Genomic DNA, 60,948 nt, shown 5'->3' on the forward strand with positions numbered 1-60,948 from the left:
ATGCACATTATAAAATATTACACCAGTATGCTTTGTCAGAACAACTGGTCTAATATTCTCATTTAAGCTCTATTTTTTTCTTTGCACTTGAAACACCTATTCTTTCAAAGAAATACCTATTAAATATGTATGTGTATGTATGTATGCTATGTAAAAACCATCAGATTACCAGATTACTGTGGAGTTAACTGACTTTGCAAAGCTTGTAGCAGGATTTAGCAACTGCTGTAGAAAATGCCCACTGGTGAGGAACAATTGAAAGAGTACATTTAATGAGGGAGCTAAATACTGAAGACTTCAGTCATAATATTTTGACAGTTTACCATTTCCTGTTGGTTCCTTTATGTTCAAAAACGTCTTCGGCTCATTTAGCTTCAAAAGTGGTATTGGAGTGTAGACAGGTGGAAGGAACATCCTTGCCTTCTGTCAACAAGCCATGTGAAGGACAGCTTCATTAGAAAGAAAATGGACGCCCCCCACCTCCGCACCACCAATTCGTGGACACGCCTATGCCACCCCCATCCCCCAGCTTCCTGGGATAGGGCGAGGGAACAATCTGAGCAGGTCTTTTAGAGTGGGAGGTCTTCAATTGTCAAATGCTTAATAGACTGTGCTCTCTCCATCTTCCTCAGGAAAATGCAAATACACACACACACACACACACACACACACACTGAGAGTGTCCATACTTGCAGACATTACCCTGCTATCTAAATAGGTGGCAGAAAATCAAAGATGATTGATGAGTGGAGTCTGGTTGTGTTGAAGCTCTAAGGTGTGTGATTGTGATCTGGGGACAAAGGAATCATTGCCAAAGGTTAAGCATATGACAAAACTCTCAGGAAGGCAAGAGGAGGCTCCTAGATATCATTAATCACACAAGAACTGCTGTTTATATTCAAATGTCATCTATTTCAGTCAATAACCAACAATGTCACTGACTTTTGTGGTAATCAGCTGCAGTAACATCGACTGTGGTAACGTCCAGCCCTCGAGCCCTGGTTTAGAGTGTGATCCAATCAATGCTTTCTTTAACATGTGTTAAAGCATAATTTAATATGTAGGGAGCCACAAAGACAATGTGCTCCATAATGAGATGGCCAAACCACAACCACCTCCGACTGGGTCGTCAAGAGGGTACGTGGCTGCAAATCAGTGAATCCAAACAAATGCCAACCAACCTACTCCAGGAAGCATTCAGAGGTCTTTGTTCAAGAAGGGGCACGGGCAAGGACCCAACACTAATATGGCTAATGGCTTAAGGAACCCCACTGCTTCTTTAATTGAAGCTGGCTCTCTGACATCCAGTGGGGTACAGAGAGGAGAGGGTGAGATAAGAAAGAGCAAAGGCGAGACCCAGAGAGAGTCTGGAGAAGGTTAGGATAAGATTTAACTCAAATCTTGAAACAGCAAGGAGGGTGTGTGTGTTTGTGTGTGTGAGTGTGTGTGTGCGCACACGCATATTTGGGCCTTGCAGGTCTGTGTGTGTGGTGGGGAGTCTGCATAGGGACTGTGTAGCCAATCAGGATTTCCCCAGAGGTCTTAGGACACCTGGGATCATCAATGATTGATCAAACTAGATGCTTTAACCAAGGGAGAGATGGGTTTGGAAAAGAAGGGGGGGGGAGTGAAGAGGCAAGAAATACAAAGAAATCTGTTTTATGTGTGAGTGCCTGTATGTGTGATAATAAAAGAGAAAGAGAGAAAGCAAATTCTAACAAGACAAAAGACAGAAAAGACCAGAAAAAAACAACCAAAGTGGCCAAAAAGAAAAAAAATAACCCCCAGAACAAAAGAGAGGATAAAGGAAAGCCAGATTCAGTTCATTGTATGTGAATCTAAGAGAGGCCGCTGTGGAAGCAAACATCCCCATCAAAGCCAAACCGCTGCAGCCCCAAAGAGATCCCGCTGCCTGCCCACATGGTTTTGGCTGGGCTCAGACCAGTGAAAGGAAAACAGAATCTTAGACTGATCTCTATGGGCTAGAAGATAATGCTAGGTACACACACACACACACACACACACACACACACAAACACACACACACACAGAGAGAGAGGGAGTAACTTATATAGATATAAACTACATCATTGGACAGGTCAGACTAGACCAACAACAAAAACTGAATGTCTTTTACTTTCCCCAGCTTTAAAAAAGGCCCCAGCGGTAGAAAGTAGGTTAAGTCCATTTACACAAATAGAGTACTACGTTTCGATTTCAAAGGCTACCATGCAAAATCTGCTGTAATAAGGCTAAAGTGGTTTTCCTTTGTGCCCATTGTCATGTTCAGATGTCTATGAGTAATGAGCAACTCCCAACAACTACTCTAAAACTCCAAAACAAGAGGGTTCTTTTTATAATAAAGTTGGCATTGTTTTTATATATTTCAAGTTGATTAATACATTTGTTCAAAATAAAACTAAATTAAGTAACATTATTTGACCTTTCTTAGCTTTTAATGAGTGAAACTAGATATTTATTTCTAATATTTTACATTTTGAATGTAAAGTACATATAAAATGTATTTACATTTTCTTTGCACTAGTTCAACATATACACTACCAGTCACACGTTTTAGAACACCCCAGTTTTTCAATTTTTTATTGCCAATTATGCAGTTTAATGTCTCATTGCACTCTGAAATGAAAGCATAGTACAAAGAAGCATTTGGAGTTTAAAAAGAAATCATCAAATCAATTTATAGATCAAAATTTATCCTAAAACTTTTGATACAGCCAACTTTGACAGATATAACAGATATTGTAGGTTGCTTAGCTTTCACTCTTCTGTCCAGTTCATCCCAAACCAGCATGATGGGGTTTAAGTCTGGAGACTGTGCTGCCACTCCATGTTTTCAAGCTTACAGTCTTGTTCTTTCTTGTCTTCCTCACGTAGTTCCGACATAGTTTGGACTTGTGTTTTTGGTCATTATCTTGCTGTAGGATAAACTCCTGACCAACTAGGCGCATACCAGAGGGTATTGCATGGTGCTGCAGAATGCTGTGGTAGCAGTTTTGGTTCAGGGCGCCTCTCACTCTGTACAAGTCACTGACCCTGGATCTAGTAAAACAGCCCCAGACGATCACACTTCCTCCTCCACGTTTGACAGTTAAGGCCACACACTGTGGAACCATCCTTTCGCCTACTCAACGACCTACAAAGATCCTATATGATGGACCAAAGATTTCAAATTTTGATTCATCAATCCATAAAACCTTCTTCCAGTCTTCTGTAGTCCAGTAACGGTGTTTCATGGCCCAGGCAAGCCTCTTTGTCTTATTCTGATGTCTTAGCGATGGCTTTCTTGCTGCAACTCGTCCTGTCAAACCTGCAGCTTGAAGACTTCTCTTCACAGTTGAAATGGAGACTTGCTTACTACGACCACTACGAAGCTGGGAGAGCAAAGGAAATGGCTACCAATGCTACACTTGGTCAATTGTAGTCAGCATTAGTGTTTATTTGTTATTTCGGCATATGTATATGCCAGTTTTCACTGACATATACATATACTGGCTGGCACAGTGATGCATTAGTATCAAGAATCCAGTGATGTGTACTCGAGTCAAAGGCTCCCCTTCATGTAGATGGAGCATTTTTAAATATGCTTTATTTGATGAAGCCGTTTAAAGGATCTTGAGTACCTCAAACCACTGCTAAAGAGCCCTGCATAGCAGCTTACATTGGCTACTTGGCTGCTCTGCTTGGTGCTATGTTCAAACTAGACATGTGACTCAAATATCTAATAAAATCCAAATGCAGATAGTCTTGTACCCTTGAGTTCAGTGAAATGTATATAGTATTTGGGTCTGATTACACAAAACTAAGAGTAAAACTGGGGCTGAATGTATTATTGGATGAAGTCCTGCAAACTGAACCTTTAACACATTAGGTGGTTTAAGTACAGAAAAGGGAAGTAGAAAAAAGTGCACACATTTTTTTTAATACGTTGAATCTAGAAGGGTGGTGTATTTTTATTTAGAAGACAGATTATGGGACTGTTGTTGTTGAGCTCCACGTGTATTGTAATCGTCATTGTTTGGAAACGTAGGGCACGGCTGAGCAGTGAAACCTGCTTGTCTCGGCGGCTGGCTTTTGAGTAAAGCAGATTGGCTCCGAGGGTTGCCTGGCATTGTTGCTGAATGTCTGAATAAAGACTCAAATCCACTCCCTGTGTCAGCACTGCTGCTAAGAAATGCATTATTAATGAGAATAGTCTGACTGATGCTTGGGATTAATTACAGTAGCTATGAAAGGAAACCCCCCCGGCCTTCCCCTTTTTTGTCAGAACAATGAACCCAGCAATAATTTTTGTCTTTTCATTCAAGATGAAAATTAAACAGTGCAAGTGGTTTACAAGAGTCTTGATAGTGAAAACATTACCGTGTGGTTAGATGATTTACACTCCACACTCTAAAGCATGCCATACGCCTCTTATTTTTCTACACTTTGCAGAGCAACAGTTGCACCGGCTGCGTTTTTGTCACCTGCTTTGTCACATGGTCAAGAGCTAAAAAGCTGAGAGCCTTTTCCCTTTAGACCACTTGTAACCTCTTCTGTTAATAGGCTCCCTGATAATGCAGCTGGGTGAGACATCACAATAGCACAGCCAACATGTGTTTAAGCTCTCTTAGTGAGACTTTGCTTTTATAAGTGCTTTATGAATCATTTCATTTAAGGCAATAAATGCTCCAAATGAACGACATGAGGCAATAAATCATTCTCATATCAGTCTGAGTTCCTCTTTGGAATTTTTACAGTTATTTGAGGTAGGTTAGATCACTACCTTTATATCCTGCACTTTTATTTGGCTCCCTATGTCCAGATTATTTCTCCCTCTGAAATGAAAATAACAACAACAAAAAAAAAAGAAAAGAAAAAGAAACAACAACACAAAAATAGGACTATACTTATATAACTAAAATAAAATAATATATATAAGTTTATAACTAAAGGTAATTGCAGCTGTCACACTTTATAATCATTTATTGTAATCAAATAAAACGCCTTTTTCTTTTTTACTCTTAGCTCTGTGTGATCTCACAGAGAGCAGATATTAACATTGTTATCTCGAGCCCGCAGCAGTTGGTGTGAGCACAAAGGCACCACCTACCTGCTGGTCAAATCTTTCGGTTGAGAGCAGCAGTCAATCAGAAGAAGCCTAGTTTAAAGGGAGAGGGAAGGAAGGTAAAATTCCTTGTTTGAGCCAAAGCATTACTCATCCATCAATCCATTTTCTACCACTTATCCAGGTTCAGGTCGTAGTTTATCTAAACAGACATGCAAACTTCCCTTTTCCCGTCCACCTCTTGCAGCTCATCCGGGGGAACGCTGAGATTTTCCCAAGCCGGCCAAGAAATATAATGCCTGCCCCGGGCCCCAAAACACCTCAACTAGGAGGCGTTTCAGCAGCCATCCTAGTTAGATGGTCAAACCACCTCAACCGGCTCTACTCTGAGTCCCTCTCAAATGACCAAGCTCCTCACCCTACCTCTAAGGGAGAACCCAGCCAGCCTTCAAAGGAAACTCATTTCTGACGCTTGTATCCGTGACCTCATTCTTTGGGTCACTACCCAGATCTTGTGACCATAGGTGATAGGGAAGTATATCACTGGTAAATTGATAGCTTCGCTCTTACACTGTGTACAATTGAATGTCATTACATTCCAAGAAAAATCAAAAACTACCAATAAGCGTGATGCACGTCTGTCATGTCATGCCAAAAAGTTCCACTGTTTGCTGAAAAACTAGTAAAATTAGTAAAAACAACTAAAAATGCACTGTTCATGATGGCAAACAATAACACTGCTGATTATTTAAAATTATCAATACCAAAATCACTTTCATGGCATTCTACACTATAAGCAGTGTGTATCAAAGCACAGCTCCAAGCTGGCATCAACAATTCCTCCACTTTCTCTTTAAGCTTTTCATTTTGTGCCCAGCTGTTATACAGAGGTGTAAAGCAGTGGTGTTTTTAAGGTATTTTTGACAACAAGAAGAATACAGAATAGTGCCAGCCTCAGCCTGCAAGTGAGAGTGCTGCTGCTACCTTAAAACCACAATTCTCAAGCCACATTTGTCTGGCTGTCATACAGCTGACATGACTGGGGTACAATTTTTCTCGCTAATCTTGCAAAAATGAAGGTCCTGACAATAGCTGATGACTGGGTGATCACCATGTGAATGTGGCAGCTCCTCCATCCTCCTCATTCATCATCTCAACACACACACACAGGCAAAAATTCTCATTCGTGCTCACTACGGGTTGTTGTTGGTTTCAATTAGCGGAGCCAACATCTGACACCGGGACACTGGAGTCTCTATTGATTGGCTGAAGCTTTAGAAGTGCATGTGTCAAGGGCAACTGGGGTCAAACTGTGGACCCCCAGGATAAGAAAAGATTCAAAGAATGACAGAAGGGAGGGACAGAGGGAGGAGAGAGAGGCAGGCAGACATGGCCTATATAGATATGGCTCTGTAAGAAGAGGGGGTAGAGGAAGATCCATTTAAATGGAACACAAAGCCAGAAGGCCAAGGTGTGTATGCGTATATGTGTGTGTGTGTGTGTGTGTGTGTGTGTGTGTGTGTGTGTGTGTGTGTGTGGTCGTGATGGTGATGGGATAAGGATAATATAAAAAAAGATTTTTATAAATGCATACTAAATGTTAAAAAAAAATCAGCTTTGGTTAGTCAAGGGTTAAAGTTAGTTTAGGATTGGGAATGACTGTAGCCAGTGCAAACGTGTGCAAGTGTGTGCGTGTGTGTGTGTGTGGATGTGGATGTGTGGGTGTATGAGTTAGAGTCTGGTGGGGTGGGGGGGGACCTTCAGCAGCTGGACAAACAGACTTGGTCTGACTACTGTTCAACTAATGGAGACCACATACACACACAGGCTCAATAACAACAACTTGTGGGCCGTTTCTCATAATGCCAGCACCCTCTTTTATGTGAAAGCTTGATCTTAGAATAATAAGCAGGTTGCATAGCTTGTGGGCTGAGCCTGTTGGGAGGTATCATTGGTGTAAACTCAGAACAATAAAAGGGGGCAAGGACCCCACCTGGAGATAGATGCCGTGTAGCAGCTACCATCTGTCTACAACCATGTAGTCAAGCTCCATATATTAAATATCTCTGTGTCAATGAACTTGGGAAAAACAGCTAGCCTGATGTCATCCAAAGGGAAGGTGCAAAGGTAGGTGAGGTGCAAAAATAAGGGTGCTGGTATGTTTCTGTCAACTCCAGCATGTACATCTACTGTTACACCGACATGTAACTTTGCTGCAGTATTTTCTTTTATGTATTATGTTATGTCTGTTATGTTGTATTTGTTATGTTATGTTTCCGCCTGTAATAAATTCAAATTGTTTTATGTCAATACTTTGGTACATTGTTGTGTTGCTGTGTACTTAAACCTCCAACACACAGACATGAGATTTAAAAGCAGCTTCCTTTTTCCAAGACTCATACTGTACACGATGGACACAGTCACCCGCTGGTATTCTGTGTATTCTGAACCCTCAACGTTAATGTTTTACCACCATGTTAGTTTTTGGAACTACAAGTTACTATATTTGGGAAAGAGGCTGGAGTTATCAGGTAATGCTAGTAGGGCTGGGTATCGTCACTGATTTCTAGAATCGATTCGATTCACGATTCGATTAAATTCGATTCGATTCGATTTGAATATGGGAAATTTTGACAGTCAGAAATATTTTAATTCAGATCAGTAAATTTACATATTTTTGTATCTATAAAAAGGAAGCTGACACACGCAAGACTTTATCAAAGGTGTGAGCGTCACAGCAGATGCCTTTGTGTCAAAGTAGCTGAAGATAAAACACAGAAAAACATGAAGGTGGTTTTCCTGGCCTGGAATTTTATAAAAAATATTCTGCAGTACATCAAAAACGAAAGAAAACCATTAATGAACACATGAACGTTACCTCTGACGTTACAGCGGTTTTATTAGAGACACGGCTGAGCGTTTTGGATTTTGCATAATTTTAAAAAGTTTAAATTTGTTCAGTATTGAACAGCAGAAATTAGGTTTGCAACGGTAGACTTGTGCGTAACAAGCAAGCGAATAATGCAGAAAACAGTAAGAGAGAGAGAGAGAGAGAGAGAGAGAGAGAGAGCTGTGCATGAAGTGTGATTTTATTGTGGTGGAAGCAAAACAGTAAAAGTCAGAGTGAATCCATGGCGAAGTTTATGTGAAGTGTAGTTTGGATCTTCTTTTGCTGCTGGTTCAGTCAGTTTTATTTTTATTGTTTGGAGAGAGATCAAACTAACAGCTTTAGAATCGGCGCAAAAAGGGCGTAAACACAAAGCGCGGACCCGCGGACAGATCAGAATCAGCGAGCTGTCGGCTTTCAGCCCCGACCGTGTCCGTGCCGTCAGGTGAGAAAGGCGACATCTCACTGATTCTGATCCGCGGGTCTCGCTTTGTGTTTACGTCTTTGTGCAGAATCCATGTTCCTGCTCTCATTTACTGTCTTAGCTGTTTGGTGGTTGTTGAAATTTTGTGAGATTTCACCTGAGATTCTGTCATTTCGAGCAAAATAAATTTATATTAAAAAATCGATTCAGGATTTTAATGAATCGATTTCACGTTATCCAAGCTAAGTTATGTGAATCCTCAGATATCACAAACACACCTATTAATTGTTAAATCTAACACAGAGTGCCTGATCCAGCATTGAGCATGGAGAAAAATTGACTATTTTTATATAAAAAGAAGTCTTCTTAAACTATTACCTATTCTCATTCTATGTTTTCCGGTGTGGTAAGAATCTTTATATAAAAATGCGTCACTACTTCAATCTGCTGCTGAACATGAAATTCATTTTTCTGAAGAAGTGAAAACAGTCCCACAATAGAGACACTTGCTTTCGGTTGAATTGCTGTGCAAAAATCTTTATATCAGTTTCATTTCCTTCGCACCAACAGCCTGTGAATCGTGCAACAAAACAGATTTACTCGTTCATGTTGGGAAAATAAGTCATTTTCTTACACTGTGCTATTTTCCAAATACCTAGTTTGCTGTGACCAACAGAGCAGGTGAGCCCGGAGTGTAACAGAACTACAGAGGTGCACATCAAGCTGTCAAACATTCAGGTGTCTATAAAGATCCAGTTACTGTGTTTGGATCATTTCCTCCTGTTCACTTACTGTGTGGTTGACTATGCTGTAACCACTATGAAAATCTATACTCCCCGACTACACCCAGACACACTGTGCTCACTTTGGTTAGCCTCCCCACTGCCACATCACTTGTTCGGTTACATACATATTAAGTAAACATAGCCCAGAGCATCCATATATTTGTTTCCTGCAACAGGAAATTACACTTCCGCACTCCATGCCAATAAATAAATAAATAACCCAATGTATATTTTATCCATTATACATACAAGAGTTATTGTTGATCATCATCTATTAATGAACCATGACTCAAGCCCCCACTGAGATCTTAACCGTGCAGAAGTGACTGATAGGAAAATAACACTGATACTGTTTTATCCTGGTACAAATAATTGATTTTTTGGTACTTAAATTGTGTATGACTGCTATATGATTAATGCACTTATCATCCTCTTTTCTTCTGTGCAAGAAGAAAAGAAAACAATTCTGACAAACATCAAAACAATTCACAAACTTCCAAAACAAAGTCTGCGGCTAGGCCATGGTTAGGGTTAGAGTTGGCTTAGACCTCAAAGGGTTTACTATCACAAGACAAAAAAAAATCATGCAAAATCAACCAATGCAAGTTGGAAAGTTTGGAGCTTTTAATCACGTAAATGAAGCAAATTTCAAAGTTTGTTTTGGCAGGCATTATTCACTATGCTGTGACGTGTCGTGGAGCAAATTATGACTCAACTAAAGCTTAATCACAAATGCTTGCCACAGCAGGTAGCTCCATGTATTTGATTTGGCGGTTTTTAATGCCAGATGCCCTTCCTGACACAACCCCAAAGAGATCTGTGTTTCCTTCTGATATCAAACCAGGGTTCTTTTACTTTTTAGGTGAATGTGTAAACCACTACACCTTGCAGCCACTGTTAACCAGAAATGTATAACAGCAGCCACATGTCAAATTTAATTCAGTTTTATTTATATAGTGCTAAATAACCTACATGTGATTTATATAGTAAAGACCCTACAATCAGCTGACCTCCTTTGGATCCTTGCTTATAGGAGGACATCTGATTATTAGGGTTTTCTCAGACAGTGGGAAGGAAGAACTCCCTTTTAACAGGAAGAAACCTCGGGCAGAAACAGGCACAGCGAGGGGCAGCCATCTGCTGCAACCGGTTGGGGGTGAGGAGAGGGACAAATGTTATCTAAGTGAAGCAGTATAGCAGTAGGAGCTTTACTCCCTAAGCAGACCATTTCTCACTTTACTTTATACTCCTTGCGTGACATATGGGCCCTTCCTTTTAGGGCCTATATTTTCTAAAACCTGCACAAAGGGGTTCAGGAGTTTAGTTTCTTTAGTTCTTTTTCAAACATAAAATTACTTAAAATTGGTAATAAAAAATGTATTATGACTTTTTTAATCCAGTGATTCTAAAAACCAGCTGCGTTTTTAAAGTGAAATGTAGCATCTACCATAGCAGGGGGGAAAAGGAGACAAAAATCTCAGCCAATTCAAAATGGATTTGACTATAGGATTATTACAGTGCATAACTTCAGCACTGACCTAGACATGAACATACACAAATCAAGGAAAAAAAACAATTTCCACTAGGGTTCTAGCTTCCTTATATCAACAGCCTTGGCTTTATGTTAATAAGCAGGCATGTTTTGATTATGGCTGACTGCCAACTGGATCATAGAAATGCGGCAGACCAGTGGACTGCCACGGTCGAACCGGTCAAACAAACCATCTAAATGATTTCCTCCTCTTTCTGCTGCAGCTGCTGCATTTGGAGTAAGCACACACCAAATCCCAGTTTTTCTCTGCTACACTCCGCCCACAAGGCCAAGATCCTTTACTAAATTATACCATTCTGCTCGTCTCCTCATCTAATATAACATTGAGTGAGCAGCCACTCAAACGCTCGGAACAGTCTGGCAGAAAAGCATCTATCTGTCAGTTCCCATGAGCTAGAGAACAGGGTAATTTAAAGCCACTTTTCAGGTTCAATACCAGCCTTCCGGAGAAATCTCACATAGAATGAGATCAGCATTTCCTGCTGAGTTACTGTTTAAGCATAATTGGAAGGCCAGCATTTATTGCACAACTAAATAAAACATACAACCAACGCAAAGAAACTAAGTTAATAGATTGTAGAACATAGCTTTCTGAATTTACTCGCCAGACAGATTAAAAAATTCTATCCAGAATTTGCAGATTAGCTGTCAGGTCAGTTGTGCATGTAACTGTTGAATCCGTGCTGCACATGAAATCAAGTAACTTCTGTACAAAAAAGCAATGGCAATCACAGAAGTAGGCTACCCAGATGTTTGCGTTCATTAAAAAAGCAGAAGTGAGGCCAATTACTTCCAACAGACTATTGAGAAAAAAATATAACTTGGAAAACAATATATTCAACAGGGTTCAAGTCCTGCATTGTTTGGTTTATGAAGGATGGGACTGTGAGGTACATCAACACGATAATACCAAGACAACTAGCTATGGTTGCTAACCTAATGTTTGCAGGAACATTATTGCAAGTTTTAAGTTATTTCAGACCACAGACCGCAGCCCTTCCATATCCTTGACTTTTCTGACATCCTGTTCGCATACATGTAATCTGGAAGGCTCATTGTCACATGCGACTGTCCAAACATCAATCAAAACTTTCATGTGGTTTGTGATTTGTTTTTAAATTAGCAAAGGCCAGCTTTATCTTCCCTACACTCAGTTTGAAGTGGACTTCATACTGATCGTTCCTTGAGGTTTTATGGTTTACTCTTCAACTTTTTATAACTTTCCCCCAGTTTCTCATTAATCAGGAGGAAGCATAAGAGGATTTTAGTTTTATCCACCATGAAAAGTGCCAAGTGAGCTGATTTGAAAGTGAAAGAATAATCGAGAGCAGCAAATGTAAATATTATCCAATCAAGGAAGCAGTTAAGTAGCAAGTTGCATTTTCAGTAGGGTCTAAACTAAATTCAACTTTTTCAAATCCAAAGAGCTATTGCTCAAATAACCTCATTAATACCAGTGACTGTTTAACACGGACAAAGTAAATGGCAGCAGTATGGTTTACTGATGATCCATAGCCTTGGACAGTTACAGCTCTGCCCTCATCCCCTCTCTTGAGTAGCCTAAGGGGATTGAATCCATCTACTATCTGTTGACATCTAGACTGACACTCTAAAAATCCCTTTCACTGCTGATAAACCTGAGGATTAGACAAACAGCCGAGTAACAGCGGACCCCTGCAGTCAATGAAGAAAGCAAAGCTGACTAAGCCTCTGGACCTTACTTTTCAAATATACAAACAAGTAATCCATTAGCTCAACTGACAGCAGAGTGAAGCAGCTGAGTTGGGTGTGTTTGATCAGCCAATTCCCACAATGTTATCTTGACATTTGTGCAAATTATATTGATCATTCATTGACCACTGGTGATTTTCAATTGTTACTAGCAGTCATTAATTCAAGCCTGATCTTGAGAACTAACAGTGAAACACTGATAACACCCATGGCAGTAAATGGCAGTTGCAGTATACCAAAGAGCTCAAGCAGCTTAGGCATGTCTTATAAAAAAAGAATGCTCCACCTGTGAGTCAGCCACATCACTAGCATAACTCTACTGGGTCCAACGGCAACTGCCCAGATGCCTAGGGCTGGATTTCAGGGACAACAGTTTAGTGGGAAGAGAGTTTATGTTTCCAGCTTTGCAGCAACTGGACATACATGTAACTGTCTAAAAGTTTAGGCAGCATGGACTCAAATATGCATACAACTCTCTGTAGTGCCACCAAGGACTAGGCTTAGCAATCAGTCAGACCCCTGATTACCATCAGCAGATCCAACGTCATCAGTGATGTCTTAGACACAAGCCTGTACAAAGAACTGGAAAAGAGCGGAAAGTCAAATCTGAAATCTAATAAAAATGGTTGCATTATGTACAGCAAAGAGATGCTATTTGAACGGTCCCTAAAATGGCATTTGAGGGTGATGCAGAACGAGTTCCCACAGCAGAGTCATTTCAACCTTCAACGCAGAATATAAATTATGCTTATTAGTCACATTTCTTCTGAAGGCTTCTGGGTTTTGACATGAACAAGATCAAGATGTAATTTCCTTTTAGCTGTTGTAATGAATTAATCCAATTCAGCAAGAGTGCCTTATATGTATTGTAACTCTGTAGTGAAGAGGGAGAGTTAGGGGCCTAAAGCAGTAATACAGAATGGGGCAGCTGGGGGTTTAGGGTTTTGTCTAGAGCATGAGCTGCAGCCAGAGCTGAGGCTCTCCAGGGAGCTTGGTAAAGGGACCAGGGATGTGGCTGAGGCAGGGCACTGGTGGATAGTGGCACATGCACAACTGTCCTACGGCTGAGGGCTGCTTCAGAACAATAAAAGCCACACCCTCTGGGTTTAATAAGGCATGCTTTCTTCGGACCTATTGTAAGAAGATTACCTTTTCAAAAAGGATTACATGAATGAGGATTAATGTTGACCTTATTGTTGTATTAGCTAGGGATTCTATGCTATTCCGGATATTGAATTTTTTTTAATCCAAATTTTGATACTTCATTCTGAACATCGTCTTCTCAGATGAAGCTGCCCGGCAGAAAGGGATAGCAATATTAAAGTTACAATTCAGCCACGGTACACAAACACCTACAGGCCAAAATTACAGAAATATCAAACCCCCCAAGAAAACATCAGTATAATATTCAAGCTTTCCAGCTTCATGTGCAAGTGTGATAAGCAATCCAAAGAACAAAGGGAGAAGATGAATAATTTAGTTATGGAAAATAAAAACCCAATTAAAAGCATTTATTTAAGTTGATAAGAAAGAAGAAAAAAAGGGCGGACAGCAAGATAAAAACTACTAATGTGTTCATACAATATCAGCTAGGAAAGAGCTGCTAACACAACAAAGAGAACAAGAGGCACTCCTTTATCCGCCAGCATTATTCTGCGATGAGGTAAGTACCTTGCTCAATGGAAAGTGTTTGTAAAATAAACATTATTAGTAATAGAAGTTACTGTCACATCTACACTCATTGTGAGATTATTTTATTTGTATAAAAAAAAAAATGCCGTTTCCTGTCCATGAACAAAAAGGTAAGTGTGGTAAATATTCTTAACACCTGGGCAGTAACACATCTTCAATCAAATTAAGGGGCAACCACATAGGACGCATTATGCTTTCTTCTAAACTCAAATGAAATACCAGGTATTGTACACCACACTGCAGAAACATTTTTAGGACACTGTCAGTCAAGCACTCCAAAACACCAAGTCTGCCTTTGAAATGTCTCTAAATTACTCTAGAATATTACTACTTTTCTTTGTGGAGTTCCTCAGAACAAAAGTACAATGAAATTGTACTTTTTTAGTCAATCTAATTCAAATTTCTACAAACCTGTCAGATTTCCCACTAAAAAAAAATATATCTTTCCTACAATTTCCAAGGGGCATGTTCTAAATCATAGGAGATAAATTGTTAGATAAGGTGTTGTAGACAAAAGAAGTGAGACAGACTAACCACAATGAGTAACCAGCTTTCCACTTCCTAACACCGCCAAGAAATGAAACCTTATCTGTGGATTGGTGGTTATCTGGGCACCCCCATCCATCTGCTTAGTTAACTGATTCTACCAAGAAGAGTTCAGGCTGAATTTTTCACTCATTATATTGCACCCTTCCAGCAGAACCAAAGATATGAATCAAGGTTCAGTATGTGACACGTGTGTGTGTGTGTGTGTGTGTGTGTGTGTGTGTGTGTGTGTGTGTGTGTGTGTGTGTGTGTGTGTGCGCGCTTTTCTTGACAAACGCCCTGCGCCTCTATTGTAAATCCTGTATGGTCAATAGGATGAGGGAATTGAAAGGGGGTTTCCATTTAAGTACAGTGAATGAAAGCTTGCTCCTAATGAAAAGGAGTATTTATTAGGCTGCCAATCTGACTGTCAGCCAACTCCCGCGAGGGCTTACTGAGGCCTAAGATCCAATCTAGCCAGGAGATAGCAAGCGTATCTGAAGCAGGGTCAACCAAATGTGAGTTGTCTTAACTAAGCTTGGAAAACCGATAAAAGAAGCAGCTAGGAGTTAGAGAAGAGAAGAAAATACAGGCCGAGAGCTTGAACAATGCCTTTTAGTTTCCTTTATCTTCCTAGGGATGCCTGTGGCCACAGTGGTGCCCCAGCAAGTGTTCTCTGCAGATTCTCCACTCCCACACCCTACTACCACAAACACACACACACTCAGAAGAATGTACCATAAGGGACCACCAGCTGTTGCAGTGACCGATATGGGGAACGCCCTAATACTTCTATCATCAGAATCTGGTGTGCACATTGTCCCCCTCTCAAACACTGATGCACCTACTTGGATAGGCTGTTTGCCCTCTCATTTCTTTCCATGCCAGTTCATGTTTCTGAATATGATTAAGCAAACAAGTGCCTTGAAATCACCTAACAACTTAACAACACAGTTACTCATTAACAAGTGCTCATCAAAACTCAGCAAGGGATCACATCCTTTCCTGTTTTTATGATTAGCAACCGATGCCTGTGTTACTAAAAATGCTGCTAAAAATATATCTCACATCCTACTACGGTATGTGACACCCGAGAAGGTTATGGATGAGACGGCCTGCTGAGGAGGCTTCTGATTTCAAAAGGAAAAAGCACTCCGTTTACTGTTCCCACTCATTTCCACTTTTCTCGCTGTTTAAAGGCAAACTACTTAACCTACAGTGCAGTCAACACTTGATACCTATAAATCAAAAAGCCCTGTCCTTGCTGCATGCGTGCTGAGCAGTCCTGCTTCTGTGACTCACAGAAAGGGCTAGAAAGCGGTGGTTTGAGCAGCATCACTTTTTCAATGACCAGCTGCAGCTGAAGTGGCCTTCGACCCATTCCTCTCCGTGTGTCTGAGAGGTTTGGGCTCCGGAAGAAACCTAAATGCTTGCTGTATGCCACATATAATGAGCATAATGAGCCACAGTTTGATTTCAAAAGCTCTCCATGTAGAAATGGCAGCCGCCCTGCGATACTGTTTTGGGTGTGACCCAGAAGATTTCTTGCTGTATGGAGTCTGAAGCCTAACAAAATTTAACAAAAGGTTGTAAGTGAAAAACAGAACTAAATTAATGTGTGTTTGTTGAAAGCATATAAAACCTTACATGTTATTTTAACCATTCTGGCTTTCTATTATCATTCACTTTTTACTATAATTTTTAAATTCCTATATTTTTGAATGTCCACTGTATGTATTTTTTTTTTTTACTCTTGGATCTCTCTGTGTGTGTAATAGATAGACAATAGATTCACTATCTATAGATTCAGCCTTCCAGATAGATTCACTATCTATTGTCAGTCATACATCAGAAACACCTGAAACAGTAAAGTAAAAAAGCCTTTAAAGCTAACAAAAACATGAGCTAATGTCGATTCCAACTTTTAAGTTAGTTCAGAAAATTGCAATACATTAAACAGACTGAATACACAACTTATTATTACTGTGGACCTTGATAAAGACAAGAAAGATGTCGCTAAAAATGAAGACAATATATGAATATATGCAAGTTCTCATTAGCTAATTCAAGCTAAAATGTTTGCTAGGTTATACTAGCTACAGCTCAAAGCAGTACAGCAGTATACGGATTATGGATGCACTGACTGTTAAAGTTTGGTTACTGGTATTTAGAAAAACCTATGAATGACAACACCATTTTCTTTTGGTTGTTTTTATTCCACTTTTAGTGTTAGGTAAAACCAAAATGATTCATTAAAACTCTACCAATTTACTTACAGACTAATGTTATCAGGTGATATTAGCTATATGATGATTTACCAATATCATCATTTTTAATAGCCAATAAATAAAGATTTTAAAAGCAAAGAAGAGACAGGGAAAATCATCATTCAGCCATGATATGAGTATTGATGCTACATAGTTTGTCCACCAGAAGTTACTCTGCAACTTCCTAATAAGGACAACAGTTATTTGGAATGCCACACATGCATAAACAAGTGAATAAATAACACATTTTAGATTTTAAAACAAATGCTAAGGAAATTAGCTTAAAAATAAACTATCGGTTGATATATTGATAAGTGTCCAAATATCGATATTGTCCTCAAATGTCTATAGCAGTTTGGCTCTAATATTCATTACAAAAAGAAACAGATTTACAATCTTTCAGGTCTTCAACACCTTATTTTGTGACACTGTGACAAAAACCTTAGACACCATAATTGGTAATATATTGTTTGCCAATAGGCAATCCAATCAGTGTGTCTGATATCACGCAAAAATGTTGATACCAACAAATACTGGCAACCATAAGCTATATTGGTATATTTCTTCAAAGAGCATTTACATTTGTTTTATTCTATTTATATGGTCCCAATTCACAACAGCAATCACATCAAGGCACTTTATATTGTAAGATAAAAACCCTCAAAGAAACAAAGTTTTATATTCCCTTTTACAAACTTTTCATTCAAGCATCTCCACAGTCAGCTTACATGGCACAACTGACAAATTGGCTTTAAATCTATGAACAGTGTAACTTTTCTAAAAAGTGATAAAGCAATAAAAAGCACTTTATTTCATCCCCCACAGTCCATCGTGGGTAATGCGATATCGTGCTTTGGAACAGCAGCAAGCAGATGGCCAGCTATTCCAAAAGTGTCTGGATGACAGGACCTACATAAGCAAGGTTCAAGACCGGGCTATGCAGCCATTAAAAATGCATATGAATTGTCCTATCAAGACATTTGACCCCTTTAAAAAAAAAAAAATGGGAAGAAAACCTGCTTTCCATCACTGACCTCTCACGAGACTTAGAAGAGTTTTTCTGGAGGCTCTGATTTGATTTAATCAATCTCTAAGCTGTTTCTCATGTTGCTGGATTAAATCTGACAGCTGTTTTAAAACAGGAGAACCAGCTGTTGAGCTAAAGTCAAGCTTCCCTTTTTTTAGCCATTTTAACCAAACCATGCATTCACCCCGCACTCAAGAACATCAATCTATGAGAGAAACGTCTTTGTCTTAGGGTGAGCTTCCTCATTGTCTAAAGGCTGATGAGATGTTTCTCGTCACCACACGCGACATAAACAACATCCACAATCATTACCCAACAATGAGAGCGAGCCCATGTTCACGTCTCTAAACGCCAGTGAACTCCGTCCAAGTTCAGTGAACACAAAGTGCGTGATTTCTGTTTTCTAAATGAGGCAGTAAAGAGGCAGCCGCGTATGTCCAGGAGAATGTTAGCAGGTGAGCAAGGCATTTGACATTTGGCTCGCACAGCTCATGCACATTCCTACATCAGCTGACAAAGAGAGTGCGCACGGTGGTCCCGCTCTGTGTCCATTGTAAAGCAGTCTGGTCTGAGTGTGCTGGGTAAACTGGCACGGAGACTGCGCGTGACGCTGACAAATTCTGTTATATCCAAACAAACTGCGAGCACAATACTGCAAAATTACAAAGCAGGCCCACCTTCCATGTCAAACAAGTATCTAATATGAATTAAAGTTATAATAATACTTTATGATAATACGCGCATTATGCCACCAAGCAGGTTTCTGTCTTTAACAAAGAAAAACTGAATGAGAATACAGGCTATTATTCTTAATTTTACAAGAGGTTCTTTTTCCACAACTCCTGCTTGTTTTTTGTTGTTGTTTTTTTAATCAATTTTAATCAAGGACGGCCTTGAACTTACCTGTTAGGTGTAAAGCTGGTGAATCAGCCGTCCATAGTGCTGACTGCAGTGAAACGGAGACTCACATCCACGCTAACAAGCAGAAAGTATCTGATGGGGTTAACCTCTACTTCGCGATTCAGACGGGGAGGAAAAATGAGAAAGAAAGAATTTCTCAGCGCAGTTTAGAAAAAAAAACAACTGAACGTAGAAAGAAAGTCCCAGTCCTGTCCGGTGGGTGTTTGTGGGTGTGGGTGGGTGTTCCCCTCAGAACCAGGAGCGGTCTGTTGTTTGGCCGCAGGACGGGGACCTCTACTCAGCTGAGAGGGTTCAACAGCTTTGAGTGAGGCTGAGTGAGCGTCATTCTCCGAGTCTGTACCCGCGAGACCGGATGATAGTCTAGCCTACAAAATAAAAGCGTCGACTGTTTATTGTAATTCGTAGTAGTATTAGTAGAAAATATCTCTACTTCTGTCGAAATTTAACAAATCCCTCAATTAGTTGTCAGAAGAGTCCATCAAGTCAATTCATTTGAATTCAGTTTTATTTATACAGCACCAAATCACAACAACAGTCGCCTCAAGGCGCTTTATATTCTAAGGTAGAAACTACAATGATACATACAGAGAAAAACCCCATCATATGACCCCCTTAAAGCCTGGAGCCTAACTAATAATAATTACTGTTATTATAAGTAGTAACAGTTGTCAGTAAAAGGTGTGTAAGTCTTGAGGATCACAGATATTTGTATTTACATTCACCTTGTTTCTGCAGTCGGCTGTGAATAACATAATGTGCTTGCATATACTTTGTATATACAAGCTGTATGTTCTTGGAATATGGAAATGATTCAAAAGTGCCCTAGTAAGTTCAATTAACATTATCCAAAACTCTTTCTCTCTCTCTCTCACGCACACACACACACACACACACACACACACACACACACACACACACACACACACACACACACACACACACACACACACACACTTTATCTTGCTTATTTTCTCTGTCTCCATCTTAACTTCATCCTAACTTCCGTGTTCTATATCAAGGCTCTATAACATGAGAGGATTATTTTGAAAATCCACATCAGACGTATTGCTCTTCTCCTGTCGGCTTGACAGCAGGGTGTAAGTTCATGGAGCGTGGTGACAGATTTCACGCAGAAGCACGGATGTAATTCAAACCTGCTCAGACCACATACAGAGAGAAAAGTTTATATTCTCTGACAGTTCCACATTATCTGGATTCCCTTTGCTTATTAGTTTGGATAACAGTATGTGACCATACAAGGGTTCACTAAGCTGCAGCTGATCATGATGAAGAAAGCTGTCGTCACGGATCTTTGAGGAAATTTTGTGGTTGTTTTTGTTTGTTTAAATCTCCAGTGAAGTCTAGTTTGGAAGTCCTTCAGAATGAAAATGAAGTGACGTCAAAAGCCGGGACTCTTCTCCTCGTCTGCACCAACCACAACGATGCGTGACTGCCCTCTGCTGGCAGAGGGTCAGCTTTACTTCCCAAGTGTGACGTGTGCCTGAATGTTTCTGGTGCTGAGATATTTTCATAAAAGAACAAATTCCATTCTGAACATTTTTTTTATTGACACGTCTTTAAAAAAAAAACAATAAAAGTGTGAGGTCAAATCTGGAGCTCTCCCACATATTCCTTGTTTGTTTACCTTTTTCAAACACTTGTCCTTTGTTGTGAGCAGACAAAGTAAACCACATGTTAGCCCACATTCAGATAGTATTTGATTAAGGTAAGTCATAGATTCCTTGCAGACTATGAAATTTTGGTGAGCATTGCTCTGTATTTCTTTCATGCTGACAGTCGTATAACACTGCTGGAGACTACAAGATGAATAATCATTGAGTTTCAAACTAAATTTTAGTCAAAATGTGATTTTTTCATATTTATTCATTTGTTGGAATGTAGATGTTTTTCAAAACAAACATTTATTTATGAATCCCACTACATTGGTGCTGCTTTAAAGGGTCTCCCGATTTGTGATTTCTCAGATGTCATATACAGCTGACGCTACTTTTAGGGAAGAAGGTTGGTGGTTCAGTCCCCACATGTCCTTGGCTAAGATGCAAACCCTGAGTGTGAATATTGAACAGAAAGCACTTAAGCATAGAATCTGTGAGTGCTGTATAAGAACCATTTTCCATTTACTGTGACCTAGCTTAGCCACAACAAGAGGGTTTGAATCCTTCAGTGAGTGTTCTGCCTCAGCCCGTGTGGGTTCTCTCTAGGTTGCCTCCAAAGACATACATGTTAAGGTACTGGTCATGGGTGTAATGGGGTGTGAATGGTTGTCTGTCTCTATGTGTTAGCCAAGCAGCAGATTGGTGACCAGTCCAGGGTGTAGGCTGTCTCTGGCCCCATTTCTGGGGAAGGCCTTTCTTTGCATAGCTACAAATCCACGGTCTATCCTTACCAAGATAATGATACCCTCAGCCTGTCATAGTAAACATTAGAGGTGGGAATCACCATACATCCCACGATACGATATTATCACAATACTTAACGCACGATACGATATTATTGCAATTTTTAAAAATATTTTGCGATATTCAGATTCTGTACATAAAGGTAAACTTTATCAATATTCATTTTATCTAATAACAAAGTCTCACACTCAGTCTTTCTCTCATTTCAGTCAGTTTTATTGTTGACAAACTGAACGGTTTGTATTACAGTCTAGTCCAACTTACCATCTGGTACAATTATAGCTATTCTGAACTATGAAATTTGTGAAAACTATGCAGCCCCTTCAGCAACTGAAGAATTTGAAAGTAAATTAAAACAAAATATAATTTTACATTAAATAAAAAAGTTTTAAACTTAATTAAAATACAACATGTCTTAAATGAAAATAAGTAAACTGTCATGTTCATTGCTGCCATAAAAAAAGTTACACACATTTGGACAGTGAAGGAATGTCAGGATTCTTGCTCAGAAAAAGGAGCTGATCAACATGCTCTGAAGTCAGAGCATGTTCCAGTCCACAAAACTTTTTTGTAACAAAATATCGATTTCTGCTGTCCCTGTATCGATACATTATTAGCAAACAAAATATCACGATACTACACAGTATCGATTTTTTCCCCCACCCCTAGTAAACATTGTAAATGTTTATAGTGTTTCCCCTACTCAACTTTTTTTTTTGTTCCTGTTTTATGTAACTGAAAAATCTATTCAAAGTTTTAGTCGTTTTGTTTGTCCATGTAAATATGAGGGTAGCTGCAAGAAAGACAAAAGAAAAAATAACAGGCTAGGTGATAAAAATTACTCTCCTAGCCTGGCTTAACACACTGGCTTTAACTAGTTTTTTTTCCTGTTTTATATCTTCTGGTTAATCCCCAAAAGTTGATTCTGTTCACAGTGGTGTGTCTAGAAAATTTTTGTTGGGGGGGCCAGGTAGGGGCACAGATTTGGAAAAGGGTGGCAGATGTAATTGGCAGATAATGTTTAAAAAAATCTACCAAACATTAACCATAATTCAATAACCCTATAAACCTAATAACTGAATTAGCTTTTAACTCTTATTAGAATGAGATTTTAACCACTATAGTGCAAAGTTTTTAGATATTATGTTGATAAAGTACAAGAGATACAATCAGTGCTCTGTCAGTGTTTATTCAGCATTCAAGGACAGCAATATTTGCATAGTATTTTTACTGACATATAGTGCACATATGTTTTGGGCAAAAACATTTTTAAATATTAAAATACAAACATTTTTAACATACAATTGGCAAATTAGCCAATGCCAATGCAAAACTTGATCTGCCTATTAAAAAAAGAAGATAATCTTCTCACAAACTGGTGTTTGATTTTGAAACAGGAAAAAAGTGGGGAAACAAATGAAAAGACTAACATTTAAATAAAACCTGAAAGCAACTAAATACTTTCTATGCTGCCTTATGGTAAACTTTGGTAATATTGATGTATAAAGAACAACACTGGCTGATGATGAAATACTGGCATGGTGACACTGCCAGTATTAACCTGCAGGGCTGGACTGGGACAAAAAATTAGGAATTTTCACTAGTGATGCGCGAATCATGAACGAATCGTTCAATACTCGAGAATCACTTTACTGACTCATGAATCATGATTCACAAGCCCAACTGACTCACTGACTCATCCCTGTTGCTGTTAGCAGCAATGTATCTAGCTTATAATTAAAATTATGGAGAAAAACACAACATCCAGTATCTTAACAAAAAAAATTCTGCTCTGAACTGGAAGAAAAAAACCCTGAGTAGAAGCTCACATCAAGAAAATAGCTCCTCGGTTCACAGTAGCATCGCTCTGCTAACATGCTAACAGCACATTTGAGCTACTCACCCCCTCCCTTCCTGTGCTGAATCATAGAGCGAATGAATCACTCCCTCCCTCATTCACTCACCCCTCCCTCCTGGCTCACAGCTTCTTCTTCTTCTTGGTTGGCAACCAATGTTAAGGCGCATTACCGCCCCCTGGCTCACAGCTCAGTGGACATTTAGATGAGAAAATATATATTTAACACATTTAAGGAAAATACTAATAAAATAAAAATAAACAAAATAAATGTTTATTAAGCAATTTTGATAGGAAATTGCTTAATTTTAGAAATGTTTTTGCTCTATAAAATAGTTGGGGTTTTTTTTTAGAATCATTCATCTTAGCAGTAGGATTTACATGAAAAGAGAAACAAATTGAGTTTGAGTAATGTATGTACATTTTTTGCACTCTCTGGTCAACTGACTCAGTGAATCAAATGACTCAAAAAACCCAATTCACTTTGGTGAGTGACTCATTAAAACTCGATTCAGTAAAAAGAATCAAATTTACCATCACTAATTTTCACTACAGACCGGCCCACCAGGTATTAAAGCCATAAAGCCTTTGAATGAAAACAAACGCTGTTGTGACAGTGATGTACACTGTCTTTTTGGTATATGTATGATTTCTATAAATTTTACGTCAGAAAAAACTTTGTTCACAAGATTCAGATAATTATTTAATAAAAGCTAGATATTTTAAATGAGAATAAGAAAGAAAAGTATTTCTTTGTGCCCCCCCTTTCCCTGTTAATGCCCTACCTGGCCCCCCTGGCAAAACCTTGCTAGACCCGCCCCTGCACAGTTACCAGCTGTCAGCTACATAGAAAAGGATCCTGGTGTTATTTGTCTCTCAGAAACAGTTCATAACTTCCCTTCAACTCATTCATGTCACCTAAAAGGTAAACCTGTTTCTCCATCACCTGTTCAGCTCTGATGATTCAGTAAGGACATCTCCTGGTTTCATCTTCATGTTTCCCTCTCACCAGATATACAAACCATCATGACCAGCAGCTTTTATAGCTGTGGCTCCAGCAAACATCAGCTGATACTAGAAATTAATATTAAATAAATTCTAACAACAGCTGATCAAGCTTAACTTGCTGCTGTTGTTTAGCGTGACATCCGCTGGTTTCCTCTTTCTGGCATGAAGTGGGCGATAAACAAACAAGAGAGAAAAGCCGATCAGCTGATCATTGATCAGTTTCATGATTGAAGTAGAAACAGGAGAGGGAGGGGGATAGAATGAGAGAAGAAGAGGCAGCTGTGCAGCAAAGACACAGAATAAATCCAGCTTTGTGTCTTTTTCATTGTAGCTGAAGTCCGGGACAAACTGCGTCTCTTCTCAGCTCAATACGAAAAGCATAATATTTTCTCTGAATACGAGACCATTCCGTTTTTTAAGGAGCCATTGGCAACACTACTAACTAACCTTTGACGTGAACGACGCAAGCCGGCTCCTTATCGCGAGCCGTCACGTGATTTTTTTTTTTTCTTTCTCTCACCCTCTCTCTCGCACTTTTTTTCCGCTTCACTCTGCACGCGAGCCTTGTGCTTTACGCTGGGCAGAGGGAGGAGGGGCGGTAGTTACACTCAGTAGCACAGGAACAGAGCCAGAGTGAGAGAGAGAGAAAGAGAGCCAGGGACAACAACGTCACATTAGAAAGGTATAGTAATCATCCACAACTATTTTCGGTTGCAGATGATAAAGGCTTTTCAGAAAGGATGGAAGCGGTGGTTTTCCCGCGTACCGCTCTGCCCGCTCAGTTCTTTGTCAGGCCGCTGCGCCGCCTCGCCAGCTTAGATCTGCTGGGGGAGTTTTACGTCTATCCTGCCTCCGACGTTTTTCTCACCTTGGTGGCCAGCTCCTTCTCACGATCCACCAGCTCTCGATGTCAGCGGAATCGTAGCCGCTGCTCTCACTTGGCGTGATGGCGCTTTCAAAGGTGGTGCTTGAGATCTGCAAGGAGGTGGAGGTGGACGTGGACAGAGTGCCCGAGCTCACGCTGGGGGACAGAGACTTGGTGGTGGGAGCTGTTCCCACGGGAGCCACCTCTCCCAGCTTCTCTCTCAGCGCCAGAAGGTGACGGGTCTTTTCATCCACTTGGATGAAAGATGGGGGCGAATGTGAGGTGGGGAGAAAAGGGGAGGGTTAGTCATGTAAAGTCTGTACTCTAAAAAAACCTTTTTAGAATAGCACTTTGGTCTTTGAGTTGAAAAGTCTTTTTCCCTCTACGATATTAAACAGAGATTCATTTCTTTATAAATCTTTTAAGGCCCCACCTCCTGCAGCTGCTCCATCTTCTCTAGCTCCCACTGGTGCTCTAGGATGAGGCTATCTCCTCTGGGCCTCCAGCCAGCGAGGCTCTCCTCTCCACGCACGTAAGCCACTGATGTGTCCAAGACCTTCCTCCTCCTCCTCTGCATCCCTGCTCAGGACATGAGCCCTCATTAGGATGAAGCTCTCCACAGAATTATGATAAAACAGCTGCCGTTCTTTAAACATGTTTCACGGCCGCTCACCTGGGCTTCCAGTGTCAGACATCTTACACAAGATCAACTCGTAGATCCCAGTCACTCGGTTGCTATAATGAAGCAGAAGTTATGAAGAAGGAAACTTTGTAACAGGGCAGATATCTTTGATTGTGAAACAGAGATGGCCACAGTGCAGCAGCCCAGATTTACCAGTCAGGAGTTTTGGAGTATCCAGTCCCAAAGAGGTTCTTGAGAGAACAGGGTGGGGACAACTTGGCGTCTCGGGAGTAAAAGACCATGCAGATGTCTTTGGTGATAATGGCAGGCTGGATGCAATGGTCCAGCTGTAGAGAGGAGATAAAGGGTGTGTGTTAGACACGATGACATCAAGACACTTAAAAACACGTACAAACAGGTTCAGAAAGTGCTGAAAAAGACAGAAAGAGGAAAAGTTAGCTTGACAGCATTATTTTTTATGAAGTCCTACTTGGTGCTAACATTACAGGGTCTCTGTTTACAGCAGTGTGTCATGCAGTTAAAAAAAAGTGAGTGACGTGAGCACAGTTCTGACATATCAGGAAGTGAACACAGTGACTGAAGCGGTGTTCACATTCATCCTTTAATCATGAAAAAATATGAGGAATCGCACTGAGGTGAGACCTTGACAACAGATAAATCAGGAGCCACAGAGTGTCAAGTGTCAGCCGACACCAATCGGGACAATGATAAGAAAGAAATTCATTTACAGACACGTGAAAAAGCAGTTTAAGGATCTGGATCTAGATTATTACACCACATCATCATTATACCTGTGATTCAGCAGCTGATGGAACCAACTTTAGCAGCAAAAACTTGAGGTAATCATTTTTTATTAGTGTTTCACAGCAGTGTGGACGGATTTCTGGCCCATTTGTCTTTACAATGGTTCTTCGGTTCATTGAAGTTTGCAGATATTTATTCATTCACAGCTTTCTTAACGTTCAATCATGTCGAAGTCTCAACTTTGAGCCACTGCAGCACCACTCTGTTGTTGCTTTGCTGCTGCGCTCTGGAGTCAGACCCAACAATGATCTCATTTGACTCTAGAGTACTTCATGGCTCACTCAGTGACCTGGACACTTTGCAGGTTCTTTGGCAGCAAAAAAAAGCCCAAATAATCATCACCCGAGCAAAGCCGTTGGTATGAGGTGTTTGTGCTGATATGCCGTGTTTGGTTTTCACCAATGTTGAAGCTGTGCATTAGGGCTTAGGTTTTCAACTTTGCAAACCTAACCCATGCTGCCATGTTGTATTTAGAGGGAAAATGGTTTCTCCTGGAAGCCTTTCCAAACAGGCCATATTTGTTGAGTCTTTTTCTAATTGCACTGCCATGAACTCCAACATTTAGCATGCTAACTGTGGCCTGTAGAGCCTCAGATGTGTGGGGTGAATTTTCTGGGACGTCCACTCCTGGTAAGATTGGAAACAGTCTTTGATTTTTTTTTAACTTGCAAATATTCTTTCCTGCTGTAAAATGATGGACTTCAAAGCCTTCCCACATTCATGGGTATCAACAACTGCTTCTCTCCTCCTCAGTATGTTACCACTTACCTGAATACGCCACACCAGCAAACTGACAGTAGTGGTTACACTTACTGATGATCTATTGCATTTGATTAGCACCTGGCTGATACTGACCCTCTTAACTAATTATGGAAATAGTCTTGGATGTACTTAGTTTTTTAAACATCTGAATTTCGGCTCAGTGTTTGTTAAATAAATAATGACCTGGTATAATGTGTTATGTGTTGTTCACCTGAGGTTGCATTTACCTCATATTAAGACCTACTAAGGACCTGATTTTTTTTAATTATGTCCTGATACATAAAACCTGAGAGCTCACATAACTGCATATGCTCAGAATATACAGCACACATGGATACAAATTAGTGCCTTGCAGCAGCAATCTTAAGACCATCACTATGAGCTCTATACAAGGTTACACTGTTCCTGTTATTAACAGCAGGGGGCACTATCAGCCACAGACTGAGAGCCAGATATGCTCTGCTGGTGCCTCATTGTTACTGAGGTAAGACTCTATAGTGAGAAAAAGCTGAGGGGGAAACATTGATCTGGAAACGTCTGAGTGTTACAGAGGATATACATAGCACTGTGGTTCAGTGTCACACAATCACAAACAAATACAGAAAAGTACTACAAAGGGTGTTGCCTCCAAAGATCGCTTTTACTGGTTTGGAGCTTAGGAGGCTTAATATCGACAGGCATGAATGAAGACAGATCAGAACAGCTGTTTGATCACAGCATCCAGTACCAACACAATCATCCACACTCAAGAGCCCTGTTGGCTTCAGAGTCAGCAGCTGAATGTCTAAAATATGAAATGTAATTTTTTGGTCCATCAGCTACAGCTACAGCATGAACTGCTTAAAGTGAGAAGCAGCCTAAAGCCCGACAGATTCATCTTTCCAGACTGAAAATATCTCAGAGTGAACCAAGTGGTGCGTTTTCAGTGTGATCTCACAAAGTCAAATCCCTTTAATGATGTTCTGTCCTGTCTTCCTCTATCAAAAGCACACAAACACTATAAAACATTGTTTCTGTGCTTTGGGTTTTTGTTTTCTACACAGAGGTATAGTACGACTAGACCCTAAAGGTAGGCTGCTCACCTACAACCAGCTCACGAACATCTTTCCAATGGAGCTCGCTGCCCTTCTCGTGGATGAGGGTCACTGTGATCCTCCGCTGGATCCCCTGCAGCACATAACAGGAGCTCAGGATCACAGTGAGCACAGCTAGAGCAACATTACGCTTATAATATTCTTCGTGGAGATAATTTTTATGGTTCCTTTAAAGCTTGTGCGTGAATATAACACTCCAGGTGGATACTCACTCTCCAGTGGGCTCCAGCTCGCTGATCTCAAACCAGACCAGCAGGTCGTACTTGCTGACACACTGAACCAGGTTGGATTTGGTGATGGTGTTCAACTTGGTGGCTGGAACTGGCACACACACACACACACACACACACACACACACACACACACACAGAAGCTCAATGTTATCAAGGTGGAATTTGTCTGGATTTAAGAGAAGATGAATAAAAGTGAGGAGTATTTACTACATGCTTTGGGTGACTAAATGGAGGATGGATAGGTGACGTGGAGACACTACTGACCCTTTGTACTGAGCCAATAGCTCACACACTTCTATTAAATCTGTCTAAAGAGTCAGTACTCACAGAGGATAGATACTGGAAGCAAACTGAAATGTTAGGAGGAACTAAATCACACATTACAACACCAGTGGCAGCACCCTGCTGTCTCACACATCGGGATCACGGTCCTGTTGAAACGGGCTAATCGCTAAAGCTCACAGTTGCATTCGTCTATACTCAATATGATCAAAAGGAATGTTATTACACTTGAAAACTGCTCTATTCACGTCTTCTTTTGGTGTGAATGATATGTCAGCAAGGTGCAGCACAAGGTGCTACCGCCTGCAGCCACAGAGCACTATAAGAGCACAGCACGACTCTAATCACTACAGCACCAGCATCAAATGTCTGGCTCATTAGCTACAACAGAGTCCACTGTACCAACCATGATGCTTGGGGACAGTTAGCACAGGGTCACTGGCCACTGGGAGGAAGGGGAAGTGAGAGAGCCAGGAGTTGGCGTGCTCGGACAGCGTGTCCAGCACTTTGCCATTCACATAGCTGCTCACAAGGTAGCGGATCAACTCTATCTTACGGGTATAGTCTGGATGTGCGAGACTATACCCGTCCTCGTGAATATAACACTCCAGGTGGATACTCTTTTATGTGCTCCAACAGATTAAAAAAAAAGAAAAAGGGTTTGACAAACTGAGTTAGAATAAAATCGTTGAAGCACAGTTAGTGTGTGTAGGTGCAAATGTGTGTGTGCACCCACATTCTGGACGTGGTAAAAGCCCAGAGGAGCTCCTTTTCCAGTGTTTTTCAGAGGCTCGGTGGAAAAAGCCTTATTGTGACGGTGCAAGAAACTGAAGGGTTCATTCTGGTTCATCACAATGGTGATCTAGGAGTTAAGATCAGGGTTCAAAGCAAGCCACTCTGCTTCTATGCCAGACACATTCAATCATGTCTTTATGGACCATGTTTGTGCATTAGGTCACAGTCGTGTTGGAAGAGAAAAAGACCCTCCCTAAACTGTTCTCACAATGTTTTAAGCACAGACTGGTCCCAAATGTCTTGATAACCTGAAGCGTTAAGATTTCCTTTCACTGGAACCACAAGACCCAGGCCAAAGTCAGAGGAGAAATAAATTCATACTATTAAAAACCAACTACCTCACTGACAAACCACAGTACGTCAGGCTGAAGGACGTCACGTCTGACACTGTGGTCAGCAGCACAGGAGCACTACAGGGAACTGTGCTGTCCCCTCTTCTCTTCACCCCAGGGTGCTGCTATTTTTAAGCGTGATAGCAGCAAAAGTGGCTGTCACTCAAGATTTGGAAAGGAAAAATAAGCCACCATATGTTGTTAACTACTGCTGAGGAAGAAACCAACACTTATAAATTATGTGCTGCTTATGTGAAAATGGGAGAAGGATTGATGATTAAATTTCTGTTTTTACAGTAAAATGGTCTTCTAACAGGTAAACATAAGAAAATATTTTTAGACACTAAACATAAATCATAACTTTAAAACTTCAGGATCTGAATCTTACCTTTACAAAGGTACTCATAACATCAGCCCATCCTCTGAAGGGATTCCTGAACATAGGCTGTTAGTCTGCAGCCAGGAGTTAATATTTCACATCCAATTTCTCCTTTTTTGCTCTTCTTTCCAAGAAGCAGCGCTGGTTTGTAGCCAAGGGCATGGAGTTTTTCAAGCTGCAATAAAGCATGATATTTATATTTATTGGACAGCCTGAGGTGTTCTTCAGTAAACTGGACTACCCCACAGACAGACCGAGGCCCCGCCACTGCTTTTTTTCGGTTAATTAAATGTGTTTGTGTCAGTAACTACTGTCCTTAGCTAGGTCCTGAAATCTAGGCAGCTAGGATGAGAAGTGGGCTCTTTGGGGAAACTTGTTTTGTAAAGTTGGTTTAGCTAATCTGTAGAGGCGAATGAAGAGAGTGTGACTAAAGAAATGATGAGAAAAGCACTGGGTTGCTCTTTTGTCCAGACATTGATGCTAGCTAAGAGGATGTAACAAAGGCAAGGTAGCAGAGATGAAAAAGGAGTGGTTGTTGAGAAATAAGTGGAGAAAGAGGTGTGCAGGGAAAAAAGCAGGTGTGAGTGTGTGAAATCTGGTGAGTATTTGAGTGCAAAAATATGTGGTCTCCAGCTAATTTGGAAAGGCTGGTTGCGCGATGAGCACGTTGTGCTCTTTAAATATAAGAATTTCCCCATTTTGTTTGCCCGTCATGGGGCAACATGTGGCGGGCTAGCAGGTTAGTAGGTTAGTGTTCTCTTTGGTCTGTGTCACGATCTCCCTTATCCATCCTCATCTGGCTGTATGTTCTGTCTGCGTAAGTTTACCTTGGAGTCTCAGTTTTGTTACTTTTTTGGAGTTCAGCATTAAAGCTGTTTGAGTTCACGTTTGTCTCCGGAGTCTGCACTTTGGGTCCTTTTCCTGCCTGCACACAGCCTCCACATAACACGCTAAGCACCAACTCATCCATCCTTTCTCCTTTTCTTCTTTTCATGCCACCGCCATGGGAAGCGCCCACAAATGTGTCATTTCACACTGGGAGCAGGCTCACAGAGCTAGCTGTGGTGCTTGTTTTCTCTGACTTTGCTGTTTCACCGATATTAGATAAAGTGCCATCCACCAACAGTCATGCTTGTTTTCGTGCTTTAGCTTTGTACACACACACACGTGTTAGTTTAGTCCAGGGGTAGGCAACTCCAGGCCTCAAGTGCCGGTGTCCTCCAGGTTTTAGACATCACCCTGTGTCAACACACCTGAATCAAATCATTTTTTCATTCCCAGGCCTCTGGAGAACTTCAAGACATGTTGAGGAGGTAATTTAGCCATTTGAATCAGCTGTGTTGGATTAAGACACATCTAAAACCTGCAGGACACCGGCACTCGAGGCCTGGAGTTGCCTACCCCTGGATTAGTCTGTTTCAACCTCTCTTCGTGTGGAAACACACATATGTTTTCCCCCAGCGCCACGGTCGCTGGGGGTTGGGAAGCGCATCTGTAACCGGAAGGTCGCCGGTTCGATCCCCGGGCTCTCTGTCCTGGTCGTTGTGTCCGTGGGCAAGACACTTCACCTACCGCCTACTGGTGTTGGCCAGAAGGGCCGATGGCGCGATATGGCAGCCTCGCTTCTGTCAGTCTGCCCCAGGGCAGCTGTGGCTACAACTGTAGCTTGCCTCCACCAGTGTGTGAATGTGAGAGTGAATGAACAGTGGCATTGTAAAGCGCTTTGGGTGCCTTGAAAAGCGCTATAGAAATCCAATCCATCATTATTATTATTATATCTAGAACTATTCTTTAAGGATGTCTGCATTTCACACAACTGTCTAATAGGATAAAATAATTGACATTGTATACCCAAAGGTCAAGTCTGGATAAACGTGTATATGATCTCCAACTTGACTGCAAAGCCAAGGCATATAATTGTGTGGTGTGTCAACTCTAATTTGTTTCCTCTCTGTGCAGGGGGATGACTGAAGCTATCACCTTGCTAATCCTTGCTGTCCAAACTGGCCTCATTGAGTTGCAGGTCATCCACAGAGCCTTCCTCCTCTCTATCGTCCTCTTTATTGTTGTTGCTTCCATCCTGCAGTCCATGCAGTCCTGCTATCAACCTGACTGCTTTCTCATATGCTGGTTTTGCTGCCTGTCCCATAGGAGTTTGTGGAAGCACTTCCGTGCAGTTTCTCTCTGTCCCTTCCTGCTGATCTTTCCAGCGTACATGGCTTATATGATCTGCCAGTTCTTCCACATGGACTTCTGGCTTCTCATCATCATCTCCTCCTCAATCCTCACCTCTCTCCAGGTAACACACAACTGCATCGCAGTGTGCAAAAACATTAAATTAAATAGTTTAAACTTGCTCTACCCAAACAGTTCAGCCCAATAATAATTAAACATGTATATTTGCTTGTTTTTTAATTCCATAATAACTCTGAAACACTCTACCGCCAGGTGCTTGGCACTCTGTTGACCTGTTGTTCTCTTCATGGTGGAGGAGTTTCGTAAAGCTCCAGTGGAGAACATGGATGAAGTCATATATTGTGTAAATGGGACCTACAGATGCTGGAGTTTCTGGTATGTGTCACACACACATACACCAACTCTTTGCTAAGTTCTGACTGTAAACAGACACTGTCATGTAATGCATCAGCACTGTCTCTGCCTCAGTGTCAGTGATTTGTTACCTCACCAGGTTGCGGTGTGCGTGGTGTGCTATGGTGTATCAGAGACTATATTTGGCGAGTGGAGTGTGATGGGAAGCACCATCATCTTGGTCCACTCGTACTATAACGTCTGGCTCAGAGCCCAGCTGGGCTGGCAGAGCTTCCTGCTCAGGAGAGATGCTGTAAACAAGATAAAAAGCCTCCCCACAGCTAGCAATACACAGCTGGAGCAGTATAATGGCATCTGTGCTATCTGCTTCCAGGTATGAACTGTTTTTTTTATGTTTATCTAAAGAGGATGCATGACCAAGACTTAATCTGGGGCTTTAAAAGCTAGGCTAATGTGACATTTGATTTGTTCCAGGACATGACCAGTGCTGTGATCACTCCGTGCAGTCATTTCTTCCATGCTGGCTGTCTGATGCCCTCTCTGTCATTCACAACTCAAGAGCCAATCACCAACTAACGGTGGAGCTACCCAAGATACAACTGCAGCCAATCAGAACCCTGCAGGACAGGAAGAAGGTACTCTATTGGATGATAGGAAAGAGGGAGCGTCAGTAGAGCAGGATGGAGATAATGAAACTGCCACATCAGCTTGGGAAACCTCCTCTTCCACCTCCCCCACTGGCATGTCTGCTCCCCTGCCTATCGTCAAACCTCTATTATCATCTTCCTCTTGTTCTTCTTCTCCTCTTGCAACTGATTCTGTGCTGCACCAGTCCCCTGCAGATCACCCTTCTGCATCAACTCCCCATTCGGTGGAACCTCCTCCACGTCCTCCACCACCTCCTCCATTCAACCCCTGAGCTCCATTTTAACACACACACAACATACATACATGCATATATAATCATACAATCTAAATAATCTCCTATTCTACTTGTCCAGCTGTTTGCTGTTGGCTCTCCCATCATGTCCAACTCCTTCATATCCATGTTATGTTTCAAATGATCTAAAACAATCTCTCAGCAGAAATTCATCACTTGGTATTAAAAAAAAAGAAGACAATGATCGCAGCTTTACAAAATGTTAGTACTCATTAGGCAGTTGTCTTGGAGCAGTGAAACGTATCCCATGATAGGTGTAACCCATGCCAGCAGTGATTTCATCACAGGTGCAGTTGTTTTCCACGTGTTCTTTCACAGGGATTCAAATTTAATACAAAAACAGGATGCAGTAATCTCATCTCAGAATGAACTGGGAATTTTACACCATGTCCAGACAATCGGATTTCCATCACGGCTTTTTCTTTCTTTTTTTCTCCCTACAGTCATGCTTTTACCCCTTACCTTTTGATGCCCGACATTTAGGGCGATGGTTGCTTCTGCCTTTGTTTGTACAGCTTTAACTTTCACTGCTGTACATTTCGTAGTGTTTGGGTGCCACGATTTATCGAAAAATTGATCAGACTATCGATTACTGATGGTTGTATTTTATACCGTGACAAAGTCTTAACATTTCACAACGTCTAGAAATTCTCCACATTTTTGTTTTTCACTGCTGGGTGTCAGTAGTGTTGTGATTTAGTAAATACTGAGCGTTAGCAGACTGAATGTTGTTTATTGAGGTCGTTGCATGACCTAAAGCCTGGTGCTAAGCAGAGGACAAATGTTATGGTCTAGCTGAGGGGTGCAGTGTGAACTCTTGGTTCACACTGAAGAACTTACATGTGACTGAAAACTTTAGGATGCCAAGTCCTGATGCACGCTTATATGTAGACCTTGCTGCCACTCTGACCACAGAACGTGTTTGTCCCCACTGTGCTATAACCTTGCTACCAATGGTTTTTTTTCTACCTTGTTTTTTTCTTTTGGGGTTATATTTGCACTAATGTCATTTTTTACTAGCAATGCTCCAAAGCTGTTCTGTGGATGTTGGCAACCAAATACCCTCTGATGTCTGTGTACGAGGAAACGGCCCAATCTGTTTGTGTGTAATGAACATAAATGTTGCTCTGTACGTAATCTATATTAAACCAGAGGCGTGTTGATAAATATATATATATACATGTAAGACGGGGGCTTGGTTTCTCCAAAGTTTCCTTTCTTTGTTTCTTCACGTGCCTGAGAGCAAAGAGAATTTTTGGATAAGAATCTGCTTGGAAATCAAGCCCTCTGATCTTTGAGACCAGCCAGTGTTGCTGCCTCTCCAGTCTATGGCTGTATCCCAATTCAGGGTCTGCAGCCTTAAAGGCTGCATTTTAAGGCCGATTACGTCACAGCGACGGTTGTCGCCAGGTGGCTGTCCCAATTCGAAGGCTGCTCGAAATGCAGCCCTCAAATGCGTCCTTCATTTCCCTGAATTTTAAGGATGTCGCGGTGTAGACTTCGTGGCCCAACATATCCCAGACTTCATAGCGTGGTGGTGGGTGTGGATAATTTTGCCGAAAAAAACGGTGGAAGCGGAGGGGCCAAAGAGTAAACTTTTAAAAGTAAGTACTGAATATTATGTAACTTATTTTTGTGCAAATGTTTAATAATGAAGAACATTAAAACATTACTGTTGGCCACATGTCGGCAAAGTTATGTGACATTAGCGATGTTTGTACTAACTTGGTTTTAAAGCCTTTACTTTAAAATATACGCCGTTCAATAGTTGACTTTAATCTTACAGAGAATGTGATGATTTTATGGATAATTAAAGTCAGTCATATATCCACAAACACAACAAGCTGAAAGTCAGTGATGCTGCTGGGTTTGCAGTCCTGAATATCACGGCACAAGCAGGATTCACTGCACTGGTAATGTTAGCTGTGTTATATTGCTGCCTCTGTTCGGTGGTGTCGAGCCAAACGGACTTTAACGTGTGTTTGAACGAGCTGACGGTTCACTCGTTAAGCTGAAAGAAAGATGCTTTAATCACAGGAGTCACAAATGTGTCCACTGTAGCATCTGGGAACTCTTCTTGTTTAGCACTCGTAATAACACAAACACTAAATCCTCCTTCTCTTGTGCTGTTTTGTAGCAGTGTGTACACCTGAGACTGTCACCTGTCTGTCTGTCCTGCACTCTCTCTCTCTGTTTCTTTCTCTCTGATTGTGGAATAAAAGTATGAACATGTATTTATAAGTTACACTTGTGTTTGAGTCCTGCAGCTTATCACACATTTGATTTCCATGTGTGACAACTGCAAGTGTCCAGAGTGAGGACAGACTGAGGGACCCACTGCTGCACATCATCTGTGAGGCTTTGCACCCCTGATGATCCACCAGGACAAACTCAGCAGTGTGTGAGGAAGAGGAGGAGGAAGAGCCAGCAGCAGCTGACAGATGGAGAGAATAGAAAGACTGTTTCCTGTTTGTGAAGGACTGCTAGAAAAGTTCAACATAACTAATTGTCTGTCCTGAATCAGTCTTATTAGGTAATGTTCAAATAATTTTATCATTCCAGTGTTTTCAGTGTGGGAGAAAGTACTCAGGGCCTTCAAGTTACACACTATGAAAGGCAGTAACAAGTTTAATATTCACAAACCTAAAGTATGTATCAGCAGCAGAATGGAGCTAAAAATAAATGTTTGTTTAGTTCTATGAAGCTTTGAGTATTTTGGATTAGTAGCACTGCTGTGTTTGTTGCATCATATTGCTGTAATTGTTTATATGCTTTATGTATTCTGAGGTAAGTTGATCTATTGTGTTACATCATATTTTACAAGGATGTTATGTGTTTGTATACTTTCTGTTCAGTTTGACCCATTTAGCAGAAGTCGGCCTATTTAAGGCTCTGATATCTATTCTGTATGACTTAAAGCAGTTATGACATGGTATGATTTTCTCACCCAATAAAGGAATATTTCATATATCAGTGTACTCTTCATTCTGTCAGCAACAGTTATCACAGCTCGTACATTTTGTTTTTACACATAAATATAAGCAGTGAGCCAAATATAATAATGGCAACATAATAAAAGAACAATATTTGTCTCTTATATATAATATATCTATATATACACTGTAAAAGATGCTTGTCTTTGAGTGAAGATTTAAGGTGAAAGGAAATTTAAATAGACACAACTTGAATCTTTACTGAAGCTCAGTATTTGACACAGAGTTCAAGTTCACTGCTGATATAACTAATAATGATTAATAGAATAACTTTAATATTGACCATATATTTACATTACCAAAGTAAGATGACTTTAGTCTAATGAACAACATTAGCTAATTGTTATTTACTAACTAATCCTAAAATGACTGTTCAGTACAGAAATGAAGCCCAACAATCATGTTTTTACAGTCTCGTGGTCTCAGCCTCGGGAGTGAGGACGGGTTGTCATAAAATACATTCTTGGCGCCAAAAGTGATGAGTTAAGGTGCCCATGGAGGCAAGGGTGCCACCAGGCATTTGGCCCCGGGGCAGACCCAAGACAGGCTGGAGAGATTATATCTCTCGGCTGGCCTGGGAATGCCTTGGTGTTCATATTCATATTAATATTCTTATTCTTCTATGACAAAAAGTACAAGTGTTCATTTAAGGAAATAAACAGAGCAGTAAGAGATATTTTTCAATTTTTTATTTTTTTATTTTTGATTTGCCGCCAATTACATGTTTTTATTTGTAATTTTTGTAGTGCTCCCTACTATGTGAACCCCTCACCTGATGTTTTATGTTTATTAGTTTAGTTTAGATTCTAAACTATCAACCCCAACAATCGAATGATCTCCTTTAATAGCAAGCGCTTGGCAACGGTGGAAAGGAAAAACTCCCTTATAAAAAGGGAGAAACCTTTGACAGAACCAGGCTAAGAAAGGGGCAGCCATCTGTCGTGACTGGTTGGGGGGTGAGAGGCAGAGGAAAAGAAAAAAGAGAGCACATGTTAGCTATATGTTGCTCACATTGCCTAAAATGAACAACGTATGGTTTTCTGGACTGTGAAAGAAAAGTCTCAAGTCAGTTTTCAGTGACGTGACTGAAGACTTTTCTGGATGGCTGTGCGGATGCTTGTCAGAAACAGTTCATTTCCTTTCTTGGAGAAATGAACTCCGTCGCGTAAAAAAATGGAGTTGTCGAAAAACCTGATATGCGGATGCTCAATAATCACTCCATCGAAGCGGTCGACAGCCTTTCTAATGCTGGCATTCACAGTCTTCCTGTCCTTATTGATTTTGCCTGGATTTCCATATATCCACACTTGACGCTCGTTGATGGATGAATATGCAATTGTCATTGAGGGGAACTCTGTGTGCAATTGCATTAATTCCTTCTCAATGACAGAAGAAAGTTTATAAGCAGAAAAGAGTCCCAAATCATTGCCCCCAGCATGGATTACCAGTATGTCAGGTGGGCTCTGTGTGGATAGCTCCTTATAAAAACGAGGAAGGACTCCCCACCAGCGCATTCCTCCTTTGCCAAACCACTGGACTTTGGTATTAAGCCCGAAATTTTCTCCGAAAATCTCTTTTGCTTCACCCTCGGCTCGTCTGATGTTACTGGACCCAATGATCCACACATTTGTTTCTCTCTGGTCTTCTGGGCTCTCTTTCTTTTTCGGTGTGTTTTCACAGGTGTTGGTATCACTCAAGGCCGTATTATTTGTTTTCTGACCTGGGAGTCGGATAGTCCAACTCCGAGGTGTTTGACGAGGTCAGTGGTGTTGCCACAACACCTCACTGTCTTGCCACATATATCACAAACCGCGTCTTGGCTGTTTGTGGAGGTAAAACGCGTCCACACATGACTCTGTTTGCGCTCAGCCATTGTTGTGAGTGCACACTAGTGATGCGCGAATCATGAACGAATCGTTCAATACTCGAGAATCACTTTACTGACTCATGAATCATGATTCACAAGCCCAACTGACTCACTGACTCATCCCTGTTCCTGTTAGCAGCAATGTATCTAGCTTATAATTAAAATTGTGGAGAAAAACACAACATCCAGTATCGTAACAAAAAAATTTCTGCTCTGAACTGGAAGAAAAAACCCTGAGTAGAAGCTCACATCAAGAAAATAGCTCCTCGGTTCACAGTAGCATCGCTCTGCTAACATGCTAACAGCACATTTGAGCTACTCACCCCCTCCCTTCCTGTGCTGAATCGTAAGCGACTCACTCAGGACTCGCTCACCCCCTCCCTCCTGTGCTGAATCATAGAGCGAACGAATCACTCACTCACTCACTGACTAACCCCCTCCTTCCTGTGCTGAATCGTAAGCCTAAGCGAATCACTCAGGACTCACTAACCCCCTCCCTCCTGTGCTGAATCGTAAGTGTAAGCGAATCACTAAGGACTCGCTCACCCCCTCCCTCCTGTGCTGAATCATAGAGGAACGAATCACTCACTCACTAACCCCCTCCCTCCTGTGCTGAATCGTAAGCGAATCACTCAGGACTCGCGCACCCCCTCCCTCCTGGCTCACAGCTTCTTCTTCTTGGTTGGCAACCAATGTTAAGGCGCATTACCGCCCCCTGGCTCACAGCTCAGTGGACATTTAGATGAGAAAATATATATTTAACACATTTAAGGAAAATGCTAATAAAATAAAAAATAAAAATAGATTAAAATAAAATAAAATAAATGTTTATTAAGCAATTTTGATAGGAAATTGCTTAATTTTAGAAATGTTTTTGCTCTTTTTTGCTCTATAAAATAGTTGTTTTCTTTTAGAATCATTCATCTTAGCAGTATGATTTACATGAAAAGAGAAACAAATTAAGTTTGAGTGAAAATGTACATTTTTTGCACTCTCTGGTCGACTGACTCAGTGAACCAAATGACTCAAAAAACTTGATTCACTTTGGTGAGTGACTCATTAAAACTCTATTCAGTAAAAAGAATCAAATTTACCATCACTAGTGCACACGCCAGGGGCTGCGACACATTTATACAGCCGTATTTCGCATATGACTATGAAAGGCGTAAGAGGAAGTAGTTCCTTCTAAATTAGACGATCCGAATGGTATAGTTTCTTTCCACTGTGTTCATTTTAATGGAAAAAACTACAAATTTACCCCAGAGTACTAAAATATCGATATTATAATATGAGAATCGATTCTAGAACATAAATTGCTGGTATCGGAAGAATCGATATTTCAGTATCGATCCGCACACCACTACTAACTAGCTAAGTAAGTTGTGATAAACTGTGGGTAATTTGCATGTTCACTGAAATATTAATTTCAGTGATATTAAACTGATATTAAACTTGAAATGTTTTCACAGAGCAGTCTGTGTACCAAGAGAACTACTTCTGCAAAAGTTAATTTAATTTTTTTTTTGTGATGTATTCTCATGTGTAAGACACTTGCTTGGCCACCCAGCTAATGTTAGTACTGCTCTATTTTAGCAATGTATCTTTTCTGTAATCAATTCAGTTTTTTTTAACCCTATTCACGTAATTAACTCAATATTAACGACATTAATCTCGTAATTGATTTTTTTTTCTAAATATGGTGTAATACTGCCTCGTAATATAAGTTAACAGACCTGAAATAATCCCTACATGTTCCATTTTCATTTGCAGAAATGACAAAGCCAAAAACCAAACCATGCCCTTCCTGTCAGGCTCCAAACACCTGCAACAGGAAGACATGCAGTGGATGCCTGGGCAGCCTGAACGTAAAGGAGGGATTGAAAAAAAAAACAAGAACAGTTTAAAAACAGTAACTGGGCTGCCTCTGTTAAAAACAACAGAAATGCGAGCAGGGTGGTTAATTCAGCCCAGTTGTCAGTAAGTTTAAAAGTTCTGATCTAATAAGTGGTTGGTCTGCTAGACAATTCTTTATTAATCACAGTTGTCAATGTTTTCTTGTATATCATGAAGTAAGAAACTAACAAGACATGTATATACACATAAAATATTAATTTATAAAAGAGCATAAATAAAAAAGTTATTCACATCAGAATAACATCATCATACTAAAGACATCAAACTAGAAAAAAATTGTTAAAAACTATTTTTATTTAAGCTACTTCTGATTTTTAATTTAATCGGCTATTAACTGAGAGACAAAACATTTCAAGATGGATTTTATCATACATTTACAGGTTTGGTCACCATAAATACTTTTTAACTATCGACAACAAAAAAACAACAAAGATGTGAAACTTAAATGTTTGTTATACATCAATTTGCTTACATGAAAGACTGGCTGCATGTTTTTCTTTGTTGTTATTGCAGGTTTCAAAACTACATGCCCTGGGCTACCAGCCAATTCTGTTTCTTGGACAGTTTGACCGTAAGGGCCGTATAGTAGGGGACGTGATCACTCACATCGAACCAGCGGAAGGTGCTGCACGTGACATCCTCATGAAGATGAGGAAGCTTTATGAACACCTTCTGAGAAGTAAGATATGCTTTGTCCATTATCTGTAACCAGGTGTCCTTATCAGGTAGCCTATCCTAGCTGTCTTTGGGTGATACTCATGGTACACCCTAGATAAGAAGGCAGATCACCACGGGGTACATAGAGACAAACAAGATGGTGAGGATGAGGATAGTTAACAGTCACCAGCTATTCTATTCTATTCTACTCTACTCTATTCTGTTCTATTCTATTCTATTATTCAGCCAAGATTCAGACCAGTAACCTTCTTGCTGTGAGGTGACAGCTGCCCTACATGTCCTGTTGCTAACATGAAAATAGTGTTATATATGCCTTATTACCTCCCCATGTGGCGTTCACATCACCAAAGCTAGTCATACTGAACCTCTGGTGTTACCCACCTGAACAATTTTGTATGTGTGTGTGTGTATAGTATGGTCTTTCACACTCATGTATATACAAATGTAATTTTAAAAATCTTCACGAAAATCTTATGCACTACAAAGTCAGGAAAGTAGTGTCATCAGAGGAAAAAAGTCATTAGCTATCTGGATTTATAGTCACACTCATTAATTTATTAATGTACAATGTAGAAAAGCACTACAGATGTCACACTACCCTAGAGGGCACTTGTACTGAATGATTTGGGTCAGTGAGTGTGTGAGATGACTTATTTGATGCCAATATTTACAAGTTGAAACTTTAGTAAAAACTTAACTGAAAACATGCAAATCACTACTTATTATGTGTTTATGTGTACTGTACATTTTTTCAACCCATTTTAATGAATGTTTAATATTTAAAATTTTGCAGAATTACAAGCTTCACCTCCTGCTAAAAGTTCTACACCAGCAGCTGGACCATCCTCTGCTGACAGTGTCGATGCTGGACCAGTCCCAAACCCAGAGGCTCTAAACGAGGAATTTATTCTTCATTTAGAGCCTGTACCAACATCTTCCCTCTGTCAGCCTCCTGCATCCTCCTCTTCATCTCTGCTTCCTCCTGCATCCTCCTCTCCATCTCTGCTTCCTCCTGCATCCTCCTCTCCATCTCTGCTTCCTCCTGCATCCTCCTCTCCATCTCTGCTTCCTCCTGCATCCTCCTCTTCATCTCTGCTTCCTCCTGCATCCTCCTCTTCGTCTGTGCTTCCTCCTGCATCCTCCTCTTCATCTCTGCTTCCTCCTGCATCCTCCTCTCCATCTCTGCTTCCTCCTGCATCCTCCTCTTCATCTCTGCTTTCTCCTGCATCCTCCTCTCCATCTCCACATCCTGCATCTCCCTCAATTTCTACGGTGTACACCTCGGATGTCCCAAACAAAAAAAGGACAAGGAAAGGTTAGACGTTATGGTATTGTAAATGTACGAAACACATGACAGGTTCGTTAAGTTTGTTAAGATTTCTTTTTCTTAATTTTTGCATTTTCTCCAGTTTTACAGACCTCATGTAAATATTTCATTTGTTATTTTTCAGAATGCCGAAAACACCGTACACAGAAGATTTTCAAATATGAAGAGATAGTAGACAGGAGAGTTGTAAATGTAAGTAATTTAGCCTGCTGTTGTGCAGATTTGTTTGCGTCTTTGGACTTCCCGGATTTGAACTGTGCCTGACTGACTATCCATAAGCTTTTGTATTTGATGAATCTACACTAATTCAGCCACTGAGTCAGGATTTCACTCCAAATAGGACATTAAATAGGAACATACCACCTGATACGACCTGGTCGTGCTGCCTTCCTGATGTTTACGTTCTTTAAAGTCCTCCTGACATCATGCTCAGAAGGAGTGATTGATGTGGAGGTGCTCCTTCCCATTCAGTAACATCTGCTTCAGTTAGTTTTGCTTGTGAGCCACAATGTAAGCAGTGTTGCTTTGCTGACATGCACTCGATGCTGGCAGTACAAGCATTGTAGTGGTTCTTATGTTTTTGTAAACTAATTGTATAATATATTGAGCCATTCAATAGTACACAAATGTTTATGAGCTCCTTTTTGTATGCAACTTGCATGTCTTTCTGAATTAATTGTTTGTTTATATCGTGTTTTTCAAGAAAAAGAAGAAGTTAAAGTCAAGTGGAAGCCCTGCGCAACATGGTATGTAGTAACAACTTTGTTGGACGGGAACAGACATTCATATTGTTGATAAATAGTTATCACCTCAATTTGAATTCATGTATTTGGACTAAAGTAAATTGGGAGCTTTTAGCTGTCAAGCTGCTCTTCTGTGAGGAGCTTGATAGCTGTCCACCTCCAAAGTCCATTATGAGTTTGGAGGTGGACATGGTCAACACTTTTAAGAGTAGGCATAAGACTTTACTTATTTATAGAGCTTATAGTTAGGGCTGGTTCAGGTCAGCCCTTAGTTATGCTGTAATAGGACCAGACTGCTGGGGGTTAGTGTCCCCCCCCCCCCTCTCTCTGTCTCTTTCAGGGTTATGCAGGCTCAGTATTGGTTGAAGATGCAGTCACGTCTCGTTTTACTAAAAACTCTCCCCTTCTCCCTCACCACCATCTGTAAACATACATGTCTCAGTAATGCAGTTCATGCATGTTACTAACTAAACTTCTTCCCTGGAGTTTCTGTGCTCTCTCATCCAGCAGGTTCTGAAGGATCGTGGCTGCTGCTGTGGTCCTGCTTGACATCTACTACATATATTATTACTCTCTGACTTGATTTGATTAATTTATATTACAATGAAGGTGTATAAAGCATGACATGAATATAGAAGATATTTCATCCTAAAAAATTGTCATATGTCACAACCTAAATTATCCTATTTTGTGTGTGGTTGTCGTTGTTGTTTGTTATGTTTTTCTCCTGACAGTGGCAAAGTGTGGGATGACACATGGGAACCTGCGCAGTTTTACACACAGTAAACCAGGCACCACAGGTCACAGAGATCGCACAGTTCACAGTTTGTAGTTCAGCATAAAAGTTCAAAATAAAATATTTACTATACATTTCAACCAGTGTCAGTCTCTGTTTCACTCTCTAATTGTGGCTTAAGTACCTAACACATTCATGAATCTGATCGATCAATAATATCTTCCCTGCACTCGATATCTCATAGTTTTACATATCAGCCAACATTATTGTCTACATCCTCATAAATATAGAAGTGACTTGCTTATTATAACATATTACAAGTTAAAGTAATACTGCACTGCACGTATAGTAAGTAACACCTACTGTGTATGGGAGCCTAAAGCAAAGTTAACTGCACCAGTACCAGCTTCAGAACATATTGTATATTATATGTTTCTACCTTTTTGTAATATGTCATGTTTAGATGCAGTGACAATTGCACATTTGGACTTGTGGTCATATGTGGTTTTTATATACAGGGTATTAGAAAAAATTGACATTTTTTGCTATTTTTCTTGTTTGTTTGCACATTATTATTGTGTACATATTACATATGTAACATTATTGTTAATATTATTATTAGATATCAAAGATACAATTTGATTAAGGGTTTTCCTGTCATAATTTCAATAAAAATGCAATTACACACGTAAACAATAGGATCAAAATAAACTTTTAAAAAGTCTGTTGATCAAATGCTGATTTTCAAAACATTCTAGAGGAAAATAGAGATAAAATAATCTGAACAGTAACAGTGATCTTGGATGATGATGGAGGCTTCAATGGATTATTCTGTTTCAATCAATAGGTTCGTATCTATGACAATAATTTGATAAGTTTAACAGGTTGGTTTAGGCCTGGCAATACAGCAAATATTCACAAACTTTTGTTTTTGAAGAATGTTTATCTTTTTTGGGATGAAGCTATCTGGCAAAATGATACAACCCTTTTAACCTCATCTTTATGTCTATCATGTGGCTATGATACTGGATTTTGGTTTGATGCATATGCAGGTTACAGCTGGGGAATGGCAGTATGTTGTGGATTGATTTGGCATGTTCAACCACTGTTACACCAAACTCTCTCACTTATAACATGATAAAGGCCTCTTACTCAGTGTCATGGATTTTCTATACTTTTGGGGACACAGGGCCAAAGTCTGAGGCAATAAGTCAGATCAAAGAAGGCAATGATTCTAAAATGGGAGTTTACTTATGTCACTATATATATCCAGGAATATGTGCCTGAGGATAGTTGTCATGAAATCAATATTAAATCAAAGTATTCCTTAATTACCACAGCTGACACGAGTTCTCCATAGCTGCCTGCTGTCTCAGGATCTGTCTCCAAAAAGGACCAGGGAGCGCTAACATGTTATGTTCTAAACTGATGAAGAAAATGCACATTAAACATAGTATAAACTTACTGAGTGAAGTAATGTCAAGAGGATTCCTTTAGCTCCTATTGGGTTGGTTCCTTGATCAGTGCAATACAGAATCATTAATCTGGTTTTATGTAATGTCCTTAAAACATGTCAAAATGAGGCTCACTAGTCTGTGTGGCCTCCACATGCCTGTATGACCTCGCTACAACACCTGGGCAGATGCTCTCCTGATGGATCTCCTCCCAGACTCCAGGACTAAAGCATCTGCCCACTCATGGACATTTTGTGGTGCAGTTGGTGGATGGAGCGAGACATGATGTCCCAGATGTCCTCAATTGGATTCAGGTCTGGGGAATGGGCGGGCCAGTCCACAGCATCAATGCCTTCGTCTTGCAGGAACTGCTGACACACTCCAGCCACATGAGGTCTAGGATTGTCTTGCATTAGGAGGAACCCGGGGCCAACCGCACCAGCATATGGTCTCACAAGGGGTCTGAGGATCTCATCTCAGTACCTAATGGCAGTCAGGCTACCTCTGCCGAACACATGGAGGGCTGTGCAGCTCCCCAAAGAAATGCCACCCCACACCAAAACTGACCCACTGCCAAACTCATGCTGGAGGATGTTGCAGGCAGCAGAAGGTTCTCCACGGCGTCTCCAGACTCTGTCACAAGTGCTCAGTGTGAACCTGCTTTCATCTGTGAGGAGCACAGGGCGCCAGTGGCAAAGTTGCCAATCTTTGTGTTCTCTGGCAAATGCCAAACATCCGGCACGGTGTTGGGCTGTAAGCACAACCCCACCTGTGGACGTCGGGCCCTCATACCACCCTCATGGAGTCAGTTTCTGACCGTTTGAGCAGACATGCACATTTGTGGCCTGCTGGAGGTCATTTTGCACAGCTCTGGCCTTTCTTTCCTACCCCACAGTACCTTCCCTTACCATTTGTTTCCTACTCTTTTACTTCTTCTTTGATGACGGTTGTCTTTCTGGATAAGCAATTTCATTTGCTCTGGGGCGAGTCACTGGCTCGGGTGCATTCTGGGACTGTCAGTTGTTGCGAAATCAGTTTCACCCCGGTTCTTTTATTCGTCGAAACTTCCAGAGACGGTACCGGAACTCAGTAGTTATTTCACAAAACCTTTATTCATCTTTATTTAAGCATGCACTTCTAGAAGGGAAGACGAGGCCGGTGTGTCCCTCTGCAAAATCTTCACCCCTTTGTTAGTTACAGCCAGCTTTATAGAGGCGTCCCCATCATAAACCCCCCCACAGTGTGCTGCAAACTCTGTGTCTGTGTCTATGTGAGTGCTCGTGTGTGACTGTGTACACATACCTGTGTGTATGTGTGAGTGCACATGAGTGAGTGTGCGTGTGGATGTGTGTGCGTGACAGTTAAAACACTGTGGGTGTAGGTGACTCCCTAGAGGTCATAAAAAACCCATCTCCCTTCCAGACCACAGTTAACCAGTTACAAATGTTGACAAATCACATTAAACAGAGATGTGATTAACTTTTTATTTTACCAAACATAACATCAATGATGACACAATCAGTCTTCATCAGAAGTGCTCAAATCACTCTCAGTGGCATCGTCTGGAATGTCCTCCTCCTCCTCCGAGTCCATTTCCAGGAGTGGTTGGTGGCTGAGGATTCTCTTGTACACGTCCTTTACTTTGAGCATTTCAGCTTTCAGTTCACTTTGTTTTTTTAAAACCAGGCTACAGAGTCCCTTCTGTGCATCCTCCAACATGCCAACAAAGGAGGCTGTAAAAAGAACAAAACAAAGCAATCTAGATATAGGTAAAAGATCCAGTAAGACTTTAGCATCTGCTCTTATTTTCAATCGATTCATCAAAAAATTAATAAATAAATAAAGTGTTTACAGTCTGAGGAGATTGTCCCCAACACCACACATTGCGTTCGCAACACTGTCCAGTGATGCCGCATCTCCCTGCAAAGGATCATCGCCTCCTCTCTCAGGCGCCTCACAGCCATCACCTTCTCAAAGACCTTTCTCTTTGTCCGGAGGTCAGCAGCAGCTACAGTTTAACAACATCAGATGGGAAAACATAGTAGCATATTATGATTCAAGAACAAAACATTCAACTACTGCTCAGATGCTGGGAGTTTGTTTAAAAAGGATATTTAGAAATCAAGAGCTTACGTTCACTTGTGCTCTGCCAGGGCCAAATATCGGTCTGCATGAGGGCATCACTAGATACGATTTGCTTTGTTGGTTCAGCGAGCTTGTTGTAGTCGTCAACAGCAGCCGCCAAGCGTTTCTTCTCAACTAAGATGACCTTGCGAATTCTGTGTCGCCTCTTAATTGCTATCTGTAAATAATCATAAAAAATTCACACCTTCAAATAGTGTATATAGTTACATTTTAATCTACACTCATCAATTTGTTTGCTAGAACAAATCACATCCAGCTTAAACAAACCTGGATCTGATTTTATTCTGTTTACAAAGTAGCTGTACAAGCTGTACAAACTAAGTATCAAACGGTCCATTTCAAAGAAACTGGGACGTACCATTTTGTCTGTAAAGACTTTGTGTTCGCACTCTGATGATGACGACAAGCTCCTCTATTCATGCCTGCAACGCTCCAAGGCTGCCATCAGTTTGATCACTTTCTAAGTGAGAGGAATATTAATCAGAATACAGGATGAGTAACAGTCACCAAATTACAGTGGACTCTGTAATCACTGACTTGATGACATTCATTATAAGACATCTGGAGCCTTCATGTGCTGCATTATCATGAGATAACAAGTATGTTGGTGTTCAGGTTTATAAAACCAATTAGTACGACATCATTTCAACCCAGGTTTTATCCAACTTGATGAAACGCAACAACTCTGCCATAAATTCTGCTTTTACAAGGCTTATTTTTCATTGTTTGTTGACACTGTCAGAAAGATCTTAATTCTACCTTAAGTTCTTTAATGAGGCCATGGTGGGTCCTATTGTTATACACGAGTGCATTATATTGAGACTCACCTTCAGCCCATTTCTGCACATCGGCCACCCATTGCTGCAGTGTGTCGTCATCCACACCCAGCTCATTTTTGGTTGCATTCAGGCTCTCCACTTGTTCTCTAAGGATCCTTATGATCTAAGAATACATTAATAAATGTCATTCATATTGACATTAAAAGAGTACTGGTGTTTTCCCCCATTACCACACACATTAAAATGGTTTTTGAAAAAAAAAAAATCACCTTTAGATATCTCTGGCTCAAAGTGCGGCCCAGTTGTTCCACTTTCCTTTTGTTCCACCCCAAAGCCAGGAGGGTCAGCATGTCTGTTCGCCCTGCATTTCAGTTAGTATACAAATAAGAATTAATGAGCAGGAGACTGAGTGGAATCTCAGACACCGACACATACCTGCTTTAGACATGTACTTCGTTGTGATGGCCGCCCTAGACAGGAAACTGTTTACTTGTTCCACCTCTTCTCCAACTGTTGAACCGGCCCCATCCTGAAACGCACCTCCCCATTTGATCTATAGAAAGGAGGTCACAATACATGACTGCTGAATTCATTCAACCTTATAACAAAATGTCTCAAACTAATCCAAAACTACAAGCTGCAGTATATCTCGCATTTCCAAGTGTGAGCCTTTGCATGCATGACGGAGAGAAAAGGACGCATTGACAAGAGGTTCCTCAGCTCAGGGCACTGCTGAGCCACCTTGGTTAAATAGAGGAAATATTTACAGGCCACATCAGAGCAAAGGAACGTAATATGTCCTGGGACGTTAGCTGCCAACTTCCTCTGGAGAAAAAGGGGGTAAGCAAAGATCTCCCCTCGAAACATGTTCAATGCAGCTAAGAGGACTCCGTGGCGACAAACAGCTATTTCCATGCCCTCTTCATCCAACTTCCCAGTGGACTTTTTGGACGACTCCTTTGCTGCAGTCCAAGATGAAGATCCGCACAACCCTTTCCCTGGGACCTATACACTCAAAGATTTTAACATAAAAGACATGGCATGATTAAGCCCTATCAGGGACAAACTTTTTAAAACAAATGCATAACAATTAGCTGAATTAGCCTTAAGTCACACGAGACCTCATATCTCCCCAGGATAGCACTGATAACACAAAATAAAAATCATGTTGTTGTTTTTTTTTTTTTAAATACACATGGTGACAAAATTAAGTACACATTAAGATAAAGTAAAGTAAATAGCATTACGACAACACCAAGAGAAAAATAAAATAAATATCCACCCACACACACACACACGTATGTGTATATGGTTATGGCATTAACGTCATTTTAACAAGATTAACGCTAACAGCACTAATATATATGTGTATCTTACATGATTTGTGTGTCTCTGGATGTATTTCACAAACTCAGCAACTTCCTCATCTTTTTCAATGACGACACCTTCAAAGTTCCCCTGCTCTGAAGTGCTGAACGAACACAGTGACAGTTGTTTGAAAAGAAACATTAAAATACATTTTTCTACAAATCCATATTTGACTTATGTACACAATGCATAACGTACCTTGCATTAGACTGAAAGCGATAAAGCTTGCGGTTTCCATCAACTGAGACGGCAAGCATGTCTGGAGTGCAGGCAGGGCAGCTAAAGCATGGCTCCTTGCACATCCTGTCCACCTCAAACTTTACAGCACTCCACTCCAAGAAACTTTTACTGAAGGCATCAGCTGATATTCGGCCAGTCTTTTACATAGAGGACATACAACAGAATATTCAAGGACAGTCATCATAAACATTGATTTGCACAACTTCCTTAAACTTGGCAAATTTAGAAACTCACCCTTCCAAAATGGGCTGTTCGTTCATCCAGCACTTTGACAAATGCCTTAAGTGACATCCCTGGTGCAGCTTCTTAATGTCATAGAAAGACTGAAAGACATCCATTGAAAACAGGGTGCAGAAATTTAAGGTGCCAGGCCAATATCCACTACCCAGGATGTCCTTAACTGAAGGGGACCACATTAGGCCACAGCTGGTGCAGCTCACCACTGGCAGTGCAAGGTTATAACGGCCTTTAGAAAGGATAAGGATAAATTCAGTCATGGCTCAAAGCATTCATTTTTTTCCATGTTGTGAAGATTTCATTTTGTTTTCAAATCGGTCTGGTAAATCCAAATGACCTTTGACAGGTGCCCACATATACTGCGGGCCGAAGGTAATTAAAACCAAGATAGCAATGCACAATTTGCAATAAAACCTCCAAACACATCTATTGTGTATGTAGTGTGTGACAAAAGGGCAACTTACCATTTATGGTTACAAGAGCCACAATTGCGCCGGGTGAAACCTCAACGTTACCTGCTGGGCAGTCACACACATGGTCTGGCCTTTGCACAGGCAACAGCCGAACTAACATTAAAACACACAATATATATAAAAAGAATTCGAAATTAACTGATACACAATAAATATACAATAACAGCACCCACTCATACTCGTACATAGCAAGAAATGCATAAGACTTAAAAACCGTACCTATTGGCTTGTGAAACTCTGATGAAGGCTGCAAAAACCCTCCTGTTACTGCCTCTCTGTTGTGCAGGACAAAGCGTGTGTGAACTGCAATATCACAGTCAGCACAAAGGAATGGAAGAGGCAGGCAGTCCAGACACCTCACAACTACTTGTTTGCCACACTGACACACACGGTGTGACTGTGGATCCAGAGTAGCTAACATATTGTCTATAAGGAGCCACCAGCCACCCGCACAGTACAGAGATGGTCGGAGGAGAGCGAGGAGGCTCTTAAGGATTGTTTTGAGTCGACTGTGTGGGAGGTGATTTGTGATGACCACGGAGAGGACATCGACAGCCTTACTACATGCATTACTGACTATATTAATTTCTGTGTGGATAACACCGTACCTACCAGGACTGTACGGTGTTTCTCCAACAACAAACCTTGGATTACCCCAGAAATTAAAACCGTCCTCAAGCAGAAGAGGAGGGCCTTCAAATCCAGAGATAAAGAGGAGTTGAAAAGGGTGCAGAGAGAGCTGAGGGGACTGATAAGGAATGGGAAGGACAGCTACAGGCAGAAGATGGAGAACCAGCTTCAGCAAAACAACGTTGGTGAAGTCTGGAGAGGCCTCAGAACCATCTCAGGCCACAAACAGCAGAACTCTCTGCCTGGGAGGGATTTGAGATGGGCAAATGAACTGAATCATTTCTTCAACCGATTTGATTCAGCCATGAGGCAGTCTCCAACATCGACTGCAGACTCACCCACCCCCACTGCTGCTGTTCCACCTCTGACACCTCAGACACTTCACACCTCCTCTATTCACCCTGCTTACTCCTCCCCACCCCCAACAACAGCATCCAATACACAATCAACTCAAGGCTCCAGCCTGTCTCTCTCAACCACCCAGGTTAGGAGGGAACTGAGGAGGATTAATGGCAAGAAGGCAGCGGGCCCAGATGGCATCAGCTCGAGGGTCGTCAGATCCTGCGCGGACCAACTGTGTGGGGTGATGGAGCACCTCTTCAACCTGAGCCTGAGGCTGGGTAGAGTCCCACAGCTCTGGAAAACCTCCTGTGTTGTACCAGTGCCAAAGACTTCACGCCCCAAGGACCTCAACAGCTACAGGCCGGTGGCTCTGACATCCCACCTGATGAAGACCCTGGAGCGGTTGGTCCTAGCTCAGCTTCGGCGCCTTGTGAGCTCATCACTGGACCCACTTCAGTTTGCCTACCAGCCTGGCATTGGAGCGGATGATGCCGTCATTCACCTCCTACATCGTTCCCTCGCTCACCTGGAGACCGCTGGAAGCACTGTGAGAATCATGTTCTTTGATTTCTCCAGTGCCTTCAACACTATTCTTCCCTCGGTTCTAAAGGACAAGCTGGTGAACTCTGGAGTGGACCATCACCTCACTACCTGGATTTTGGACTACCTCACCGACCGACCACAGTATGTGAGGACTCAGGGCTGTGTGTCTGACAGGGTCGTCTGCAGTACGGGGGCCCCACAGGGAACGGTTCTGGCTCCGTTCCTCTTCACCATCTACACTGCAGACTTCTCCCACAACTCCACCCAGTGCTTCCTGCAGAAGTTCTCTGATGACTCTGCAATAGTCGGCCTCATCACTGATGGGGACGACAAGGAGTACCGAGGACTGACCCAAGACTTTGTGGACTGGTGCCAGCTGAACTACCTCCAGATCAACGCCAGTAAAACCAAGGAACTGGTGGTAGACTTCCGCAGGCACAAGCATCCTCCACTGCAACCACTGAACATCCAAGGTATGGACATTGAGGCTGTGGACAGCTACAGGTACCTTGGTGTTCATCTGAACAACAGACTGGACTGGACTCATAACTCAGACGCCCTCTACAGGAAAGGGCAGAGCAGGCTGTACCTGCTGCGGAGACTCAGGTCGTTTGGAGTGGAGGGCCCACTCCTGAAGACCTTCTATGACTCTGTGGTGGCTTCTGCTATCTTTTATGGTGTGGTCTGCTGGGGCGGCAGCATCTCTGCCGGGGACAGGAAGAGACTGAACAGGCTGATCCGAAGGGCCAGCTCTGTTCTAGGATGCCCTCTGGACCCAGTGGAGGTGGTGAGTGACAGGAGAATGGTGGCTAAGCTGTCATCCCTGTTGGACAACATCTCCCACCCCATGCAGGAGACTCTGACAGCACTGAGCAGCTCCTTCAGTGGGAGACTGCGGCACCCACGGTGTGGGACGGAGAGATTTCGCAGGTCTTTCCTCCCCACTGCTGTCAGACTCCACAATAAAGACTTTAACTGATCAAACACACACATCCACACATGTGCAATAACACTAAGTGCAATAATCTTTTCTGTCATCGCTGTATTTTTACTCAGTTGTATATAGCATTTGTATTCTATTTTTATCTTATTGTATATTTATTTTATTTTATTCTACTGTATATAGTATTTTATTTTATTCTATTCTGTACAGTTGTGTACTGTATTTATTCTTATTGTATCCTAATTTTTGCCTCATAACTTTTGCACTGTCCACTTCCTGCTGTGACAAAACAAATTTCCCACGTGTGGGACTAATAAAGGTTATCTTATCTTATCTTATCTTATAAGACAAGGCCTGGCCTCTTTCCACTTTTGCGAGGACACCATATTTCTGATCGCCCAGTGAGTAGCAGCTGACTCAGACGACGTCTCACAAGCCATGGCTGCGTCCTCTTCTCCATCCTCCAACAACTGAAGGAGCTCCTGACGAAGCACCTCAGTTCCATACACTAACAGAAAAAAAATAAAGAAAGGAAGAAACTCTTCCACAAAGTGAAAAACACTCTAGGCAGTATGTTTCTTAGGACTGCACAAAAGCCCTGCATAACTCAACTATAACAACAAATATAAAAGTAAACAGAAATCACAATATATACAAGAAGGTAAAGTACCTTTTGTTGGGTTGACACTGGCAACATAACTAGGTTCTTCACGTGGACATTGATGCTGATCTCTGGACACTGGGGGGAAAAAAAGAGATTGAAGAATATTTACTTACTGAAATTCTTTGGTGAAAACAAGTTGTGAGATAAAATCAATGGTTGTGTAAAACACTGACCACGTGGCATGCAACTAGTACTTCGACTGGTTGATGGTCTTTGAGGAATAAAATCTCCCTGTCTGTCACGTTTTTTCCAGCGCACTGGTCTTGGCTGAGGTTCACTCTGTGCATCATTCTACGCAATTAACAAGGAAAAAAGGGAACACCTAAAATACAGTCCATGATTAAAGCAAAGATTATCAAACATCTTAAGTTAACCAACTTAATTTGACATAAACTTATATATACACATATATAAAAATTTATAAAAAAAAATTCAAATAATATAACGTTTACTCCGTACAAAATATTAGACAAGCGTGTTCCTTCATATTGGAATGAATTGACAACCCACAGCATCGCATAAAAACGTGGAAGGGTACCTTTAGCGTCAGCATGAGAAGTTAAGGGACGTGACAAATCGTCAGTATTTTACGAGTCGGGAGTGAGAACGGGTTGTTTATGAACTAATATTAGTAGGCTGAAGCCTTTTATTTCAGCTGTGATTGTTTTTGTTATTAAGATACATATTAATATGTTTTTTAAGGATCAAGATGTGGGTTTGTTTTTCCAGCTTCATTAACAGTTGTTTTTTCAGAGATCAGATGTCCTCACAGGACAACATATACAAAAATATGATTTTACAGAATATGATGCATCGGTGTGGATTAAACAGTGTAATAGTTTTGACATTTACCTTAAAGAGCAGTAACGTTAATCAATATTGCACAGATAGAGAAAATCAGCAAAGTTATTGGCTTTAGTTTTGATATTTTGACAGTAAAACAGTTTTATGTCTCCTGAGGTCTTTTCATTGTTTCTTTTGCTAAAGAAAAAAATCCCTGCCATTCCTCATTGTGAGGTAATCATGAATCCATCACTGGATCACACCCAATTGCTAGCACAATAATCATGTTTAAGGTTGTGAGCTGGTGTCTGATTTGTGTTTTCGTTAAATAAAAGACATCATCTGCACAAATGAACAACTTCATCAGAAAACAGAAAACTAAGTGTCTGATGCTAAAATACCACATATGTTCCCTCCTATAACAAAAATTTAAAACTAAGGATTATTTACAGTATCATATTTTTTTATCAGATATGTTCTTATTAGTTAGTCTTAGTCTTATTAGTGACAACCAAAAAAACTGGTTCACTCACACCTTAGACCGATGTTGGACAACATGCCTACGTCTAATGTTAAGTCAGTCTTTGCATTTTTTCCAGGTAACTCCCACAGGCATGACATGATGATTAAAGCTTGGATGTGTAATCTGTCGTGTGTATTATGTGCTCTCCAGCAAGATAAATTCATGTTTTTTATATAGTTTAACAAAACTCTTTGCAACACAGGGTACAGAGGCCTGTTGATTCAAACAGGCTTGTTTAGATGCACCTTTTTTGAGTGCATGTTTTATATGATAAGTTTTAATCTAAATAAACACTTTAATTAGTAGCTTTAAATAACAGTCATCATACCCTGCAGAATTAGAGACGGAGCAGCCGGGCTATGTAAAAAGCGTAAGGGGGCGTGTTCGCGGTCATGTCCAGAGACGCTCCACCACGATTTACTACTGAGCAGACTCTGGCTCCAAAAGTGGAACATGGCAGCGCCCACAAGTGGGATATTTTGGCTTCATTTTTGCACAATGGGAGGAAGTGCTGTGGCGGCGTTCATCTTTTATACAGTAACTGGTTAGGACCAATCAGCCAAACAGCAATCTTCTCCTTAAGAAATTTCAAAAATATACAAAATAATATATATAACTTCATAAGTCGACAAAAATAAAATCCAGAAATGTCGCTTTTCAGATTCATGATTCTTTCGGTTGCATCATAAAGATGTTTCAAGTTCAAGTTTATACACTTAACCTTAAGTTGAGGTCTTTCATGTTTCTTTAACAAAAAAAATCCCTATTCAGAAATCTCTCTTCTATATGATGGTATGTGTGTGTAAATGTGTATGCGTGTCTGTGTGTGTACAACAGACCACACAGCAAGCATTTGTTTGGCCTGCTAATATGGCGCCTCAAGCAAAAATCCTGGCCACGCCCCATCCCTTAAGATCCCTCTCCAAAGTCCTGTTAACCTACAGATCTAGAAAGAAGACGCTGCATTTTTAACTCTGAGGGAGATGGAGAATGAGCCTATTTCCAAAAAAAGTGGAGTGTGTTCCTTTAAATACTATATTGTATATATTGTCAAAAAATAAAGTGTACACACACACACACACACACATGCACACACGCACACACACACACACACACACACACACACACACACACATACACACACATACCATCGAATGGAAGACAGATATCTGAATGAGGATTTTGTTTTTTGTTTTTGTTAAGGAGACATGAAAGACCCCAAGTGTACATAAACAGTTGTTGTATCTTGTTTACTGTATCACTGACAGATAATTTCAAAGTCAAGTTAATGCTACATTATAGTGAGATATTTTGTAATGTGAAATACTGTAAGCAAATGAATAAACAACCTCATTCTTGCTAGACCTTATTATTATTATTATTATTATTATTATTTTATTAGAGACTTCAGGAACATAATTTTTTCCATATATGATGATGATCATGATGAATGAATTATGATCACATGGAAAAGATACCGTTTGTATGTTTAATAACATGAAATATGTTTAAATGTTTAAAGTCAGTGACAGGTACTCAGAGATAAGGGTGCTCTCTGCTGCCCTCTAGGCCCAACAGACTGTCAAAACACTTTATTTGTATCTAACTATCATGCAGTTATAAGCATAGTAATTGTATAAAATGTGTGTAAAAATATAATTCTTTAAATACACTTACAAGGGAAACTGCAAAGTTTTCTGTTACTGTCTGATATTAATTGAATCTATGTACTATGTAGAGTACAGATCAGAGTAACATGCAGTACTGTAAGTGAAAGGCACTCTTGAGTTAAGAACACAGTATGGTATTTATTCCTCCCTCAGCTCCTTCCTCTCAGCTTGGCACCTATTCAGACACTCTTTGCACAGGAAGCTTTCTTTGACTAGGTAAAAGCTCTCTGAAATACTGACTGGTTTCTCAGTGGGTATCTTCTCAGCAATAATTGGATTCCTGTCCATCTTGATACTCTCCAGTTTTTTCAGCTTCAAGAGGCAGCCGGGGAGGCGGGTGAATCTGTTGTCAGAAAGGCCAATGTGGTGGAGTTCCTCCAGTGCACCAATGGAGGCAGGAAGAGCTTCCAGCTGGTTGAGACCCAGGTTCAGTGTTTGGAGTTTATTCAGGAGGCCGAGCTCACTTGGGAGGCTTGTGAGATGGTTGTTGCACAGGTTTAAAACCTTAAGGTTCTGCAGGTAGCCGATAGCCACGGGGAGCTCCTCCAGCTAGAAACAATAACACATTTTTTTAACAGATGGTGATTTTGGTGCATTAAACATGGACATAGTTACGAACCATGGTACAATTTTGAAATGGGCAAACTACAGCTGCCAAAAGGCTAGTTACAGTTAGCGGGTCTCTAAGGTGTCCCCGTATGTTTGTGATTATTTAATGATTGGCTTTTGATGATTAGTACTTTAATCTAGAGGTTGTTTTTTTTTTTTTTTTAAATGGGCTTAATTTTAAATATTTGGAATATTTAATTATTTAAAATTATTTAAAATAGTGTGACACAACAACTGTGTAGCAGCCCCACAGTATTGCTGCTATACAGTAGCTACCATTTATTTACCTACTTTTAAAGAGTTGTTGTAAACATTAGACATTATCTGTCACACTCACATAATTGCTGTGCAAATCCAAAACAGTCATTTTGATGAACTGAGCAATAAAATCTGGAATTTTTCTGATCATGTTCCTGCTCAGGTCCACCTCATCCATGTGAAAGAGCTTCTGGACGCACTTTGGAACAGCTGTAATCCCCTTGAAAGTGAGATCCAGTCGGCGTTTACCATGACAACAATGCTAACATGACAACAGAAATCAGAATAAGACTTGCAGTGAGTTTAAACTTATGAACAGAAAACACTTTTGACTCCTTACCAGCATTAATGCCTCCTCACACCCAGTTCAAAACAGCAGGGAAGAGAAAAACAGAAGATACTTGACTATCTCTTTCCTCAGCCTAAGAACGTTGCCACACGTCCAACTGTCACTGCAAAGAGCTGTAAATAGATAAGCGGTCAGACTGCTGCTGTTTGACAGGTCAAAAATCACCATGCTGCATCATGGCTGTCTGTCAGCTGGGACTCACTTGGGTAAATGTGGCATTTGTTGTAATTTGTTCCCAGGCAACTGCTGTTTGGTCTGGTAGCTTTGGTTATAGCTATAGCTTTATAGCAATGAGCAGCCACCACTCACAGCAGGGCAGTTTGTTCTTTTAAAAATCTGTGTGAAGACATTTTAAAAAACAACAGCTTCAGTTTCCAGGGATTATCCTCTTTCAAATGAAGCTATGGAGGATTTCAGGTCCAAATTACTGATAACAATGAGCTGTTGATGCCTGTGTGACACCTACAAGTGTATGGTCAATTGTATTTTTTTGTAAAACATTTATTAATGTAAAAAGCATTTTTTCATGGTGGTATTGCACTTTTCAGTTAAAGCTATGAAGATGTGATTGCGTGGCAACGCCACAAGGGAGAAGTAGTTGTGAGTGCGATAGGCCGTTGCAACGCTTCTGTACCTCAGACGAGGAAGAGCCTGCAGACCAAACGCAACTCATGTCTCCTGTCTCTACTTTTCTGTATAAAAACAGACCCCATGGAATACCTGTAACACCTGTAGCTGATTTGTCCATATTTTTGTTATTTATCTCACTGAAATGCAGCTCTGCCCAGTACTTTGTATTTGCCACTTTGTTTGAAATGAAGAACAAGTACTGCTGCCTACATAACAGCGAATGTATACATTTATACATGAATGTGAGTCCCACAGCCTAAGTAAACCAACTATACACATACTGCTTACATTGCAAATGCTGGCAGCTAATGAGGCCATTCTTGCTTTATATCTGAAAAAACACCAAAACTCCCACCGCTCCACCAGACCTCAAAAGTTACTCAGTCTCATCTTTTCGTCATTTTTAATGTTTACATTATTATAAAAGTTTCATTAATGATGGGAAACAAAATATCCCAAACTTCGCTCTGAAAAACAATGAAATGGATGTTGAAAAGGATAAATAAATAGTGCATAAGTCAAGAAATGTGATTCCATGCACTAGTGACGTGGAATAAAAATTTGACCTTTGACCTTTAATCATTTCCAGTCTTTCTCAAGCTTTGATGTGATTCTGCAGCCACACACTGATCTTTTTCCCACAAACACAGAGACTTTTGTCAACAATGAGTTTAAAGTGTCACATATTGCAGTTAAGAAGCATTACTCTGCATCATGCATTGCTGATGATGTACTTTTTCGATATGAATACCACACAATCTTACCAGCAGGTGGGGCTGTCTTCATACATATAAGTTCAAGATCACTTTGTTACTTTTACATTTAAAATAGTGGATTGACTTAATTATTTGTCCCATATTGTTCCATATTGATTTTGACCTGCTGGAAGCAGCCATCAGAAGATAGTTAACATGTGTTCATGAAAGACTGGACATGTTCAGCAACAATAGGAGGGCTGTAAGATTTAAACAATAATCAGATGTGCCAAGAAGACAGGATGGATCCATGCTTTCATGATTTTTTTAATGTCAAATTCTGACCCCATCAATCTAATATCAGAGCTAAAAGTGAGACTAATCAGACTAGATAACTGTTTTTCAATCTTCTATTATCTAATATTGGTAAACCTGCAGAATCTTCCTCTTCTTTGGTGACAGAAGTGGCGTCCGGTGTGGTCTTCTGCAGCTGTCGCCGATCTGCTTCGAAGCTGGACGTGTTATGTATTCTGAGATGCTCTTCTGCATTGATTGTAACAAGCTACGTTTTCTTCCCATCAGCTTGAAGCAATCAAATCATTCTTATTTTACACAGAGAGCCACCGCTGGATATTGTCTCTTTTTCTAGTCTCTGTAAACTAGTGATGATGTCACGGCGAGTGGAGTGAGCCGTGTGGAGAAAACAAAGGAAGTTTAAAATAACTAATTATCTGTCCTGAATCTGTCTTATTAGGCAATGTTCAAATAATTTTATGATTCCAGTGTTTTCAGTGTGGGAGAAAGTACTCAGGGCCTTCAAGTTACACACTATGAAAGGCAGCAACAAGTTTGATATTCAGAAACCTAAAGTATGTATCAGCAGCAGAATGGACCTAAAAATAAATGTTTGTTTCAGTTCTATGAAGCTTTGGGTATTTTGGATTAATATTACTGTTGTGTTTGTTGTATCATATTTCTGTAATTGTTTATATGCTTTATATATTTTGAGGTAAGTTGATCTATTGTGTTACATCATGTTCCATGAGGATGTGTGGTTATGTGTTTGTATGCTTTCTGTTCAGTTTGACCCATTTAGCAGAAGTCAGCCTGTTTAAGGCTCTGATATCTATTCTGTATGACTTAAAGCAGTTATGACATGGTCTGATTTTCTCACCCAATAAAGGAATATTTCATATATCAGTGTACTCTTCATTCTATCAGAAACAGTCATCACAGCTCGTACATTCTCTTTTTACACATATATGTAAGCATTGAGCCAAATCTAGTAATGCTAACATAATAATAGAACAATATTTGTCTCTTACATATAATATATCTATATATACACTGTAAAAGATGCTTGTCTTTGAGTGAAGATTTAAGGTGAAAGGAAATTTAAATAAACACAACTTGAATCTTTACTGAAGCTCAGTATTTGACACAGAGTTCAAGTTCACTGCTGATATAACTAATAATGATTAATAGAATAACTTTAATATTGACCATATTATATTTAC

At 40.6% G+C, this 60,948-nt stretch overlaps 6 protein-coding genes and 1 pseudogene across 11 annotated transcripts in view; 2 read left to right on the forward strand and 5 right to left on the reverse strand.

Annotated features, from left to right (window-relative positions):
• plxnb1a (plexin b1a) overlaps positions 1–19,173 on the reverse strand; it is a 74,703-nt gene extending 55,530 nt beyond the window's left edge. For both annotated transcript variants that reach the window (XM_084916767.1, XM_084916766.1), the window contains exon 1: positions 18,859–19,173. The gene's annotated coding sequence lies outside the window, so the exon portion shown is untranslated. The remainder of the gene's footprint in view (positions 1–18,858) is intronic.
• Positions 19,174–32,293: 13,120 nt separating this feature from the next.
• On the forward strand, positions 32,294–33,817 carry LOC146364272 (RING finger protein 145-like; annotated as a pseudogene).
• Positions 33,818–37,546: 3,729 nt separating this feature from the next.
• Positions 37,547–38,591, reverse strand: LOC146364273 (uncharacterized; the record flags this gene model as incomplete). Its single annotated transcript, XM_084916774.1, has 1 exon — positions 37,547–38,591. A coding segment is annotated over one exon (687 nt), but the record flags the coding sequence as incomplete, so codon positions are not given.
• A 1,850-nt stretch (positions 38,592–40,441) lies between these two features.
• On the forward strand, positions 40,442–44,146 carry LOC146364274 (uncharacterized). The gene is made up of 6 exons (XM_084917896.1): positions 40,442–40,675; positions 41,126–41,291; positions 42,084–42,605; positions 42,742–42,813; positions 43,321–43,363; positions 44,095–44,146. The coding sequence occupies exons 2-6, from the start codon at positions 41,255–41,257 to the stop codon at positions 44,144–44,146; spliced, it is 726 nt and encodes a 241-aa protein (XP_084774022.1). The 5' UTR covers positions 40,442–40,675; positions 41,126–41,254.
• Positions 44,147–47,020: 2,874 nt separating this feature from the next.
• LOC146364275 (uncharacterized) lies at positions 47,021–48,143 on the reverse strand. 2 transcript variants are annotated; one of them, XM_084917833.1, is made up of 4 exons: positions 48,054–48,143; positions 47,690–47,852; positions 47,403–47,558; positions 47,021–47,283 (listed from the first exon to the last, which is right to left on the reverse strand). In XM_084917833.1, exons 1-4 carry the CDS (start codon positions 48,054–48,056, stop codon positions 47,069–47,071), a joined length of 537 nt encoding a protein of 178 aa, XP_084773959.1. In that variant the 5' UTR covers positions 48,057–48,143; the 3' UTR covers positions 47,021–47,068. The 2 variants fall into 2 exon arrangements, with proteins under 2 accessions (XP_084773959.1, XP_084773958.1); XM_084917832.1 differs by having other exon boundaries at positions 47,684–47,852.
• On the reverse strand, positions 48,066–51,100 carry LOC146364276 (uncharacterized). 4 transcript variants are annotated; one of them, XM_084917828.1, is made up of 8 exons: positions 51,012–51,100; positions 50,784–50,863; positions 50,317–50,405; positions 50,041–50,219; positions 49,852–49,945; positions 48,910–49,027; positions 48,744–48,835; positions 48,359–48,637 (listed from the first exon to the last, which is right to left on the reverse strand). In XM_084917828.1, the coding sequence occupies exons 3-8, from the start codon at positions 50,371–50,373 to the stop codon at positions 48,434–48,436; spliced, it is 744 nt and encodes a 247-aa protein (XP_084773954.1). In that variant the 5' UTR covers positions 50,374–50,405; positions 50,784–50,863; positions 51,012–51,100; the 3' UTR covers positions 48,359–48,433. The 4 variants fall into 4 exon arrangements, with proteins under 4 accessions (XP_084773956.1, XP_084773954.1, XP_084773955.1 ...); XM_084917830.1 differs by lacking the exons at positions 50,784–50,863; positions 51,012–51,100 and adding an exon at positions 48,066–48,155 and having other exon boundaries at positions 48,523–48,637; positions 50,317–50,493; XM_084917829.1 differs by lacking the exon at positions 51,012–51,100 and having other exon boundaries at positions 50,784–50,870.
• Positions 51,101–53,572: 2,472 nt separating this feature from the next.
• On the reverse strand, positions 53,573–58,339 carry LOC146364277 (uncharacterized). The gene is made up of 5 exons (XM_084917831.1): positions 58,098–58,339; positions 57,131–57,439; positions 54,088–54,205; positions 53,921–53,989; positions 53,573–53,758 (listed from the first exon to the last, which is right to left on the reverse strand). Exons 1-5 carry the CDS (start codon positions 58,101–58,103, stop codon positions 53,586–53,588), a joined length of 675 nt encoding a protein of 224 aa, XP_084773957.1. The 5' UTR covers positions 58,104–58,339; the 3' UTR covers positions 53,573–53,585.
• Positions 58,340–60,948: the final 2,609 nt, after the last annotated feature.

This window comes from Perissodus microlepis, chromosome 20, assembly GCF_051167445.1.
Source record: "Perissodus microlepis isolate ML-2025 ecotype Zambia chromosome 20, ASM5116744v1, whole genome shotgun sequence".
Classification (NCBI taxonomy): Eukaryota; Metazoa; Chordata; class Actinopteri; order Cichliformes; family Cichlidae; genus Perissodus; species Perissodus microlepis.

Excerpts from the sequence above, each read along its gene's own strand:
- LOC146364274 (XM_084917896.1), top strand. The coding sequence starts at position 41,255 with ATGAAGATGAGGAAGCTTTATGAACACCTTCTGAGAA. Across the intron at positions 42,606-42,741 it reads CAAAAAAAGGACAAGGAAAG|AATGCCGAAAACACCGTACA; the intron begins GTTAGACGTTAT and ends GTTATTTTTCAG. Across the intron at positions 43,364-44,094 it reads TGGAAGCCCTGCGCAACATG|TGGCAAAGTGTGGGATGACA; the intron begins GTATGTAGTAAC and ends TTCTCCTGACAG.
- LOC146364275 (XM_084917832.1), bottom strand. Across the intron at positions 47,559-47,683 it reads CTGGCAGAGCACAAGTGAAC|CTGCTGCTGACCTCCGGACA; the intron begins GTAAGCTCTTGA and ends GTTAAACTGTAG. Across the intron at positions 47,284-47,402 it reads GGGGACAATCTCCTCAGACT|CCTCCTTTGTTGGCATGTTG; the intron begins GTAAACACTTTA and ends TTCTTTTTACAG.
- LOC146364276 (XM_084917828.1), bottom strand. The coding sequence starts at position 50,373 with ATGTCACTTAAGGCATTTGTCAAAGTGCTGGATGAACGAACAGCCCAT. Across the intron at positions 49,028-49,851 it reads TCCAGAGACACACAAATCAT|ATCAAATGGGGAGGTGCGTT; the intron begins GTAAGATACACA and ends TCCTTTCTATAG. Across the intron at positions 48,836-48,909 it reads GAAGTACATGTCTAAAGCAG|GGCGAACAGACATGCTGACC; the intron begins GTATGTGTCGGT and ends ACTGAAATGCAG.
- LOC146364277 (XM_084917831.1), bottom strand. Across the intron at positions 54,206-57,130 it reads AGATACCCACTGAGAAACCA|AATGATGCACAGAGTGAACC; the intron begins GTCAGTATTTCA and ends TTAATTGCGTAG. Across the intron at positions 53,990-54,087 it reads TACTAGTTGCATGCCACGTG|TGTCCAGAGATCAGCATCAA; the intron begins GTCAGTGTTTTA and ends TTTTCCCCCCAG.